Source organism: Phycodurus eques, chromosome 7 (assembly GCF_024500275.1).
Source record: "Phycodurus eques isolate BA_2022a chromosome 7, UOR_Pequ_1.1, whole genome shotgun sequence".
Lineage (NCBI taxonomy): Eukaryota > Metazoa > Chordata > Actinopteri > Syngnathiformes > Syngnathidae > Phycodurus > Phycodurus eques.
In genome coordinates this window covers 30,128,327-30,200,415 of record NC_084531.1, presented here as the reverse complement: position 1 = coordinate 30,200,415, position 72,089 = coordinate 30,128,327, and the positions used below count along the sequence as shown (strand labels likewise).

General features: G+C 43.8%; 1 protein-coding gene across 3 annotated transcripts; it reads right to left on the bottom strand.

Annotated features, from left to right (window-relative positions):
• Positions 1-12,697: 12,697 nt before the first annotated feature.
• On the bottom strand, positions 12,698-71,657 carry LOC133404911 (RNA-binding protein Nova-1-like). Of its 3 annotated transcripts, XM_061681425.1 has the most exons (5): positions 71,052-71,657; positions 67,816-67,884; positions 50,212-50,355; positions 22,604-22,770; positions 12,698-13,814 (listed from the first exon to the last, which is right to left on the bottom strand). In XM_061681425.1, exons 1-5 carry the CDS (start codon positions 71,209-71,211, stop codon positions 12,795-12,797), a joined length of 1,560 nt encoding a protein of 519 aa, XP_061537409.1. In that variant the 5' UTR covers positions 71,212-71,657; the 3' UTR covers positions 12,698-12,794. The 3 variants fall into 3 exon arrangements, with proteins under 3 accessions (XP_061537409.1, XP_061537410.1, XP_061537411.1); XM_061681426.1 differs by lacking the exon at positions 67,816-67,884; XM_061681427.1 differs by lacking the exons at positions 67,816-67,884; positions 71,052-71,657 and adding an exon at positions 54,275-54,368.
• Between the last annotated feature and the right edge of the window lie 432 nt (positions 71,658-72,089).

Below are 72,089 nucleotides of genomic sequence, written 5' to 3'. Positions count from 1 at the left end.
GGCTTTTGTCCGAGTTCTGTCGAACATTTAATCGTTGTGTTGTTCTTGGGTTAGTCTGTTAAAGTGAGGTAAGGCCTCGCGGCATATTTACTTAGCATGTTGCTAACAGTGCGGTCACGTGACTTGTTCATGTTATTGCTTGATGGCTCCGGTCAGGCCGCACATACAGCAAACCACCAAAGGGGGCGCCATCGCGAAAGTAAAGTCTTACCTTGCTTCAGCACTTCCTGTTTGCAGCTGCTGCTGTTCCCGCCCACATGAAGCATCCACTGGAAAAATGTTTTTATTTTTTTTTCATTTTTTTATTACAACAAACATTTATTTACACATCATGTTTACCACAAATAACAATCATTCTCTCAAGCTTTTTTTCTTACTTTACACAACATTAAGATCACTTTGTGAGCTTCGGTTTTAGCTGCCAATATATTATTTCATTTACAAAGGTCACTTTTTATTTGAGTTTAATATAAACTACTCTATTGCTTTTTTGGGAAATAATCTTCACAAATCAGCAAATTGTCTCGCAAAAAGTGCTAAACACACACGCACGCCGTCACAGTCAGTTTATATATATTGATTGCGTGTGCTTTTTGAGTGATGATAACAGAATCCCGTGTGTATTTTTTTTTTTTTTTTTTTTAGGGGCAGCGCGGTATGAAGTGGTTAGCAAGTCTGCCCCACAGTTTTGAGGTTCGGGGTTCAAACTCTGTCCGGATTTCCTACGTGGAGTTTGCATGTTGTCCCTGCGTAACTTTTTCCTTGCTTGTTTAATGGAAGCTTGTAAAATGTCCACAGGTGTGAACGTGAAGGATTATTTGTCTCTATGTCCGACTGGTCTGTTAGCTGGCGACCAGTCCAGGGTGTACCCCAGTTCTCTGGCCCAAAGTCCACCGCCATCTTTTACCTGACGTGAACACGCTAAATGGACTTTTCGAGCCAATTTATCTCAGTTCCCAGGAGCGTGGCGGGAATTCCGGCGAGTCCCCGCGCGGTCTATTCTTAGCGAGCTTCTCAAAGGCGCCGTTGTCGTCCAATCGGTTCTCCCGAGCCCGAGCGGAAGGAAGCGCTTCTCCGAACGAGGCTCGAAGCTAAAGATAGTTCCCGCACCGTCGAGACGACATCCGAGCGGCCAACCGCCGCCGCGTCGCCCTGCTGCGTCAAATGCATTTACCGACACGAGCTGCGCTCTCGTTGTTCGTCGTAGCCGGAGGTTCGAACCCATAACCTAATGACTGTGAGGCGGATGCGCTAAACACTAAGCCACCGTGGTGTCCCTCGATTAAATGTGAATTCCGTGGTCCGAATGACTCGAAATGAGCTTGATTGTGTGCGCCGACTCAACACGAAGTGCCTTGACGCCAATTCAGGAAGCGAAAACTCCTCCCATGATGCATTGCAGCGTGATTACAGCTGGGGAAAGTGCAGTTCTGGCTGCGCATCGTGTAAATTGGTGGCCTTTTATGAGCACAAAATTATTACGTCATCCCGTGAGGGCAGAGTTAGTGATCTTGAAAGCCCCCATCAAGAACTTTAAGTTGATGTATGACTTGATATTTGTCATTTGGGGCAATGCCATTTTATTGATTTATTTTTTTTTGCTTTTCGGTGAACTTTAACCTCAGACGATCTCATTACGATCAAAGCCAACCGCCGCACATTTAACAAACGAGCTGAGCGGCGAGCTCCTGTCTACGTGGCCACCATGTTTGGGAGCAAGCAGATGAAAATTGTTGGAAGACTTTGGAATTGTTGGTGTTTGACACATTTGCCCTTGCTGTGACCTTGACTTTTGAGCTCGATTTTGATGCTTTGGCACGTCCAAAGCTCTAAAACCAAAGAACCGAGGTGGCAGGTGGTGATTTGTACACGTGCGAGAGTGAAAAGCAAGTGTTGACGGCATCCCCTTCATCTTCATGGACAATGCGCTTGCAGTTAAGTATAAAATGCTATCTGCTAAAACGCTGAACACCAAAACGGCTTCACGCTACGAGCGCGCCACGTCGCCGGAGGAGCTTCTTTATCTGGCGGATGAGGAGGAAGGAGGAAGAGTGCGGGAGGAGGAGAGTGACAGGAGGTTGGTCGGACCATGCTGTGAATGAGGACTCCGTTTCCCAGGAGGCTTTGCGACAACCGCCGGAAAGAAGCCGCTCGGCCGATGGCATGGAGGCGCCCGCAGGAACCCGGCGTGTTGTGGAGTCATGGCAGATGTGGCGGTGTTGGCTGATCGGATGGCTCTGGTGCACAGGAGGATTGTGGGTAGATGGATATGTCACGAGGACGGACGGACGGACGGACGGACGGAGCCTTCTGGAGCGATGCGTGACGGGCGGGTCGAGCCCCCGACGAGACCACCTCCGGTCCACTTACCTGCGGTCACGTGACTAAAGATGCGACTTTGCTTCAACGGTTTATTGGACCATGTACAAATCAACAAAACTTGACAGCTTTGCATGGTCACACATTAGCATTCATTGGTCCGCGAACGGTCGCCGGCCGGACGTCACAAAGAAAGGGTACCTTCATCATCATCATCATCATCATCATCATCGTCGTCGTCGTCCAGCCCCCCAGTTCCATTGGACACCCTCACAGTCACATGCAACGATTTGAACACAAGAAGTACACGAGCTCACGTCACAGACAAAGTAAGCGCAAAAGTTCACGGTCGGTCGACAAAGAAGCGCCCGCTCGCTCTGTCGCTTGACATTCTTTCCACAGCGTTGTTGGTCTCGTTTTGGGTTGTAAACATTAAGTTAGTAGCGTCTCTCTGCGGAGAATCGATGCTATCAATTCACGGCCGGCCGGTTCGGAGAAAAAGGACCGGAACGGTCTTTGGGCTAGGTCGGGAGGACACGCGCTAAAAACGCTTGCTAACGGACTACGACGACACCCTGAGAATCGGCTGCACGCCTCTGACTTCGTCTTCCTTCCTCCAGGCCTCTACTGGCGGCTGGTTGCCGTGCAACTGGCTCCGCTGCGGTTGACATGGTAACGGGTTAAGGTGGACCTCGTGGAGGAGGATGCGCCACGTACATGAATATGAACGCAAGTGTAGTCTGCAGCTCTGGGGGAGGACAACGCCAAACCCTGACAGCTTTCCAGCGAGCAGTCTAGTTTCCGGTTCCGAAGTGAACGTTCTGATGTGTCGTGTGTGTCGGCAGGATCACCTTCTTAAATATTCCTACTTAAGTTATGGTGATGGGATTGGTCTGAGCACCCTCGTGAGGTGTTTCCAGTCTGGCTGAGAGACAGAATTTCCCTTCTCATGTCCTAGGTCTGCCTCGAGGTCTCCTCCCAGCTGGGTATGCCCCAGAACGCCTCACGAGTGAGGCGACTTGGAAGCATTTCGAATAAAGTCTGATCCACACGACTGAGGTCCTAACACTCTGGAGGAACATCATTGCAGTTTCCTGCGATGTTGTCTTTGGTCTGTCCCGAGGTCTCCTCCCAATTGGAGGGATCCCAGAACACCTCGGCAAGTGGCATACAAAATGTCTGATCTAAACCAACTGGCTCATTCCACCTGGATGACTAACCCTGACCCTAACCCTACAGAGGAACCTTTGTATTCGCTTGTGAGCTTGTACTTGGGCTCCTCCTGGTTGAACGTGCCCCGGAATACCTTACCGGGGAAGTGACCAGCGGCATCCCAAATAAATGCCTGATCCGGATAACCGAGACCCTAATCCCGACCTAGCGGCGGCACCTTATTTCTGCCACTTGTGATCTTGACTTTTTAGTCACTACTCAAAGCTGGTGGCCATAAGTGAGGCTTGGAACATGCAGTAAAGAGAGTTTGGCCTTTTTGGCTCAGTTCTTGGTCCGCTACAGGGGACCACATCACTGCGGTCTACCTCTATCTGAGATAGGATACAAAAGCTGCATTTCCACAGTTCAAGTTGGGTCCGGTTAAATTGAACTCAGGCGCAATTGCTCTGCCAGCACATTTCATTTAGTCAAGTCTAAATGCTGTGATCCATACCCTGGTACAAACCAAACAACCGGACCACTCAAAGCAACTGAACTCTAGTCCAGTTTGGTTCATCCATCCATCCATCCATCCATTTTCTGAGCCGCTCTTTGTTTTGAAAAATACTTTGACTCGGACCAGAGTACCTAACTATGAGTGAGAACACAAGCTTAAACTGCTCCACCTGAGGTAGGAGTTACTTTCCAACCTGCCGTGGACCACAGGGGGGGGGGCACATCGGAGTCCGGTCTTTGGTTGCCAGATGCGGTTCTTGGGACGTGTGTATTGCCGCTACACTGCTTCGTGGAAAGTTTGTCAAAACGTTGCGGCATCTTACTTGACGTTCGACCTCTGCGGCCTGCGACTCAATGTCTCATAACACCTCAAACAACTGACACCGATCAGAGCCGATTGTTTTCCCCAAATGATGCTTAGACTAAGCCGATTGCTCTTCTTACAGGGACATAGCCGGAGCTGATTGTTGTCCTTCAAGTAGTTGCAGCCGATTATTGTCAAAGGGAAATTCGTAGGGGTGGGGGTGACGTACACGGACGTGATTGTTGTACTTTAAGAGCTAAACGGAGCTGAATGTTGTCTTTTAAGGGCTACGCTGTGAACGACAGCTGATTGTTGTCCTTCAATGGACATAGACAAAGGTGCTTATCGTCCCTTAAAGTTGTCCTTTCAAAGTCCAAAGGCGTGTTCCTCCCCAGGCCCGCAGACACGTGAGCGCATACGGTGCCACTAGTCAACGGTAGTATGTTATCAATGGAGAACATCACATGGTGTACAGCGGCAGTGGAGGAGGACAGTGATTGGTTGATTTGGTTTGGTCAGGTGACTTAAAAGGTGGTGGTGGGTGGTTGGTGGCGGGTGGGGAGAGTTTTTTTTTTTGGGGGGGGGGGGGGGCGGGGTTATGGACAGTCAGCTGAGTCAGATCACATGATGGTCACATGGTTGGCAGCTATAACGACGTCAGGAGCTTCCATGAGGAGATATGGAAGCCTGACTGGTTTTAGCTTGTTGGTGGACACTGGACACAACCCCCGACCACCCCCCCACCCCCACACCAACCCCGCCCCCTCTCAGTCACACACACACACACACGCGCGCACACACATGATCAGCCCCTGATGTGTTAAAGTGTGATGATGCAGAGTGTGGTGGGAGGTGAAGAATAAGACAACAGAAGACAGGTGATGCTAAAATGAACATTTATAATGACTGCTGTTGCTGTGGCAAAATAAGAATCCTTAGAAAATGACCTCATATATCATATCATAATAATAGTCCTTATTATTATTATTATTAATATTATTATTATTAGCACTAGATGGCCTTCACTTCACTGGTAATCCACAAGTCAACAAACACAAACTCACTAGGTTTTTTTTTTTTTGTCTCTTTACAAACACAATGCTACAGTTACATTAAATATTCAATACTCTTTTTTTTTTTTTAAGTCAGCTCATCAACGGTGTTAAAAAGCAACACCTACTAAGATACTAAAAAAACAAAAAAATCAAATTTTTTTCTCTTCTTCCAGTCATTCCCTTTTGACTCGCTTTGTTATTTTTAATGAGTTAGGAAATAAATAGCTAGTGTGTGTGTGTGTGTGTGTGTGTGTGTGTGTGTGTGGAAATGGGGCGACGGGCAGCATAAAATCACGGGGGTGGAAGTCAAAGAGAGCCATGCGGTGAAATGAAAAATCATCATCATCATCACTAGTGGCGTTATTAATACTTTTGATCATGTGATGGCGTGGAGGAGGAGGAGGATATGTGCTGATGGCTGGCTGGAAACTCGACTGTATTGCACAAAGTTAGCAGCGCCGCAAGCCAGCAAAAAAATTAAAAATAGAAACAAATCAAAATTTAAAAAAACGAGCGACTTGATATGTCTGACGGGGGACTTCTTAAACGGGGGGAATACAGCAGCTACGACGAACACGACTAACAAGAGCACAGCTAAAGTCTTTATGCTGCCCCGCCCTGCACAAAGAAGATTATTTACAATGACAACAAAAAAGGTGAAAAAGCAACTTTTTTTGTGTTTAAATTCCCTTTTTTCATTTTTTTTTTTTTTTTAAGTCCCCGATGATGAGCCACAAAGTACGGAACCCCAGACGTGACGTGCGGAAAAAGGGTTTTCATTGCGGCGCAAAACGATCATTTGTGGCTGCAAAATACTCAACCGTGGCCAACGTCTGCACAAAATACAAATCAATAATATTGAACCAATCCGGGTTTTAGTGGTCACAATATTTTGTGATCACAAACTACTAAATTGTGACCACAAAGTCATTATAATGCGCACACAAAATAAAATGAATTAGACTTAACAAATTGGTATTTCGTGGTCACAAGTTCGTCATTTGTGGCTCCAATTTATTCATCCGTGGCCACATTTTCGAATTTTGAGGACACAAATGAATATGTTGTGCGTCTATTATAACTATTTCTTGGCCAGAAATTAGTCAATTGTGGCCACAATTTAGTATTTCGTGGGCACAAATGCGCCTTTTGTGCTCACGTTATATCTACTGGACATCTCAGCCTCAATTAAAAAAAAATTCCCCCCACGTCACGTCTGGGTCTCCGTAACAAAGAAAAGAAACCAAGAAAATAAACAAAAAAAAGAATCATATCAGCGAGCATTGCACAGTCTCACAGAGGTTTTTTTGGACTTTATGGAATGGAGAGTTATCGTCCCGACAATTGAAGATGAACACAGGAGGAGGAGGAGGAGGAGGAGGAGGAGGAGGAGGAGGAGGAAGATCAATAATAAAGTTCATGAACGAGCGAGCAAGGGGTGGTGGCGTGGAGGAGGACGACGACGACGAGGAGGAAGGGGTGAAAATTGGCTCCAAAAAACACGTTCGTCTTTAGAAAAAATGGGGCGTTTTCAATCTTTTTTTGTTTTTTTTTCTTCACAACAAAATGGAGCGAGAGAGGTGACAGAGAGAAAAGGGTGAGAAAAGGGGTGACAGGTGCCCCCCAACACTATGGCACAAGATCAATGAGGAGGTGCTCCACAGCTGAAAAACAACATGACAAGAGTTAGGAAGCAGCTGGCGGGGACGGGCAGAGGCCGGGACCGGACGGTCGCCCGGACCAACGGACGGCGGGTTAATCCGGCTGGAGGAGGAGGTGGTGCAGGGCGGTGCGGGTGGTGGTAGTGATAGTGGTGGTGGTGGGGGAGGGGGGAGTCGTCATGTGATGAAGGGGGGTCGGAGCATGCTGGCTTCACGGGCTGTCCCGACATTAAAGCGACGCAAAGCTCGGAATGATCGGCGATGCCCTTTTTGGCGTGGGGCGGAGTTGGGGGGGGAGTTGGGGGGCGTCATCCGGAAGTTTGGCACAAGAAGAGGCGGAAGAGGAGCAAAGTGTGTGTGTGTGGGGGGCAGCGGAAGTGCACAGAAGAGGGCGTGAATGTCGCCCCTTTCACGCAGACTTGCACTTTTCTTTACTCTCACTTTGCCCGGCGGAACGGTAACAACACGGAATGGGGGTGTTGAAGTCGACTCGCAAATGTGCCGATTTTCGTAGGCCCTTTTACGCTGCACGTTAAAGCCGGATTTAAAAAAAATTTTATATGTATTTATTTTATTCTATTTCCCCCCCCTGGCTCCCGTCGTGTGTGAAAGGTGCCGACAAGGAGTGGAGGAATTGAACCCGATCTGCACATTTTTTTACCTCCAAAGTAATATCTGCGACCGGTCAGTCTCACCGTTACACCTCTGATACACCACCGATTTCCCCCCTTTCGCACTGTCAAACTAAGTTTTTTGCCCATCTGACAGAGAACTGTGTGAAAGGTACCGACACAGAATGCGTGGTTGACTCGACTTCAAACCCCCAACTTTTGCCGGGATGCCGCCTGTGTGTAAGGGGACAGCGGGTAAGTCAGGCCGAGGAAATTGTCACTGATTTTTGCGAAAACTGTGTGAAAGGGGCTCGTGTGTGTTTGTGGGGGTAAACAGGCGACTCTCTCTCTCTCTCTCACACACACACACACACACACACACACACAAACACAAATGGCATCTTGTCAGGTAGTGGGCCACAAGCCAGCAAAATAAACCACAGAAGAAGAAGAAAAACAGTGATATGACAAATGCAGTCGACAATTGCTGGTGTTTGAAAGTGGGACTTTGGGGTGAGGTGATTGGTGGCGAGTGGGGGCAGAAAAGGGTCCCATAATAAGTGCGGTGAGATTAGAAAGTAATGGAAAGAAAAAGTGGGGGTTTTTTCGTGAAAATGTCGCAAACATCTAGTTGGCATATTAGCATGCTAGCGACACGGCGTAGCTCGCTCGGCCCCTTACCACTCGACAGTTAGTGCAAAGGTAAGTTTTTTTTTTGTTCTTTTAGACATCTTTTTTGGGGTGAATTTGACAAGGGGATGCTTTATCGCAACTCAAATATGGATTTTTGCCAAGGAATATGATGATCGTGAACATTTTGCGTTGTGTTTTGTCGCCGGCTGGCTATGCTGTGTCAAAGGTTCCGACACGAAATGCGGGGTTGAAGTCGACCCGCTAATTTTTCAGCTTCTGAGGTATTGTTTTATTTGTCGTTAGGCTACGTTACACCTCATTAGTGCAAATGATTTTGTTCTCTCAACATCTTTTAAGCGAATCTGACAAGAAGTATATCGCAACTGAAAAAAAAAAAATAATATGGTGGCGCGTGGGCCGTTGCTCCCATGTTAGCAATGTTAGCGCACACATTATAAAAAAGCCGTCATTTGGGACTTTCAGGGTTTGTTGTCGGGATTTGTTTGATGTTTTAGTTGATGATGAACGACACATAGTCTAAAATGTTTTTTCTCACGTTAATGTTTTTTTTTTTTTTTTTTTTTTTTTGTCCGCACTCGACATCATGCAAAATATATATATATATATATATATATATATATATATATATATATATATATATATATATATACACACACGTGCAAAAAGGTTAACATCTATTCCCACAAAACACATCTTGACTAGAAAAAGGTTTAAGAATGCTATGGAATCACATTATTGTTCCTCTCCCTATTCCAGCATGGTAATGCTAAGCTAATGCTAAGTTTAATTGATTCAGCCTACTGTTGCATTGTGGGAGCGTCTGAGCTAACACTGATAAGGCGCTTCCCCGCTTTTTGATATAGAATACGCTTCATTCATTTGGCACTTTTTCACATTTTCCCTGGTATAAAAAGTACTGTACGTCTGCGATATCAAAAAAAAAAAAATATTTGGCACAGCTTTTTGACCACTTACAAGTGTGAGGAGGACTTCTTTTTATTTTTAAACTTATGCTCGATATGTTTTTGTTTTTGTTTTTCAGTTAGCATTTCTGAGCAGCGTTTTCCACCGATACAAAAACAAAAAGTTTACGATCGGTCGGGGGAAAAAAGCGTCGAGACGAGGGAAGCGGAAGGGACGAGACAACGCGTGTATTGCTTCCGCTACTCATCGTCATCAAATGAAATCAAGAAGAAGGTCACCTCCCCGCCACGGACGCAAAACACTGCCCCCCGCAGCACGTCCACAAAGCTGCACGCTGACCAATGAAAATGCTAATCAAGCCGATATACGTCGTCAATACAGTGAACCCGAGACCATCCGCGTGTAATTGACGCCCCCCGAAAAAGGTTGAGAACTGCCTACAGATACTTTTGTCTAAATGAGACTCCTCAACTCACTTCAACATAGTTCCTTGATGCCACAAGATGGCGGACAAGCACTCTGTGTCTAAATGAACCCCGTCAACTCACTTCAACATAGTTCCTTGACACCGAGATGCCATCAAAGTAATACTTTTGCTGCTTTGGCCTGAGCACAAAACACAAAAAACCCGCGAATACCTCAGTGCGACTATGCGGTGGTTCACTGTATTCCTCATTCGTGGTCGCCATGACAACAACTAGGAGAAGAAGAGTGGGACCTCCTGCTCGACTCCTCAAAGATCCTCAGCAGCAGCAGCAGCAGCACAAGAAGACGACGACGACGAGGAAGAGGAGGCATGCATCGTGGCCGCCGCCCATGGAGCGATGCGGTAGGGAGTCGGCGTCGGGATGTGTGTGTGTGGGGGGGGGGGGGGGGGGGGGAGGGCGGGGGTTGCGTGAGGATGAAGTTAAAGATGGAGTAAAGAAGCCTCCTTACCAGAGAGCCTCGCGGCCCGGCGCCGCCGCCGAAAGAAAAAACTTCCGAAGAGGAAGGAGAGGAGTCCCCACTCGGGCAGGCTCGGCGGGGAGAATGAATCCAACGCACCCCCGCTGCTGACTTTTGACATTCGCTTCAAGAAGAGCCTTTTTCGAATGCTTGTAAACAACAGGCGCTACGGTACTTCCGGGTGGCAGGAAAGTGAGCGACTACCGCTGAGCTGAACTGAAAACGTATTGCGTTTGAGGTTACGCTTCCAGATTAAATTTCCATTTGCTTTAAAAAAAAAAAGAAAAAATCGACATGAATCCAACGCAACCTTTGGGTCAGGAGGATAAACGGAGTGGATGTCGTAAATAATTGCACGGACACGATCGCAAGACTGCCCGGAGGCGCAGTGACGACTTCTGAGGCCGAACCTCCGTCCTTGGGTTTGTTTCTCACAAATACGTATCAAACAATTTGTCGCGTGTGCCATTAATTAAGCGGAAAGTCAATCAACTCTTTCACTGCCATAGACGTTTCTATTCGTCAGCTGGAATAGTTTGCCGCCCCCGACCAATATATTCGGCAAGTATGTTTGTCAACGGCTAGGCGTGGAAGAGGGTCTCCCCTGGCATCTTTGTGAAAAGTCACGGCAATTACGAGGGAGAAAAACGCCAACGCCTTGCAAGTCGTTTCTGACGTTCAACTCGAGCCGGGCGGTGCGTCAGCGTCGCTCACCGTGCGTTTCTTGGTTGGATATCTGTCAATAAATGACTATTTTGCTGTTAAAAGCCCTTCCTGCCTACTTTTGTTGTTTTACAATTTGAGGTCTCACAAAAATAACAAATATTTACGTTAGGCTTTTCCCCAAAATGTTGTTTTGTTGTGGTTTTGGTGACACAAACCCATGTTCTACGCTGGAACAGAATGACCTTATTAAAATAAGCCATTTTGTCCCGAAAATAAATTCCCCCCAAAAATCTGCCAATGGAACGAGTAAGAATTGACTTCTTCTTCAAGATTCTTAAAATATTGTATCGTAAAACAAGCTTCTTATCTTGAAAAAAAAAAATTCAAAACTGCTTTAAAGTAAGTACGGCAAATGTTTTCACTATAAATAAGACACGATTTTGTCTTTTTGCAGTGTACTACTGAAGACTAAAAAAAACAGAAAAAGCAAAAAAACGAAAGAGGGTCAACTCTTTTTTTTCCCGGTAGTTTGGTGCTCGCCTTCTCCCAGAAGCCAATAAATCCGAAGAGATGCTCGAAAACGGCCGGCAAAGTGGGAAACTGTGCTGTGAAAACGTCTGGCAGTGAAAGGGTTAACTCGCCGGTCACGTGAACGCCGTCTCCGTTTGCATCAGGCGCGTTTTGGAGTCAACGTACCTGTTGAAATGTAAATTACAGCCGGCGTTCCGCCGACCTCACGGAACGTCAACTTTTCCGCTGACACGCCGCACGTTCAAACAGCAGAAGAAGACTCCGATCTTCATCGCAGCGCTTTCTCGTTCGGTTCCCGCAGCTGCGTCGTTTGCCACCCGGAAGTACGCGCGACGGCGCGGGGGAAAGTCCTATTGATGGGGGCAAAGTCGGCCCCCCGCTCCCGACGCCCCCCGCTTTCTCGATTGACGACCGGCTCTCCGTATGCCTTCTGAAGCGGAATATTCATATATAATAACTGATATTTCATATTCGTCAGTGTTCCCTGCCATACAAAAAAGTCGTCCAGTTGCGTCCCCTCACTTCACAGTGCATTAAGACAACAATTCAGTGTACTCAGACTGTAAAAAACAAAAAAACAAACAAAAAAAAACAGCACAAAAAAACCCACAAAAATAGCACGCCAGTAACCTTTGAACTCTGCCACCCTCGCCGCCTGTTTTTCAGTAGTTAGTCCCAAGTGCGTTTCCCAGCAGGGACTCCGTTTTACGTGTTAGCGGGCGCCAGGGAGGATAAACCGGGTCAGGATAGGGTGAGGGGGGGGGGGGGGGGTTGGTTGGGCCGCTAACAAGGGGACCTCAAACATAGGTGCCCACCCGGCTTAAATAAGACATATATTACACTATGTGGCGTTAGCATTCATCTGCAGTCCAAAAACATTAAATTAAAACATTTACATTCAACTCCTCTGGATAGGATTAAATAGCGATGATGTCATCACGCTCACTGCATGATGTCATCAACATGGGACGGAAGATTTGGAGTGGGCTGGGGGGGGGGGGGGGGGGGGGGGGTTCGGGCCGGGATTCGGGGTTAGAGGGTGCGTTTGTTCCGTCACACGCACACCTTTGCAGTCGTGGAACCCTCACGAGGGCCGAAAAGGGGGAGGGGCAAACTGAACCAAGAAAAACCCTGCAGGAGGTGGGGAGGAGGCTGGGGGGGGGGGGCCTCCCCTCCCCTCCCCTCCCCTACTTCCTGTCATTCAGCGTGTCCACAGTACACAAACCAAACAAACATCTTAATTTACGCAACAAAAAGGAATAAAAAGTCCATAAAGACGTTAAGTAATAAAACTTATTTACATTTTACATGTTTTTGTCGTCTCAGCACTTCTTTTTTTTTGGGGGGGGGGGGGGGGGGGTACTGAGAAGACGATGCCGAGGTGGGTGGGTGGGGTATATGGTGGGGACGCTCTCCTCTCCTCTTCCCTCTCGTGATTCCTCGTGGGCACGGTGGGTTAGCCCACCTTCTGGGGGTTGGTGGCACGCACCCCCTGCTCGTAGGTGATCCTCTGGCTGATCAGGTACTGCGCCGCTTGGGTGGCCGCCTGCGATCCGGTGATGGTCACCTTCCTGTTCCGGGTTCCCGGGATGAACTCGCCCTTCTTGGAGATCTGGATACGGGCGCCCGTCAGCTCCTGATACTCCACTAGCGTCTTGCCGCCCTTGCCCAGGATGGCGCCCACCAGGTTCTCGGGCACGGCGATCTCCACCACCTCCTTGGCGCTCTCCGCTAGCTTCTCGGTGGCCAGCAGCGAGGACGCCACCAGGGGCGAAGCGGCGCTCAGGTAGCCGTTGGTGGCCCCGGTGGCGGCGGCCAGCGAGCCCAAGGAGAAGCCGCCCAGCCCCGCCGCCTGGTGGGCGGCGCTGGTGGACGCGTCGCTGGCGTAGGATGCCAGCAAGTTGGCGGCGGCGGCGGCGGCCGGGTTGGCGTTGGCGGCCACGGCGGCGAGTACCCCCGAGGCGGCGGCCGGGTTGAGCCCGAGCCCCAGAGAGTTGGTGTTGTAGCCGTAGCTGGCCAGCGTGTTGAGGGCGGACGTGATGGTGAGCAGGTCGTTGCCCGACAGGCTGGACACGGTGGTGGGGAAGGCGCCCACCCCCGCCAGCCCCGCCTGGCCTAGGAGCGAAGAGGCGGTCGCCGCCGCCGCCGCCGCCGCCGGCATGACCTCGGCCGAGTTGGCGTACGGCGAGCCGGTGGGGTTGGAGTTGGCCACGGGCCCGGTGATGTTGGAGTAGGAGATGTTGAGGCAGGACGAGCTCTGCGGGTCCTCTTGGATCTTCTGCACGATGATCTCGACCGCCTTGCGGTTTTGCTCGGGCTCGCCGCTGATGGTGACCACGCGCTCCTGCAGGTTGATGCCTTCGGGCTTCTGCGACAGCTGCACCCAGGCGCCCGACTGCTCCATCACCGCCTTGACGGTGGCGCCGCCCTTGCCGATGATCAGGCCCGCCGTGCTGTTGGGCACGATCAGCTTGGCCTGCCGGAAAAGACGACAAACAAACGTTACGAATCCTTCGTATCAGAGGCGTAGGGCCGGATTTGCTAAACCGGACACAAACTGGATCGCTCGCGCAGACGGATGCGGAAGCTGATCGTCCAACCGGATTGCGTCTGCCGTTCATTTTGCGCGATACAGCGGGAGTGTATGCGAATAGTCGAATTTAGCACGCGCGATGTGTTTTATCGAACCCGATTTGGCGTCTTTAAATTGCGGGTCTGAAAGGCGGGTGCAAATGAGCGCGCAAAGCTGTGCTAGCGTCGCGCAGGCAAATGTGAGCTGGGGTGGTGAACCTTTCTACTCGTGTAAAGATTTTTGAAATGCCAGAAACCTAAATTATTGCGACGTCTCGTCCGTTCAGCGATGCGATTTTGGTGAAAGCGCTCAGCGCGACCTAAAGCGCAAATTCGAAATATGGCGGTTACATGCAATTTCACACCTGCTCGTTGGAAGCTTAGGAAACATTATTCCTACTTTTTCAAGTAAACGTGAGAACGTCTTACTGTAATACGAGCTATTAATATTATTCATTTTTTATTTGAATTGACACAACTTGAACACAAGTTTAAATTTCAACTTTTCAGAAAGAAATTGTCTTTTTTAAATCAATTTGAGCACATTTAAAAAAGAAATAATTTTAGTTAATTTTGTTTTTAATTTGACTATTATATTTAAAAATACATTTGAAAATTTGGGGTGTTTTTTGTATTTGAACACATTTTAAAGAATAAATTTGAACACATCATTTTTAAAATATATTTGAACACATTGATAATATATATTAATATTTTTTTATTTTATTTGACAAAAGTGAGTGCGTTGTTGTTTTAATAAATATTAACAAACTCAACTTCAAAACTAATTTTAATTTTTAAAACACCATTTTTTTTAATTTTTAAAACACATTTTCTTTCTGGAATTTGAACACACTTCATAAAATGCGAGTACATGTGACTGTTTTTTGTTGTTTTTCATATTGATGGCGCGTCTGGCGGCCTTGAACAGGACGCGTACCACCTGCCAGACGCGAAGCGCCGCTCGAATGCGGCGAGAACGAGAAAGCGAGCGTGAACGCCAGTGAGAGAGGATGCGGGAGATGTGGAGGACGGTGCAGTGTCGCCATGGCAACAAGGTGAAAAACAAAACATTGACGAGAGAGAGTAGAGGACACTGTTGAGTTGAGGGGGGGAGTTGGTTTAAAAAAAAAAAGAAAGAAAGAAAAAAAGACTCAGGGGGTCACTGTTGCCATGGAAACAGCTCCAGTACGTATTGAGACGAGAGGCAGCCGGTACATGCGCGCACACACTTGCACGCACACGCAAGGCAGAATGCTTTTGGTAGAGGTTAAGTAAACGTTTTGTGAATATCTTTTATATCATTTCATGATTCATATTTTTTTATTTGCAAGGTTTGTTCAAAACACTTTTGATTTCAGTATTTTCTGAAGGATTTTTTTTTCCTTTAAAAAATGTATGCACGTTTTATTTTTTAAATTGGAACATATCACTTTTCGTTTTTCCTTTAAAAAAATGTAAGTCATGATGACTATTATTATTATTACTATTACATTATTAATTTTATTTTAGAATGTATTCTTTAAAGAATAGATAATAAAAACAATAGAAAATAGAAATAGAAAAAATAAATAGATAGGAAAAAGCAAACATTTAGATATTCCATTTCCCATATCCTGCATTCCATTCCATTCCATTTGATTGTTTTATTTTAATTAAGAAATGTATATATTTTTTAATTTAAAGAGAAATTTGTGGAAATATATTTTGGTAAAATAAATCAAATGGAAAGCAACCAAGTTCTTCAACTTTTTTTGTGAGGTGGGGTACCAAAAGGCGAGTGATTAAAACAGAAAATAAAATAAAGGTAACAAGCACTGAGGGAGGTAGTTGAAAAAGATTTGACACATTCGCCACGCACACGCGCGCACACACACGTACGCAGAAGAAGAAGTGGGCGTATAAACAGAAGCCACGTCTGGTTCTTGTCTAACAATCACATCCTCCATCTTTTATTCGTGTGGTTCTCTGTACTAATGAGCTTCCTCCTCTTCGTCCTCCTCCTCGCACTTTTGCAACGTTCCCGTTTATCTCCAAGAACTCCGATTCTACTAGTGGCTGGAACGGGTTCCGCTCTGACCAACCGATCGGACGACGGAAAAAATGCTGACCTCATCAAAGTTGAATTTGAAACGTAGCCCCGTTGCTAATCGTTTACGTTACACGGGCCTGCGCAACTGAAGGATTGCGAAGGCCCTGGGCAGAGCACACTCGCACTGCAACGGACGGCTACGAACGAATCAGTGGGGATTCTGATTCACTTGTGAATCTCAATGGAAAAACGAATCCCAAATCACCATTTTTGCATTTGAATCAAAACGAGTTAAAGAATAAAATACTCCTTACTTACTTACAAGCGCTGCAATGCTGCCCACGGGTGCCGCCATTTTGACTTAGTGCGCATCGCCTCTGTGCTTGTACACATTGCAACTTCACTGAGATCTCCATAAAGCGCTCCGCTAAAGGAAACTCCAATGAGCTGCACGGATAAACAGAAGCACCGCAACAGAAGCTGAAAATTCCACATCGCTTTAGGGCGACCGCAGCAGACTGAACAAGAGAACGTTTATTCAACACTAGATGAACGCTAGAACGGCTAGGTAGCCGCCAGGCTAAGTTGGCTCGGTCCTGTCCGCCAGGATTTATGGCACCGACGACGAGGGCAAAACAGAGCCGGGATTCTACCCGTGGCCAAGGTACGGCGAGGGATCCTAGTTGAAGTAAGCGAACAAAAATAAAAAGACATTTCTGTGTGGAGACGTGGCAGCTAAAATGTGTCGGTCAAAACGTGTCAGCGTAGTCTCTTACCGGTTCAATAGAACTAATAATCACATTTGTTGGACTATTATTTCGAATAGTACAAGGAGTAACAATTCGATTGCGATTCGCTAGTCTTTCTTTACTGTCAATATGAATAGCGAACGGGATTTTAGGGCGCGAATCCGAGCACTAATGGCAACACATACAGGTTGGAATCTGATTGGACCAAAAACAAAACAAAAAAATGTACATCTACATCTCCTGGAAACAGGACAACCAAGTGAAATGGCTTCTTCCTTGGCAGCGGCCCGACACTTCCTGAGTGTGCGTGTGTATGTGTGCGTGATTACTAGCAGACATCGTGTTGTTGTTTTGTTGTTCTTTTCCTGTCGCCACATACTTTGGTGCATGTGCGCGCTCGTGTGAACTGCAAACGCGAAACCATTTTTTAAGCACACACACTTTGTATGTATTGGCAGTGCGGCATCAGGGGATATCAAAAGTGTATGTAGGATATGTCAAATACATTATTTTCAATAGAGAAAACAATTCTTGTTTTTCATTTGACTATAATTAATTTCATTATAAATAATGAACCAATTATTGTCTAAAAATAAAACATTGCTAAACATCGATTCAAAATAGTTTCTTTTCATCATAAAAATAATTAATTCTCATTTTAACATTGTATTATTGATAAATAATTTCATTGTAATTAATTAACCAATTATTTCAATCAGTCAAACTTGATTCATAAGATGCTTTTCATACACAATTGCAACTCACAGTAGTTTACAGGGTTAAAAATCTTTATCTCCAAATGAATAAATACAAGTAAATATTGTAATTGTAATTGTACATGTAATTTACATGTATGAAAAAAATGAGGAATATTTTATATTTATTAATAATATGTTATATTCTGATTTTAAATATAAAAATTTACCAAATAGTTCATCAAGTAAAGGAATAACACATAAATCAATTTTAATGAACCAATTATTTTATAAAATAAACAAAGTATTTTAAAATGTTATGTAAGATATATTTGTTTCTACTAATATGTTTTATTTCCTATTTTAAATAAATAAATTACAAATTATTTTATCACATAAATGAAGTTAAAAAAATGAATAAATACATTTTAATAAACCAATTAGAGGGGAAAAAAACCCTAAATTAATGCAACAAATATGACATGACTCGCAATGATGTAGACGCTCACACTAATCATAAGTCTAATTTGCAAATACAAATGATCCAATATTTTTGTATTGGTCTCCAGCAAAAGTCCACGTCTGCATGTTTAACGTGAGGCAGACATTTTGGGGACCTTGTGCCAACAGAGGCAATAACAGGAAGTAGGAAACAGGTGTCCAAGGCTGAGGTCAAAGGTGACAGGAAATAGACATAGGAAGTGGCCAGACTGCGGTCAACAGTATAAATCCGTGTGTGTGCGTGCGTGCGTGCGTGTAAGACTTCACGGACAAAAACAGTCGCTGTGAAAATCACAACAGAAGCGCAGACGCTAGTAGCTCGCCGCTAAACACTTAACATGTTTTAGTCTACAAGTCTATGGAAAATTTACCTTTCAACGTTAGTATCCAAATAGTTGGTAAGAGCATGCCCACCCGTCAATTGTGAAACGAAACAACCAAGTCAATCTTTTGTTGTGTTTACATAATCCTGCCCCCCACGTGGTGTTCGTCAGCCAATGACTTGGTCGCCATCTCGAGTTCGTCATGGAGGGATGGAACCCTTCTGTCAATTGGAACTATTTCGCCAAAACAAGTCAAATAAAAAGAGACCGGTGCTTGTAAAAGTGTGGTACATGGGCTCCTTCTAGGATACGTCAAAGAATCACAAGTACAGTTCAGTTGTACAGTATTTAACTTTTTAGTACATTTGCATTTAATCTTAAAGAACTGTTTGTTTTAAAACTTTCATTTAGGTAAAAAATTTTATTTAACTTTTATGTACAACACTCTTGAATATAATCATTATTTAGGTCAATGTTTTTTCTTTTTCTTTTCTTATGTTTAAGCGCAGTGTTAATGTTCAAACCGTGCATAATAGCCGATAACAATAATATTAAACATACTTTTTAGCAATGAAACCGCTGTCTCGTTTTTGATGGATACTCCACTATGTATTTTGATGTTGGTCATGGCGTATTGCATTCACTTGGATTTAAAAAAAAAAAAAAAAAACTCCTGTTTTTCTGACGCATTTTTTTCCGGCTGTTTTTCTGAAAAACAATTTCTGAGTTATCGGGAGACATCGAACACGCGAGAACCTGCGAACTGCAAGTGACTCTTTGCGGACTCCGTAGTAAGCAACATGATCGGCTTATTTGGTTTGATCAAGTTTTATTTTGATATGGGTTTAAGACACTGAGAGATACTCCTGTCATGGAGTCACACAGATGGTATTGTTATTATTAGTCATTAGGGAAAAAAAATAGTCCGAAAAACAGAAAAAAATAGTCTGAAAAACAGGGGGGGGGAGAATTACTCACAAAAACAGGAAAGAAAAGACTCGGAAAAAAAACAGGGGCAAAATAGTCATAAAACGGGGGGGGGGTCAGACAGAAAAATAATTAGTCAGAAAAACAGAAAAAGATACTCAGAAAAACATTAAAAAATATTCAAAAAAAACAAAAGCCCTCAAAAAGATTACTCAGAAAAGCTGATTTTTTTTTTTTTTAAATGCAAGTGAATGCAATACGCTTCCGTAGTGGTGGCACTTGGAGAATTAAGTATTTTATTAGGTGGTACTTGGCTTAAAACGTTTGACAACCACTGAACTAAACTACACAATTTTTAATGTTGTAAGACACTTTAGAAAGCTAATAGCTAGGCTAGTTAGGCGTGCTAGTTAGCCTTAGCTTGCAATGGAGGGAGGTAGTCTTTAGCCAAAATGTGCAAAATGAGCTAGACAATTTTAAAGTCGCAAGGCATTTTTTACTTTAGCACACTCAGAACTAGCCTAGTTAGCTATCTCTTGTCACTCTTAGTATTATTTAGCTAAAACGTGGATAATAAATGAGACCTTTTTTTTCATTTTCTACTTTAGTGAGCTAATATCTATGCTAGTTAGCAATTGTTTTTGCCTTGTCATGGAGGGAGAAGCCCCTTGTCACTCTGTACTATTTTTCACATTAGCCAGCTAAAAGTTAAGATGGTGAGCAATGCTAGTTAGCTATCTTTAGCTTGTAATGGAGGGACAAGCCTTCTGTCACTCTATTTATATGAACGCACACACACACACACGAATAATAGAGTGTTGAGTCTATTTCAAGTGGTGGCTTAAGTTTCTTCTCATCGATGTCGGTGACGGCGAGACAAAAGTGATAAAGGGGTACGTGTTGTTTCGTGGTGATTGATGGGCCCCGACTGCTCTCGTTAACGACAGCCGCCACCGTGACCGGCAGCTGCTGCTAACTGAGATAATTTACGAGGCGCACAAATTCTTTGACTTAACCTCGACCGCAAGGGCACACATTCTTGAGACACTCACACGTATCATGTAATGTTTTATACTTGGGATGTTTGATACTTTTTTTTTTTTTTTTTTTGGTTAGCTGTTAGCATTTAGCATGTTGTTTCTTGGATAAGTCATGTTCAAATCATTAATAATCTCATTAGCATTTAGCACATATCGTGTTTGATTCAATAAGTGTTCAAGATATCGCCAAATTCATTAGTTGTTTGCATGTTGTTTCTTGGCTTAATCATGTTGAATCACTCAACAAACACATTAGCTGTTAGCATGTAGCATGTTAGATTCATTACATGATCAAACCTTCGACAAACTCATAAGCTGTTAGCATGTAGCATGTTTGATTCATTATATGTTCAAAATGTCGACGAACTCATTTGCCTTTAACGTGTAGCGTTTCTTTTCTTGGATTACTTGAATTCAAGCCATCGAGAAACTCAATAGCTGTTAGCATGTTTGATTCGTTACATGTTTAAACTGTCAACAGACTCATTAGCCTTTAGCATCTAGCTTGTTGTTTCTTGGATCACTTGAGTTCAAACCATCGCCAAACTCAATAGCTGTTTGCAGCTAGCATGTTTTAGTCGTTACATGTTAAAACCGTTGACAACCACATTGGAAATTAGCATGTAGCATGTTGTTTCTTTGATTTGTCATGTTTATTTTTGTATCTAGTTTTTATTAGTACATTTTTATGTTTATGCTTGTGCTTGTTGGAGACAAATACAAATCAACCAATCAATGTTCAAACCATGGACAAACTCAATAGCTGTTAGCATGTAGCAAGTTAGATTATTATTTTTTTTTAACATTCAAACCATCAACAAACTCATGAGCTTTTAGTATGTAGTGTTGTTTTTATTTTTTGCGATGTGTCCACACGGATCCACTACACTATTTGACTAAGTGTAACTGGTCGGCTTGTCAATGAAGTACAATCCAATCTCTACGGCGGCTGGCTTAATGGGGGGAGCCGGTTAAGTTAGCAAACCATGGCGTCAGGTGACACTCTCTGGAGGGAGTCTCAGAGTGTCCACAAGTCTCCAATAATACCACAAAAAGTGGCTTGATTTGTTGCAAGTCGCTTTTTTCCTCAATTATCAGCCTATTTTTAGTTTCTTTCTCATTAGTTGAGGGTTGACGTTAGCATCATTAGCCGCAAATTTCTAAACCGCCTTTTTAATTACTATACAGATGCTGTGTGTGTGTGTGTGTGTCTAAAACGCCCTTCGGCAGACCTGATCTGTCAATAGATGCTAAAACTGCCAGACCCAACTAGTCGATAAGCATTGTTCATTAATAGAGAGAAAGCTAATAGCCAAATTCGTGATCAATGAGACTAATTGTTGTTAACTTGAGCAGGGGCTCTCTTTGCGTGTGCGTGTGTGTGTGTCATTTTCCCGCCATGCGCCAAATCTTCCGCACTCAGTCTCCTCCCTTTGCCATCACTTCCTGTTTCCTGTTTCCTGTCCCTGCTTTCCCGCCAGACCTTAGTCTTGACGCCTTGATAACGCCCTCCACATTTGGGGTTTTGTGGGGGGGGGGGGGGGGGGGGGGGAAAGGCTCACAGACGCAGAAGAGAACAGAGTACACTAGACTCGTCTCATACACATAATCGTCTGGACTACCAGACAGGAGAATAGACGAGAACACAATTGACTAGATTAGGCCAGACTCGAACATAATCGTATAGAATAGACTACAACACAGTTGACTAGACTCGAAAAGTATACACAAGAACACAATAGACCAGTCTAGAATAAACTACAACACAATTGACTAAACTGGAAAAGAATAGACTCGAACACAATAGACCAGTCTAGAATAGACTACAACACAACAGACTATACTTGAACATACTATAATTAAATAGACATAACTACAAAAGACTGGAGAGAATAGAGCAGAACACAATCGACGATAAAAGAATACAATATAATAGACTATAAGAGACTGGAACGCAATTGACTTGAATAGAATAAACAAGGATCGGCTACAACAAGGCTAGAACAAGGCTAGCGTGGTAAGACTATGATAAGACTAGAGTGCAATGGACTAGACTAGAATACACCTGAACACAGTCCACTAGAATAGACTACAACACAATAGACTGCATTCGAATAGACTACAATAGAATAGATGAACAATACAATACAGTAGACTACAATAGACTCGGCCAGGATAGACTAGAATTGATTTGTCTCGAATAGACTGGAACACAAAAGACTCGTCAATAATTTACTAGTCTACACTGAAATGCAACAGCCTAGGCTAGAGTAGACTAGACCACAATAGACAAATCTAGACTAGACTAGAATAGTCGAGAACAGACCTGTTTTATTTTGTCAGGGTTGATGGAGGTCTGACTTCATAAATACAAACCTTACACACAGAGAATAGTCCAGGATCTTAGTAAAATAGTCTAGCACTGACCTGTTTGATGCGGTCAGGGTTGACGGTGGTCTGCGGCTGCAGGATGCTGACGGGTTCGGACTTCTGGCTGCTTTGCGGCATCTCTCGTACTTTCTCTGCGATGAAGTCGTGGACGCCGTTGAGCGCCTCCACCGTGCCCTGAACCAGACACACCCGCTCGGTGGTGCCTGCACACGCAAAAACGACAACCTCAACTTTTCCGTTCTCACGACAAATTGGTTTTGGACTCTTTAACAAGTTACTCGCAGAACCATCCAAATTCAAAAGTTTAAAATCAGTAGTGGTGACAGGCATTTTTTGGGGAAAATTCAGCCCCCGAAGCCAGTTTAACTTAGCAACATGAAAATTGTTAGACATGTCCATGATGAGTGGACCCACAAAATGCCCAAAAAGGCACAGGAAGTCGGCCATTTTGGTTCCCAACACCCCTTATAGGGTTAATTTGACCATAAAACACGAACCGTCTTGCAAATTCAGCCCCTGAAGTCAGTTTGACTTAGCAACATGAAATTCGATAGACAAGTCTACCACGATTAGACCCACAAAAAAAAGTCTCAAGAAGCCATGCCCGAAAATACACAGGAAGTCGGCCATTTTGGTTTGAAGCGGCCAGTTTAGGGTCAATTTGGACATTTCCATGCGTCTTTAAAAGACAAATTTGTTCTTGAGACTTTGTCCTATTGCTACGAATGTTGAAGCCCCTACACTGGACAGATGGACAACAGTAAATTTTGATACATTGTTAAGTTTTGGTGGAGCATGTTGGTGAAATTTGATGACTTGGCAGAAAACGCAAACTCCAATAACATCACATGCACAAGAATTCTTTGGAAATTCATCCCCCTGGAATCGGTTTCCCACAGCAACATGAAATTGGAGGAGAGCTCAAGATGGCATCATGAGCAAGAAGACACAGGAAGTCTGCCACTTTGGATTAAAGCCGTTATTTTAGAACCATTTTCCAGGGACCCTTCAAAGACAAACTCAAGCGTCATCACTTTGAAGCAGAGGTGGCTAGGAACACGCTACATCTACTCGTTCTGGATAAATTGGACTTGTTAGAGTAGTTGTAATGAAGCATACTTTTTACTTTTACTCGAGTATTTATGTTAAGAAGAAACGGTACCTTTACCTTTACTGTGTTACAATAATCTACATGCCACTCGCTACTTTCATTTCTCAATGATGCGGAATCGATTTTTAGACCTGCTTTCGACTTCCGTATCGGGCACCGTTGCTATAATCCGTCGTGATTACCACAGTGACGTTTGACTCAAGGTCATCAATCAAACGGCACAACAAAGTCACATGTCCGCACGCAAAAGTTATCTATTGGGCTTCGCGCGCCGATCAAAGTGAGTCGTGACAGCCGTATACGTTACAGACTACGAAAAACAACAACTTTAACATGCAGCGTAGTTTTGTCGCTGCCCCAACTTGGACATTTCAGCCGACTTCTGACTTAAGAAAACTAAATTGCGGAAGCTTTTGCTGTTGTTCTGGCAGTGCATACGGCAACATTAGCATTATTTTATGGTCACAAGTAACTGTTAAACATGCATCTTCTGGGCAAGCAAATAATGTTTCTGTAAGGCCTGCACATGTGTTGTTGTTGTTGTTTTTCCACTTCAAAATGGAAATGGTGGCAGGTGTGTGTGGACTCCCCTTAAACATGACTTTGAATGTGATCTGTAACTTCTGAACGCAGCCACATGCCAGTCCTTAAGAGGGACGGCATTCTTGTGCAACCAGATTTTGTAGTTTTTTTTTTTTTTAAATAAATAAATCATAAATCCTGCTCTGATTGTAAAAATAAATCAGAAGTTACTCACTAGTTACTCAGTACTTGAGTAGTTTTTTTTTCACTGAGTACTTTCTTGCTCTTACTCAAGTAATTACTTGGAGGACTACTTTTTACTTGAGTCATATTATTCTAAAGCAACAGTACTCTTACTTGAGTACAATATTTGGCCACTCTACCCACGTCTGCTTTGAACGGACGATTTGTAAGCATGATGAAAAAGTGATGCCGTTGCTCCGGGATGAGGATGCGTGGACGGGTGGAAAGAAAAAGGCCAGGCTAAAAATAAACGCTGGAGCCGCCACGTTGGTCTGAATGGGGCTGCGTTTTTGTTTACCTGCCTGCTTTGTCCTTTTACAGGACGTCAACAAACGTGCGTCACCGTTAGCGTTAGCATTTGAGCAGTGACATGGCTGCCAGTGTGTGCGTGCGCGTACGTGTGTGTGTGGAGGAAACTGGGCCTCGCCTCTCCCCGACAGCTGGTGCCCTCTGGGTAATCTGCCCCCGTCCAATCAGAAGCAAGGATTAGCAGGCCATTGTCTTGGCATGACTGCGTGTGTGTGTGTGTGTGTGTGTGCGAACAGGACACTGTCGGGGTCGCCCCACGCCAAGCTTCAGCACAGCTGTGCCGCCGCATCTTCATTCCAAACATTCCCCCCTCAGGGAGCGGCCACTAATCAAATAAAGTCATTCAATTCTCGAAATGAATCAATAATGGATGATGAACAGGATTAAATCATATTAAGTGAAGCTATTGGCCACCAGAGGGCGCTAACTACGGAGTGGCTGCCAACGAAGTGAATGAAAATTACATTCATCCGTTCCTGACCTGCGAAAACACCACAAAATGATTTTAATAAAGACAATATCACCGTATTAATTATTAAAAACATAATTGAAGAGAATGCAAAAAAACCCCAAAACACAGTAAATTGGTTTTATAAAGACGAATTAAGCGGAAAGTCACACAAACACACAGTAGTATTTATTTGTTGATGTGTGCCTTTAAGAGGCGTGGCCAAGTGAGTGACATCAGCAGCTCCGGTTAGCCATTTACCATGCTCACTGCAAGTGTATTCATTTTATATTTGTGTCTTTGACTCTTCGTCCAGTTAAATGATTGTCTGAAAGGGCGACGGTGACGGTGGCTCTCCTTGCCCACATGCCAGGGCCTCACAGTACTTTAATTGCGTCATTTATTTTTTTCTCGTCACTCGGCCTATCTGAAGCTCGCTCCAAGATAAAATTTTGCCAGAGTAAAAAAACGGTTTCACCAAGCGACGGCTCGTAACTGGAAAAGCCGGTAAATTGGCGCACTGGTAAATCAAGGTTTCGGTGTAGCTCTGTTAGCATAATCCAGGGCGTCACTTCCTGTGTGCGGCGGCCATGCGGAACACTCATCATCATCATCATCACCATCATCATCATGCAGGCTGCTTTTTATTAAACGCCTGCTCGGATGACTCACTCCTTCCTCCTCCTCCTCCTCCTCGTTGCCTCTCCGATGACCTGAGAACTACGGAGCGCTAATATGCTAGCACGCTAATAATAATGATCCGTTTGGCCGCTCGACTTCTGAGTCGTTCTCATTTCAAAACTAAAACATTTCAACATTGAAAAGAATGTAGTGTCCATTAATCTGTTTTAGGATCCAACTGTGACGCATCATAAAAACTTGTTAAACCAGCAGTATGGAAAAAATGTTTGTATTAAAAAAATAATAATCATCATTTTCATGCAAGCTACTATTAGAGATGACACAATCCTGATTAAGCCTATCAGCTCCTCTAACATCTTGCTGTCATTTCAGTAATATATTATATATATATATATATATATATATATATATATATATATATATATATATATATATATATATTTAGTGAATGCCCGATTCATTTCCCACGCATACCCCCCTTAGCTGCCCAACAAGGTGCCTGACGTAAAATAAAGTTCAGCAACATCCGAGCAATGCAGGCCCAAAACGCAGCAATAATAGCCAATTTACAACAATTGCCTCTTCCGAAGAATCCAATTTTTTCCCCCCAACTGACGGTCCTTCAAAACAGAATACAAATGTTGGAGAATCATCATACACAAGGTGCCACCAATGTTACGTTAAAGCGACGGTTTCTGTTGTTGTAATGCTGAATTCCAGCCTAAAGGGCGACAGAATTTACAGATTAGGCAATAAATCCCAAGCAACTGGAGGCAAGACAGTGGTGCTAACGCCGAGGCTAGCCGCTAGCAGCCATTCCCACGAGACGATTCATCAACGAATGAAATGTTTTTAGCATCGTTAGCTTTTCTCCATTATCGAGCATGCATTATTCATTTGCATTGTTTCCACGCACAAACATCATAAACAGGCTCGCAGAGAAACAGAAACGGAGCCATTAGAATCAACAGCGGCTTCATCAAAATAAATCAAATCTCTAGTCGCACCCGCTGTACCCGGGAGGAACAGACGATGGCGCTAAAGAGAGGCAGGCGTTGGTGACTTTAAGCTCATTAAGGAGATCTCCTCAAGGTGGCGGATTAGCTGCCGTTAGTCGGCTACCTTTGATGGCATCGAATGGATTAGCGCCTGTTAGCGACGCCCGCCGCTAAACGCCTCCTCCGCCGCCACCCTCTCACTTCCTTCCTTCCTTCCTTCCTTCCATTCTTCCTTCCTGCCAAGAGTCTCCGGAAGCTCCAGAATGCGAGTCAAGGTGACCTTCAGCGTGTCTACACGCTGACACGCGTGTAGACGAGAATGTCTGTGTTGAATGTTTTAGCTCACTGGTAGCGCTCTGCGCTCTCAAACCGGAGACGTGGTCGCGGCCCCCGCGTCCCAAAAAAAGGTCGATCGCGGGAGGTTGGCTGCTTGAAAACTAGATCTTGGGGCAAAAAAGTTTGGGCACCCCTGCTCTAAATTGCCCGTAGGTGTGAATGTGAGTGCGAATGGTTGTTTGTTTCTATGGGCCCTGCGATTGGCTGGCGACCGGTTCGGGGTGTACCCCGCCTCTCGCCCGAAGATAGCTGGGGGAGGCTCCGGCACGCTCGCCACCCGCGTGAGGACAAAGCGGTACGGAAAATGGATGGATATTTTATTCATCTTTTCAAAACCTTTCAAACAAAATACCAGCGGTAATGACAACGGTGTTTGAAAGCCTAAAAAGGCAACTGATGACATCACATGACACATGACACCTGATTGGATGGAGGCTTTCTGCTGCTGTAACCGTGGCGACAAACTCACAGTTCAACTGTGTAAATGTACAAATTACACTCATGCCAACGATTTTATGCAGCTGCTGGTGATGTCATCGACGCGCGCGTGCGTGTGTGTGCATGTGTGTGTGTGTGTGTGTGTGTGTGTGTGTGATCATGTGCTGATGTAATCATGAGCAGGAAGGAAAGTTGGACGTGTTCTCGCTCAAGTCTTTTGTGCATTCAAATGTGATGGTTGCCTTATTACACACACACATACACACGCACATGCACACGCACGTTCACGGGGGTGGGGCTCGGGGGTCCAAACGAGGGCGGCCAATGAGGAAAAAGCCATCGAAAAGTGATGTCTGAGAGGAAGTGAAGTTCTTCTGGCTTGTGCACCTGACCGCTTCCACATGTTGTTACAAGTGCGCGTCCAAGTGTGTGTGATACGAACCTTTAAAAAAGGCTTCTCGACTTTATACAGTGTGGGGCCCACCGCCCCCCCTTAAGCCCCCCCCCCCCCCCGCATTCCTTCATGTGTCAATAGGTTGAATGTAAAGAATCAAGTCAAATAAATGAAGCTGCAAGAAAAGAGGAGAAAATTCCTCCCCACGTTTCTTCATTTGCTGCAGCTGCTGCCTCAACCTGCCCCCCCCCCCAAACAAAGCCCCCGCCCAATACACCAGGCGCCAGCGAATCCTCCAAAAGACCTCAAGTCCACCAGAAAAGAACATTTGAACAAACGCAAGTCTGACAAAAAGTGGACTGAACGAGAATGTCAGCGCTCGGGCGAAGACCCGCGCCGAGGCCGACCGGATTCTAAAAGGGATTTCGTAAGCGCACTGCTTCCTAATTCATAAAGAACATTTATCGTTTTTGTTCCCGGAAATACATACAGTACATAGGGAGCCTGACTTACACGAGTTGTGTTTTTTTTTTTTTTTTTTTTTTTTTATGACACGAGCTGTCGCTCAGCCAATTTTCTGTCTGGAGTCGCCAGCAAAAAGAATGTGTCTTCGAGCGCTAAAAATGGCGGCTGCGAACCTTTTCACAAGCAGCAGAAAGTCAAATCGGACTTTTCAAAAGAGGCTTCGACCGTTTATCGCCCCTCCCACTTGAAGTTTACCGTCAAACTCAACATCAAACAAAAAGAATTCCATTTCGTGTACTGAACCAGACCACTTCATTCACGGAAGTCCGCGAGCTTAATGCTAACACGCAATGTAAAAGACCATAGATGAGCTAACAAACTCACATCAATGTTGCTGTAGTTATATCTTTTTAAGCAAGCGATATTAAAACACAAACAAACAAGATACTAATAGTCACAGGTATATATTCTTTATCATCTAATGACGACTAAAAAAATGACAAATATTACTGCAACGTACGGCTCACTCTTCCTTGTGTTTTACAGTGTGTATGTCTGTATTATACTGCCCCCGGTGGCCAAGGCGGGCACAGCAGAAGGAGCAGCACAATGTGCTAAAGCAGGAAATGATGCTACACAAACTGTTTCAATCTATTCAATACTCTAATCTATTCAACTGTTACATTCTATTCAATACTTTCTCTCGCTGTGTGTTTTTATGAAGTGCAATACTGTCGGGTTCTATTTTTCTTCCTGAAAAACATGCTACAAAAAATGATTGTTGGTGTTTTTGGGGGGCTGCAACAGATTGACGGCATTTCCATACATTTCAATGGGATAAGATGATTTGACCTTGAAGCGTCATTGCAACAATGGCAACTAAAATGATGAGGCAAAATACAATCCGTTGTGCGCACCTTCATCCAGATTCTGACAAATTGCCATTGTAAATGTGCATATTCTATTTACTGCTTTACAAAGCCAACATGAACGCTGTTGATGATAAAAACACAGCTCTTGATGTCCCAAGACTTTTGCTGCATGCCACAAACACGCACTTTGGAACCCGTCACGGCGCCACCCGCTGGCGTGGCGTGCGTATGGCGGTATATTGCGCAGGGTGTTATTCTGACGTTCTACTCGTTGCTCCGTAAAACTTTTCACATTTTTACTTGACTCGTGGTGCGATTGTGAGCCAGCTCGCACTCGCCCGTCCTCACTCACGGCCCCCCCGCCCTCCCGTTTCCCATCACGCTCGGGTTGCCCCCTCTAACCTCACCCCCGCCCCCCGAGGACCCCCTCACAATCTCCCATGATTCCCTTGTGCTCTTTTTACTTTGGAAGCAGGATGTCTGTCGTTGCTCCGAGTGACGGGCAAACAAGCGCAAACCCCTCCCCCTCCCAACAAAAATCATACTTTTGAGAACATTGTCAGGGGGGGGGGGAAATTGTTACCTTTTGACCTTTGTTTTAAAAGTTTTTTTCCCCAAGAGAAAATGAATATTTTTGAGCGAGCAAAACATCATTTAAGATTTCTTTCTAGAATTTAAAATTGCGAACATATTTTGAAGAAAATAACTCATCCGGGTTTGACGACGGCCGTCCAGGTCAAGCCTGGGACAGGTTATTTGTATTTTCTATGTTCAAAAATGCGCATCTTTGCTCTTCGTAAACAAACACACGCACGCGCAGCGCAGCGCCGCTCGTCTGAGCACGTCCGACGATACGTACGCACACGCCAACGCCCGCAGCCTCATCTGCCACACGCGCGCGCACGCAGGCACACACGCGGGCTCAGTAACCGGACCTCGTGTGAATTCCTCCTCAAACCGAATGACTGACTTTACTCGCACGCAACACACACACCGCGACCCCGTTGATGTGCACTGCTGACACTAACAACACGCCTGCAAACCGGTCGACAATTGAGCCCCTTTTCTGACCCCAAAAGGAAACTCGCGACTTTCATTCCCGCAAAGAAGCGGACAACATCAGCGGTTGTTTTCGTCGTTTTTTTTTTTAGGGCACTCAAGGTCACTTTATAAACATCATTAAAACTTTAACAAATGTATTTCCCCACTCCCTCACTTTTTTCTGTGTGACGTGCATGCACTCATGGCTGACAACAAGGCGCTCTAAAGCGGCCACGCCAGGCGCTCAAGTTCGGCACCAACTCACGCCCGAGCGCAAGCGTGTACCTGGACTTCGTTTTAGCCTCATCCGAGAAAATGAAATCGTGAAAAACAGCTGAATGTGAAATCTCCGCAATTAAGTACGACATAGTTCTCAGTCTTTACACATTTTCAGCAGTGAACTTCAAACATTGCAATATGTTTTTTTAAACGGCGGGCCTCAAAAGAGGTCAAAGGTTCACACATTACCACCCGAGTGATTTCCGCGCACGACTCCGAGTTGGAGTTGACGACGACGCGGCGAACATTCGCAGCCGGAATTTCCGCTTTCCGCGTGCGACATTTGCTTGGTGGTGCTCGCGCGGCCTTGCTGAGCGGCGCGACACGTCACCTTAAGCACCGTGACCTTCTACAAATGTGGGGGTGTGTGGCTTTTGTGTCATCACGCGCACGCACGCACACACACACACACACACACACACACACACACACACACACGCACACACACACGCACACACACCATAATAACAGTGGCTGTCTTCAGCTTGTTGAGTTTTATCTCCCTCGTTGGGTGTCCAGTGTCGCACAACTGCATTAATGGACTCACACCTGTCTTTCTAGGGGGACACGCACGCTCACACATCTATTCCAGTGTCTACGCTTCTTGACATCCCAAGGCCTCCGTTATCTAAACATTCCCCTTTAACCTCAGCCTCTAATGCGAGCGTGTATGTGTGTGTCTATCTTTGGCTGTGTGTGTTTGTGTGCAGCTGACAGGATAGAGAGGGGCAGTTGTGGTCACGTAGGGGGCGGGGGTGTGCAGAGATGGATTTGGGGGGGGTTGGAGTCTGTAAGGACGAGATAGGCGGCTTAAAACAGCTGACAGTCCACGCACGCACACACAGTCACAAACATCAACCATAAGCCCGCAGTCCCAAAAAAACAAAGAAAGTTTTTCAAAATTATGTTATCTTGGTTTTTATCTTCAATTATTTGTATGATTATATTTCTTAATATATAATGCATTATTTTTATGATTATTTTATTTTTTATTACCATTTTGTTTTTGTCCGATTTGTATTTGACTTATTATTAATTATTAGTATTTCTATATTTTCTATCTATTTTATCCATCCATCCATTTTCTACCGCTTATCCGAGGTCGGGTGGCGGGGGGCAGTCGCTTTCGCGGGGACGCCGACTTCCCTCTCCCCGGCCACTTCGTCCAGCTCGTCCGGGGGGATCCCGAGGCGTTCCCTGGACAGCCGAAAGACGTAGTCTCTTCGGCGTGTCCTGGGTCGTCCCCGGGACTCCTCCCCTGGCGGGACGTGCGTCCGGGAGGCACCTCGTCTGGCTCCTCTCGATGCGGAGGAGCAAAGGCTCTACTCTGAGATCCTCCCGGATGACCGAGCTTCTCAGCCGTTCTCGAAGGGAGAGCCCGGACACCCTGCGGAGGAAACTCATTTCGGCCGCTCGTATCCGGGATCTCGTTCTTTCAGCTCGGGAGGGTAGGAACGGAGATCGACCGGTAAATCGCGGACAGGCGGATCGGTGCAGCGTCTGCAGTGATGCGGAATTTGTATGGATCCGTTGTGGTTAAGAAGGCGCTAAGCCGAAAGGCGAAGCTCTCGATTTACCGGTCGATCTACGTTCCTACCCTCGCCTATCTCTTTTATTGTATTTTTATTTGTATTAGTTGTATTTATTTATTTGCTTTTATCTCAGATTTTTGTTATAATTTAATTTAGTGTATTACATATAAAGTAATGTTTTATTTATCTGAATGAATTCATATTTTTGATGACATTATTACTTTATCATTTTATAGTTTGAGCTACATTTGTATTGTTTTTTATTTCTTTTTTTTTCATTATTATACATACATATTTAATTGTATTAATATATTGAATCAAAGTATTTCAAGTTATATCAAGTTATTATTCATTCAATGTAAGGACTGAAAATACAAACATTATTATTATTAAAAAAAAAAAAAAAAGAGCCCAAAAAGTGGATGACATCAAATAATATCGTCAACATAAATTGTAAATTAGCGTCCATAATTGGTGGTTTGGGTCCGCCAAATCTTTTACATTTTGACACTTTTGCAGCGGAAAATATGCGCGCGCACACACACAAATACAAAGCAGGCCAACTGTCTCGTTAACTCGCCGGACGACTTCGTGTCGGCAATCCGAATACGGGAAGGATCGAATATCGCCACACGTGCGCGCGCTTCGGCCTCGCTCCCCTAAACGCGGCGTCCCCTCGCGTGCCGCCTTCACGCCACAGCGGGTTGTTTACGACGTGGCGAACCGTAGGCTAGCTGTTGGAATGCTAACGTGGAAACCATTTCGGAATCCGCACGTGAAACCCAACAAAAGGAAGAAATGCATGCACAAATGCGGAAAGTATCGACAGGGCTCGACTTTTACCATTTTGAAGGCAAAACGTTTCTTATTAAATCCCTTTTCGAATAACGCTGTAACGTAGCAAAATGTGTTCAAACGCTTTCATTTGTGAGCATTTTTAGAATTTTTCTTGAAAGCAATATTCACATATTTTTAAAGGAAAGAAAAGAAAAGTTTCAAATATTCCAGAAACATGTTTTATACTTCAACGAAAGAAAATGGAAATTCTTCACCGTTTTTTGGAGGACTTTTAAAAATGGAAACATTTTGGAGAAAGAAATTGTTGTATATTTAAGACACTAATAATATTTTTGACAAAGACGTCATTTTGAGAAATTGTTTGTGAAAATGTACATTTTCACAATTTGTAAGGGATTCTTTGGGGAAGAATTACAAAACAAATTGATAATTCTTAAAACGTTTTGAGACAAAAGGACTTTTAAAATGTTTTAAGGGGGAAAAAAATTATGAAAACCCTTTTGGAATAAGGCCATAACATAACAAAACGTGGAACTAGTCAAGCGTTGTTCAAACGCTTTAATTATTTGAGAATTTTTCTCTGAAGTAATATTCACATATTTTTAAAGGTAAAAAAGTTGAAAATATTCCAGAAACATGTTTTATACGTCAACGAAAGAAAAATACATTTTTGACATTTTTTTGGAGGACTTTTAAAAATGGAAATATTTTTGACAAATAAACTGTTGTATCTTTAAGAGATAAATAACAATTTTGAGAAAAACATAATTTTCGAGAAAATGTTTTTATACTTCTGAGGAAATGTCAATTTTCTGTAAGTTTTTAAGGGATTTGTTTTGGAGAACTGAAAAACAAATCGATAATTCTGAAAAATCTTTTGAGACAAAAGGTTATGTGTTTTCAAGGAAAATAAATTACAAATTAAAAAATGTTTGGGAAAACTTAATTTTCAAGATAATTTTTAGAATTTCAAGAAAAAGTTTAATTTTTTTTAATTTTTGTAGAAAACATATTTTTGAGAAAAATGTAAATGATTAATATCACTTCAAGAAAATGTTTTAATACCTAATACACGTTTTGTGATGGCCATATTTTGGGAATATATTTTTGAGGATTTTTTTTCTTATTTCTTTGTTTTTAATGAATCTGCCAATAAAAAAAACAACCATTTTTCATGTTGTCATAAAATCATTAATACATTTGCACCCGAAAAAATAAAATAAAAATCACGCTGTCAGGCTGCAGTGTTGTGTGTAGAATTTTGTGTACTCCAGAAAAATGTGTATTTATTCCATGTTGAGGTACAAAAATGTGGCAGAAGTGAAGTGCTGTGAATACATATAATAATATTAATATTAATAATATTTATATAAATATTAATATATATATTAATATATTAAAAATATATTAATATTTTTTGTGCTTGACTTTTTCACATTTACTTTTGTTTTGGTTTTCAATAAATAAAAATTCTTCATTAGGATGTGTTGTGTATGAAAATTTTGACTTTAATTTTAGCTTTCCAGATGCCATGCATGCTGTGGAGTGTTGTGCTAAATTATATAAAATGACCATAAAATTGTCAACAACATTGAAATGACCATAAAATCCGGGCTAATGAGCGCACTGGTATATAAGCTGCACCTGCTAAATAAAAAACAAGAAATCCAATAAAAATAAACGCTTTCGCTCTCGGGCGGACCCCTGAGCCCGATCCCGCCTCGGGTCCTCAGCCCCCGCGGTGCGGGCACAGCAATTACAGGACACCTCTGTCAGTCTTTGTGCATGCAAAACGGTGTCAATTCACTGGCATGTGTCCGCAGGCACAGACCCCTGGGAGTCTTTCGCTGGGTGCGGGACCGCTCACTTATTGCGACAAATAACTCATGAATATGCAAATCGCTTGGGTATCCCCTCACTCACACTCTTGTCCTTTCGACTTTTCTAATTGTCATCGTCAAATCCCACCACACTTAAGCTGTACAGCCGGGTTCACGACCCTTGTCCTGTCCTTGTCCTGTTCTATCTTGTCCTGCCCTTTCCTCACAGGATGTAGCACGACAGCCCCATGCAACACTCTTATTTAATGTTTCATTGTTGTAGATGATGTAATGATTGACTTCTCTCATCGTGTTGACAATTAGTGCTTTATCTTTTGTCTTCATTTCTCTCTCCCTTCTAGAAACCTTGTTCTCTTCTATTGATCGATTCTGATTTTCAATAAACATCAATTATAATACTGAGAAACCACAGCGGAAGCTTAAAAACTCCACCGTGACACAATAAAACTGTTCCGGCATAAAAGGGATACAGATCCTCCATTCTGACCGAATGACCGAACAGGACCAAAAAAAAAAAAAAAGCTGCATTTTATAGTCTAAACTCGATCATACTTATGATACATTACATTTCACATCATAGACCATTTAGCAACTTTAGTTTTGAAATGCATACGGAATCCCATATGGTCAGCACCAGCTTTACAGATGCCACGTGTGCTATGAATGTTATCCCGTGAACATTTCCAAGTACGCGTCAGTGTAAACAAAACTTTGAGTGCAATGACCTCACGTTTGGGGCCTCCAAAATCCAACAAAAATTGAATGTTTCAGAAAATGTGTTGCCATGACGACAGCTGCAGTACACACGCACACACACACGCACACACACACACGCGCGCCAATGAAGACGTCACATTTGGGTTGCATAACACACTCTTGTTTTAGGCAACATGTACAAAAAAGAAAAAAAGAGAATGAGTTGTGTCGTTGGCGCATGTTTGCGATTGGCGGCTTTAATAGCGCGCTGACCTCGCACACACAACATTTACTCAACACAGCTCGTTGGCCATGGAGACCGGCGTGCTTGCTCCTTTACATCATCTTCAGCAACAATCTGCTCCCCATTTGTTCCAGTGGGCCTTTCGCATGTGCGGCCCCACTCAGGCTTACCTCTCACACACTACTGAAACGCTCTCATACCATCACTGCTGAACAATTCGCACACGCACTACTGAGACGCTCTCACGCTCACGACAAAAAAAAAACAACGAAATGCACAAAACGAAATTGCAAACTCCTCAGTGGACTTTCAGATTTGTGACCGTCAAACAGACACGACATACGCTTGCATGACCTCCCGTATGAAATTGCACCCAGTCTGTTTTTAAGCCAAGTTTTTTTTCGCTATAATTATTGTTAGTTTTGCGCACGTAAAATCTCGTTTTAGTTCGTGAACATTTTTTTAAATAACATTCTTGTTTTTGTTTCATTTCCAAAAATGTTTTGGGGAATTTTGGTTTGTTATTTTGTTTGTTTTCTTTTACTATAATAACCTTGTCACACACACACTACTGACAATGTTTTCCTGCTCTCATACACGTTAGTCCAACGTTTATTTCAGAAAGATGCGTGAAAGTTTGTGCATGAGAGCGTTTCAGTTAATCATGAACGCTGGTGTGTGTGTGTCTCCGTTGGCCGTGTGCATGAATGTCACAACGTCCTCGCTGCTTCGTCGCCCCCCCCCCCCCCGGCCCCCCCCCAAAAAATCATACATGACATTCCCAAATCAAAACCAAGAAAAACAAAAGCAGCGCTCCAAAGCGAGAAGAGAGAAAGGAGCCATATTGTTTCACTTTGTGTGAATCATTGACGACGACGTCGCCAGCACTACTTACTTTTTTTTGGGGTTTTTTTTGGGGGGGGGGGGGGGGGGGTGATGATATCATCGCTGAAAGTGACCACAGAGTTCACAACATGGACACTTGTCATGAAAGTTCCCCTTCATAATCTTTTCTTCTCAAGACAGAAAAACCAAATCAGCATTCTGCTTTCAAATGAATTGAAAAGACATTCTTCCGTTCCAGACCCCGAAATCCAGAACCGAAACCAAAACTGTTAGTTTGTGTTACTTTGGGTGAGAGCGGGTACACGCTGGACCGGTCGCCAGTCAATGTTAGGACACAAATAGACAAACTAGCTTTCCCGGTGCCATCGCCACCTTTGGACGATCAACGAAGCTAACATGCTAACGCCGCACAGGCTGAAGGCCGGAGCCGAGATCCCAACCCTGAACCTCTGAACTGCGTGGCGGACGTACTAACCAATCTCTCCACCGCGCCATCACTGTGCATTGCGTGTGTGCAATTTTTATGAACGGACATGTTTGAATCGAAAACAAATCGTCGATGTTGGGCGGAAACCTCGTATGTTCAAAAAATATGGTCAATTTGATTTTTTCACAAATCGGTTTGTCACCACTTCATTTGTTATTTTTACGCATTATTAAGCTACGTCATTTTTTTTTTTACACAAATTTATTCACGCTCTTGAATGCACAGCTGTCTGAGACGTGTGGTAAAACCCGCGGCATTATTTCACCTCGAGATTAAGAGTCTGGATTTTTATTTTTAATTTTTTTTTTTACAACCACTGAAAACAGTTCGGTTCGATACATTTGAGCAAGCTTGTTTTGTTCAAAATGCATCGCTGTAACGCTTCGGCGGTTTATTTATTGCACCGCTGGTGGCGCTTAGACCTTTGAAAATATATATTCACGATTTAAAATGGGCCTCAGTCATCTTCAAAGCATATTTGGCAAGTTTTCATCAAAATACCCAAATAATCAAGAATTGCGACAGTTTGCAGGTCATCATTTGAGCCTGCTCACATACATTAGTCAGCCTGCGTGTGCGTACGCGCTCATCATCATGAATGAAAAGCACATGGAAAGCGATTATTCTGATTTATGTCAAGATAAACAACAACACACGCATTAAAAAAAAGTGACGGAAAAAAATTCGTTTTTTTAGACGTCAGCAGAAAAGATTTGAAGAGGTGAAAGAAAGTCAAGAAAGAAAACTGGGAGGGGAAAAAAGGAGGGAAAGGAGGGTAGGAAGGACGAGAACTTGGAAAAGTGGAACGAGGAAAGGAGGTCGAGGAAGGAAACGGGAAAGCGAGTGATGTGGGAAAAGGAGGAAGAGACGAGGGAGGAAGGGAGAGCAAAAAAGAGAGGAGGAAGGGAGATAAAGGAGGAAAAGGAGAGATAGATAATTGAGGGAAGGAATGAAGACAGGGACATGTTTTACATCTAGAAAGGAAGGAGTACGGAAAAGAAGGAGAGCAAGCAGAAAGGAAATAAAGGCACAAAAAGAGAGAACAAATGAACGAAGACATTAAGAGAGGGGGAAAAGGGGCAAAGGATGGAAAAGAGTGCATGAGGGCAGTGAAGGAGGAAAAAGAAGGAAGAGAGAACGGGATGGAAGGAAGGAAGAACTAATAATCAGGAAGAGGAAGGAAGGATGGAACGATGGATGAAAAGAAGCAAATAAGGCCCAGAAAGAGCGAGAGGAAGAGTGGAATGAGGGAAGAATGAAGGACGAAACGGGGAAAGAAGTCAAGCCAAACGACATAAGGACAAAAGGACACAGAGGGAAAAAAGGACAGATGAAACAAGGAGGGAAGGAAAGAAGGGCAAAATGAGAGAGGAAAGAAGTGGAGAGAAACAACAGAAGGCCACAATGAAAACAGAAAGAAGAAAGGATGAAACAAGGAGGGAAGAAGTCAAGAAGCGAAAGAGATGGAGAGAAAGAAGGATGAGTCGAGTCAAGTCAAATGAAAGGACAAAAAAAGGAAGGAAGAACAGGACAGATGGTACTCTTGTGACAACTCTGTAAAATCCCGAGTGCCCCTAAACACACCACAGACAATTAAAGGGAAAGTCCAGCGGTCGTGACAGCTGACGGCTTTGTGGGATCCCAGACTGAGAGGGGAAAGGGGGCGTGGGGGTGCTCGAGTCGGGCATCGTGGGAGGATTAAAAATCAGGGTGGGGGGGGGGGGGGCAGCTGTGGAAGGGGCACTATTGTGCGCGCGTGCGTTACAGGGTCACCCTCACCACAGATGAAAAAGCGTCATCAATGCATCTCTTTGTTTGCCGCACTCACCTTCTCCTTCTTCTTTGCTCTCTCCATCATTGTAAAAAAAAAAAAAAAAAAAAGGCCGTGCTGCCCCTTTAAGAGCACACATCTGTGGCGGGTGGGCGAGCGAGAGAGAAAGTAGTCAGAAGAAGAACATTAGCCCATTTGGACCTTTTAAATGTGACCCTCTTTTGTGCCAGGCGAGGGAGGTTGCCACGGCGACTGGCGACGCTGAGTGTCATTATTGTTGTCGAGGGCCAATCAGGACGCGGCAAATACACTCGGATGTGTGTGTGTGTGTGTGTGTGTGTGTGTGTGTGTGCTGGGATTGCTTTTAACAGGCTGTTTTCGTTTGAATTTAAGCCCTTTCACACACACACACACACACACTTGGGGAAAAAAAGCGTCCCATTATGAGGGTTTTGCTTGTGTTGCATTCAAGTGCTCCTCCCATTTAATTTTTTGTATTAATGTATAGGCACTGATGTGTTATGAAGTAGCTGAAGGTACGCATCCGCACAAGTGCGGTGGGGGGCAGAAAACCAGAGCGTGTGGACGTGGCGCAAGACGTGAAGAAAGACGTCTCTCTCGCCGCCGCTCTTACACCTGCTCGGGGAGATCGGGGGGGGGCGAGGAGGAAGGAGTGTGTGGGGGGGGGGGGGGGGGGGCGGTTGTCACTTTGATTCCCATCACCATGGCGACGGGCGTCCCACAATCCTCTGCTCTGTCCAATAGAGGCTAATGTGTGTCTGCGTCGCTGTGGAAACGCAGAATTAAAGTTATGTGTGTTATTTGTTGGACGCTTGTGTGTCTCGGTGTGAGAGAGTGTGTGTGAATGTGTGTGTGTGAGTGAGAGAGCGAGCAAGTGTGTGTGTGTATGTGGCTATTTACGGGACGTGTGTGTGTGTGTGTGCGCGCGCGTTTGAGTGATGCGCGGTGACGTCGGTGTGGCTCAGCAAGCAGCAAAGTCTCGCGTCGTCATGACAAGCGACACATGAAGACGGCGGCGACGGCGGCCGTCGCTTTTCGCCCGCCGACTCCACGTGTCCTGCGGCGACGCTTTTCACCGAGGGAGGGGGGCAGGCGCGAGAGCCGGAGGGGGTCGCGGAGGGGTCGCCGTGGCGTTTGTCGTCTCGTTACGTCGCCGCCACTCAGCGTGTGCGCCACGACTGCTGCTTCGAATTTTAAGGACCACTGCAAAGGGACAAAATGACCCAAAAATAACCACTTCCAACAAAAATGGCTGACTTGCAGTGTTTTTTTTTGTGGGTCGACTCACGATGGACGTGTCGAGCAAGGTTTGTGTTGTAAAGTGACACATGCTTCAGGGGCTGAATTTTCAAACAAGTACTACAAGGGGCAGGGATCTCTGGGAATGACTTTTAAAATGATCGCTTCAAACCAAAATGTAAAAAAAACCTGTGTGTTTTTGCCACGTCTATTTTTTTAGGCTTTTTTTGTGAGTCGACTCATGATCGACATATGTCTACCAAATTTCTAGTTGCTAAGCTAAACTGTCTTCCGGGGCTGACTTTCCACAAATATTCCAGGTCTGCAAATGACCTTTAATCGGGAGTTGGTTGACATGATGATTAGGAGAAAAGTTGATAGATTGTGTGTCCAGGAGAGCAGGTGGCAAGGCGGTATGGCTAGAAGTTTAGGGGCAGGTTTTAGATTATTTGACTGTGGTGTAAATGGGAAGAGAAATGTCTAGACAGCCTGTATAGATAGAGATGGGAAGGATGTGCAGCAGGTTAGGGTGATGAAGGATAGAGATGGAAATATGTTGAGGAGTTGATGAATGAGGAAAATGAGAGAGAAGGGAGAGTAGAAGAGGCAAGTGTGGTGGACCAGGAAGTGGCAATGATTAGTAAAGGGGGAAGTTAGAAAGGCGTTAAAGAGGATGAAAAATGGAAAGGCAGTTGGTCCTGATGACATTCCTGTGGAGGTATGGAAGCATCTAGGAGAGGTGGCGGTGGAGTTTTTGACCAGGTTGTTCAATAGAATTCTAGTGCGTGAGAAGATGCCTGAGGAATGGAGGAAAAGGTGTGCTGGTGCTCATTTTTAAGAACAAGGGTGATGTGCAAAGCTGTGGGAACTATAAAGTGGATGAGCCACACAATGAAGTTATGGGAAAGAGTAGTGGAGGCTAGACTCAGGACAGAAGTGAGTATTTGCGAGCAACAGTATGGTTTCATACCTAGCAATAGTACCACAGATGCATTATTTGCCTTGAGGATGTTGAAGGAAAAGTTCAGAGAAGGTCAGAAGGAGCTACATTGTGTCTTTGTAGATCTAGAGAAAGCCTATGACAGAGTACCCAGAGAGGAACTGTGGCACTGCATGCGGACGTCTGGAGTGGCAGAGAAGTATGTTAGAATAATACAGGACATGTACGGGGGCGGCAGAACAGCGGTGAGGTGTGCTGTAGGTGTGACAGACGAATTGAAGGTGGAGGCGGGATTGCATCAGGGATCAGCCCTGAGCCCCTTCCTGTTTGCAGTGGTGACGATAGGCTGACAGATGAGGTTAGACTGGAATCCCCGTGGACGATGATGTTTGCAGATGACATCTGCAGTGAAAGCAGGGAGCAGGTGGAGGAACAGTTAGAAAGATGGAGGCATGCACTGGAAAGCAGAGGAATGAAGATGAATGAGAGGGGTGGTGGGGGAAGAGTGAGGCTACGGGGAGAAGAGATAGCGAGGGTGGAGGACTTGAAATACTCGGGGTCAACCGTCCAGAGCAATGGGGAGTGTGGTCAGGAAGTGAAGAAACGGGTCCGAGCGGGTTGGAACGGGTGGAGGAAGGTGTCAGGTGTGTTTATGTGACAGAAGAGTCACCACTGCTAGGAGGAAGGGTGTAAGGTTTATAAAACAGTGGTGAGGCCAGCCACGATGGACGGAGTAGAGACAGCGGCACTGAAGAGACAACAGGAAGCAGAGCTGGAGGTGGCGGAAATGAAGATGTTGAGGTTCGCGCTCGGAGTGACCGGGTCGGATCAAATTAGAAATGAGCTCATCAGAGGGACGGCCGAGGTTCGATGTTTTGGAGACAAAGTTCGAGAGAGCAGACTTGGATGGTTTGGACCCGTCCGGAGGAGAAATAGTGAGTGTATTGGTAGAAGGAGGATGAGGATGGAGCTGCCAGGCAAGAGAGCGAGAGGAAGACCAAAGAGAAGGTCGATGGATGTCGTGAGGGAAGACATGATGGCAGTTGGTGTTGGAGAGGAGGATGCGGGCGAATGGCTTACATGGAAAAGGATGACGCGCTGGGGCGATTCCTAAAGGGACAAGGCCGAAGCAAAAGAAGAAAGAAGACTGAGGCACCACAGAGGCGATATTACATCGTAAATACAAGAAAAAGTGAGTTTGTCAACATCCTGTACAGATCCCCTTCGAAAATGCTTGCTTCAAGCCAAAATGTCAGACATTCGGAGTCTTTTTTGGCATGGCTTCTTGAGACTTTTTTGTGGGTCTACTCATGCTAGACATGTCTACCAAATTTCATGTTGCTAAGCAAAACCGTCCTCCGGGGCCGAACCTCCCAAATGTTCTCATTGTTCTTACGTGCTCGCTACTGGCCACTCCGCTGCCGTTGAAGCAGAACTGAAGGCTTATTCTCGTCAGCTCTATCCTACTTTTCTCCCTCGCACCACGGCAGATGGGCAACACCGCCCCCCGCTCATGACCGGGGTCAAAGGCACTATTGTCATTCGGGGAGCCCCGCCCCCTCTATTGTCCCCGACAGTTGGTGGCCATTGAAGCTCTGAGAAACCTCTGCACATTCAACTTTCCTCCCCTTTCTCCTCTTTTCTTTGCCCTCGTTCCTTTCACTGGCCCTTCCTCCTCCTCCTCCTCCTCCTCCTCCTCCTCCACCTCATCACATGCACAGCTGGAGAAAACAGATGAAAAAAACCTCTTGATCAGCGCTACGTCCAAGAAAGTCGTCTCTGGCAATGAGAGCGTGTTTTTAGCCTGTAATGAACCTTTCCTGTATATGTATTTATTTGTATTTGCTTTTATTTTGCTTCGTTTTACTCTGCTGTCTGCAGCCAGGTCGGATTTACAAATAGGAATCTGTTTTCCGCTGCCTTACCTGGATAAATCAAGGTTAAATAGATGTATTTGCTAAATTACAATCAGAAATCGGATTTTAGTTGAGTTTTAGTTTTAAAAAATGTCATATATGGAAAAAAAGATGAGTCAAAGAGCGTCTCTAAAACAGGAGCCTTTTGCAGTTTCTAAGGATCTTGTACAAAATCGCAAGTCAAAGATCTTATGTATGTTCTGTGACAAAAATTGTCAGAATTTTATTGTGTCAACAGCAAAAGAGTCAGAGATTTGCTATGCGACAGAGCTCTCTGCCGTTTTTAAGTATGAAGTGCAAAAATGCTAGTCAAAGATCTTCTATTTAATAGAGGTGCGCTGCTGTTTTTAGGTATCTAACGCAAAAACAAAAAGAAACGCTTGTCAAAGATCTTTACAACTGATTGTCCTGCTGTTTTTAAGAATCCAGAGCAAAAACGCTAATCAAAGATCTTGTATTCATCCCAAGAGGACTTCTGCCTCAAAAATGTCAATTGCTCATCATTTTGAAGTGAACACGTTGCACAGGCCTCCCGTGAAGGGTTAAATGGTTTTTTTTCTTGTTTTTTTTTTTTTTTTTTTTTTGCTGGTGGCTCTCAACACAGGAATATCTTTTTCATTTGTTTGGATAGTTCTGCTTCAAACATTTTCTTGGCTTTAACAATGCACTAAGGCCTGATCCTCGCAACTGTGATGACCTGGCGCAGACACACAACCGCACCACTGCACACTAAATAAAATCATGTAATCTATTTGATTTTGGGGATTTGGGGAGTGTGTGGAGAAAGGCAGGCTGAGGTTGAAGTTTCAGGAATGATAATTTGCACAGAACTTTTTCTCTGTCTTTTATTTTTTTGCTGCACTGACTCCAAAAGAAGAGGAAAAAGAATTTAGACAGGAAGTGAAAGTCACAGCCTCACTTGTTGAAACCCTCCTGTTGTATTTTTTGGATGTACACATTTTAAAATGAAACCTCATTTTCTTTTCTTTTTTTGTAGATTTTCTTTAGAAAACTGTGACTGTGGCTTGGGTTTGAAACTTTCAAGGTACTAAGTCAGGTTTCTTTTCTGCTAAGAACATTAGCCCAAATGAGTTTTTGCTGCTACATTTAAACCAACTGGACTCTATCTGAGATTTGCAAGGGCCGAACTGCACTACACTGACTTAAAAAAAAATCTGAGATGCACTGAATCCGCAATAAACGAGGCTTGATAAAGCGAGGGATGACTGTTATGTCATGCTAGCAACGTAGCAGCCCTGGCTAATGTCGGCTTGCTTAGAATGCTAATGCTAGCTCAGTATTGGCAGCGCCGCTATTTTGCCGAAGCTGGCGCTCTCGGTGACGAATTATCATGACGACGCCCTTTCGCAATCGCATGCCATTGTTTTTAAAAGTGCTCGACAAATGAAGTCAACTTGGCTAATACGCTGTCCGGATGATTTTTATGATTTCCTATGGCGGGAAATTGAGATTCCAAACAAACTGTATGTCGACAGATTCCATATACTGTATAATGAATGATACAACATTTAGGGTGTGTTTATTCACTTTTACTTTCTAGTGTGCGCTGCAGTAAAGCTGGAAGTCTTTAATACGATCACATGAATTCTCTTACTGCACACGCTCATGAATCATCATGTCAGCTCCAACGTGTGTGTGTGTGTGTGCGCGCGCGCGTGCTTACGTTGACTTTTATTTCCAACATGTGCTCCACTTTTCATGTGTCGCGGTGAGGACGCCAACATTTTGACAAGCTGCTGTGTTCACACATACCCGTGCACACACACACACACACACACACACACACACAGGCAAACTACCAACAGAGTCAAACGCGCCATATTCATTTAATAGCATCATCAGACGTAATGCATATTCATAACAATTGAAAAGAGTTTGTCTTAATAGAATCTTTCTGACAATGTTGTTTCTAAACACACAATGGATGAATTACAGCACAGTCGGGTTGAAATCGCTTTGTTTTTGGGAGGCAGTTCTGTCTCATACAAATGCCGAGTACATCTTTTTGTTACCGTGCCGACCCTGGGCGGAGCTAGGGCATCGCGACTAGACGAGAGGCTACTTGTTATCCAACGGCTGAGTCTGAAGAGAAAAGCAAGTCAGAAACCAGAGTAAAGAAATGTTCACTCGCAGCGGTAGCGCTTCATCACAAGACAATTAGCGTAGTGGATCTGCGTATGTGGCGCATGCAGCAAACATTATGCTGGACACAAATGCCCTTCCACACTGTCACCACAGTAATTCGACTATAAATCGCATAATTTGCAGCTCTGCTTAGCTTCATACGTCACAAACAAAAATTTCAGTACTGAGTGTGAGAGCGCTTCAGTAGTGTGTGTGTGTGTGTGTGCGTGTGTGTTCCAGTAGTGTTTATGAGAGAATTTGAGTTGTGTGTGTGTGTGTGAGAGAGCGTTTCAGTAGCGTATATATATGTGTTTGTGTGTGTGTGTGTGAAAGTGTGTAAGGGTTTACAAAAGGCCGTATTTCGCTGGAAGATGACATTATTCCACTCCACGCACACACACACACATATGCAAAATGCGCACACACGCGCTTACACACGCACGCACTTATGCAGCCACATCGATTGCCGGGCTGCCGTCCTGCCGTCCTATTTGCGCCCAGGCCTCTCGGGGACCCTCGACGCTTCCTCATTAAAAGGCCGAACACAACAAGCGCCGAGCGCAATCCCTCCACTTCCTATCTCGCTCGCTCGCCAGCCCCGAAAGTCGAGAGGACGACGAGACCGCCGCGGAGAAGGAAGGCGAACGGGAAGGAGAGGAGGATGAGGAAGAGGACGGCGCGTCCGCCCCCGACCCCGCCGAGGAGGCGGACGCTGCGCACGGATCGATTAGTCGCACCCGTCAGCGGGGCCCCGTGAGGGAGGGGCTGCGCACCTGTCCTGTCCCGTCTGACGTCTGCATGGGACACGCGCAAAAGGGAGGTGTGAAAAATACATACGTGGATGAAAAAAAAACTAAAACATGACACCCACCACCATCTGCAGTTGAGTAAATGCTTATGGCAGAAACATTGGATTCGGTTTGTTTGTTAGGGATGGATGGATGGAGATAGACGGACGGACGGACGGACAGATAGATAGACAAACTGATCGATTGACAGTTTGCTAAATACGTAAATAGATTGATCGATAGCTGTCGCAGACAAACGGTGAGGATAAGGTTTGCCCGAGCGCGAGGGTCGGCGGTGTCGTCGAATCTTCCCGGCGAGTTCTGTGCGGCACAACCCAGCGCCATGTTTGCCTCGCTCTGTGATGTTCTTGCGGTGCGAGAGCTTAGCGGCGATGTAAGAGGCTTAGGCGTGTGCGTGGGTGCATGCGAGCGTGTGTGCCTGTCAGGTATGTGCGTCACTATGTTTGAGCGTGTTCCAGATGCGCTTGTGTGTGTCGGGAGCTGCAATCATGGCGCGGGATTAGAGGCAACGTTCTAAAATGGTGGCGCGCGGTGACTGCGGCGGTGGAACGTGACGTGTGCAAAAGTACGACGAAAAAAAACAAACAAACGCTACGTTTACTTGCACGCAGGGTTTGCCCTGCATATCAAATTCAGAGGCCGCCTCCAGTTGTGTAAGCGCTGACATCATGGCAACTATTATTATTTGACCAGCGTTGTCAAATTTGTCATTCTGAACTGCAGTTGCGGTGTTACACCACAGTCACAGGGTGGCGCTGTATCACAAACGGTTTGAAGTTCGTAAAACTGTTGCGGAAGAGGATGAAGAAGAAGAATGTGATTTTCTTTTGTGCTAAAAATCTGTCAGGACAATTTCGTGGATTTTTGAAAAGGTAAATATTATACTGTATATATTTTGTTATCCGAATTCTCCAAAATCTAAAATAAATACAATTAAAAAATAAGGAATCGAAGGTCTCACATAGAAACACTGTAAAGTGGACCTACGCTACGCAACCCGACTGTGAATAGCAAAGAATCGAGACTCTTCAGAACCGTGTGACAAAAAAAATTCTGCATAAAATGTGAATAAGCAGGTGAAAAAAGTGCAAATACGCAGAGGGGGTTCCATGAATAACGGGGGATAGGTTTCCCCAAATATCAATAAATATGTACATTTACAAATGCAAAACCCAAGAAGTATGCGGGGGTCCGCTGTCATCGAAAAGTTTAAAATTGTCAACAGAGACAGGCAGACAAATTGATCGCTCGATTGACCGATTAACTAATTGACGAAACAATCAGTTGTGGTGTGAAAAAAAAAAAAAATGCAACGTCAGACTGTCACTGAAGGCAACATCAGATATCGATAGATTGACACAAACACATACTGGAGATATAAGTATATAGAAGGAGTAGTGGGTATATAGCAAAATAGATGTTTTTCATAAAGTGTCACATGATCAATGTTTTTGTGTTGTGTTGAGTGTTTTTGTGACGTAACCACACTGAGTGAGGCTTTTAAATTAAGCCGCCACCATAAAGCATGCGGGCGCATCGATAGTAATACATTTGCTGCTTTTAGTTTTAGTTTATGACTTTGCATCCACGTGTGTGCGTGTGGTCAATATCACGCGGCGAAGCGAGCGGGTCGATTGTAATTAAAAAGAAAACAGGTGTAAGTGATGAATATTTAACGTGGAGAGGTCTCTGCTTCATTAGCGCGAAGAAACGATGAAGCGGCAAACACCGCGTCCGCTGCAAGCGCCGACATCAAGAGAGAACTTATTAGGAGGCATATTCAAACGCTTTCTTCCCTTCCTCGTACGCGGGTCCTTGTTCCGCTCGCACGTTTGTTACTTTTCCCACATCGAGACTGCGGCTTTGTCCTTTGAGAACTGAGGTTATATTTGGACCAGCATCAACTCACACTGTAATAAAGCTGTCATACTGTGTGTGCGTCTGCGCGTGAGGATGAATGGCAGCCCGTCTCGTGCTCTCACACTGCCGGCTTCTAATTGGCTGACACAGACTGAAGTGCTGCTGCTACACTTTTCTCCTGTGATGGATGAGCAGGAACCACGGATGGATGGAAGGAAGGAAGGAAGGAAGGAAGGAGGTCAGGAAGGGATGAGCTGGAAGGTAACGAAAAAGGTTTGAAAGAAAGAAGGAGGGAAGGACACCAGAAGAGTGAGCAGGTGTATACAAGTAGGTATTCCAGTGTTGCCATGGCAACAGCGCAAGCGCTCTCCTCGCTGGAAGCCAAGGTTACTTTCAAGCTTCAATGTCTCTCATTCAAATCAGAGAGAAGTGGTAAGGGTCCATTTTAGGGGCGGGGGGAGGAGCGGGGAAAGGAGTTTTGTTAGCTCGTCTGTGTGTGCGTGTGCACGAGTGAGGGAGGAAAGTGACTAATGTCTTCCGAGGAGCGCGAGAGGACAGGAATGAGACGCTCCGGCCAAAACGCTGCAGTAAATGTCCTTTTTGTCTTCATTAGACGCGGCGTGTCATTCCCAACATGCACTCAATCATTAACGTAATCACACACACACACACACACACACACACACACACACAAATGAAAGCATGGGCATAAATACAGTACATATAGAAAGCGGTGCAGAGCTATTCACTCACTCACTAATGCAGACACACAAACACACACACACCCATGCAGTGACTCGCACACACACACACACAGACTCGCGCACACTCACTGCCAAAATTGCTGCAACGCTCAGCCGAGCTGACCGGGTGAAGGAAGGGGAGGAAGGGTGACAAATGAAAGAAAGAAACGCTTGTACACTCCGCCTGTCTCGACTGAAGGAGCTGTGTGTGTGTGTGTGTGTGTGTGTGTGTGTGTGTGCGTGTGATGTCGCCGCTGAAGGGGGCATCTGTATGCAAATGAGACAGGGTTCTTCCTGGGTGACAAATCAAAAGGCCCACCTGCTGCAATGTGTGTGCGCGCGTGTCTGTGTGTGTGCATGCATCTGTCGGCACTGGCGAGTCTCAAACAACAACAACGGCGCCTTCTTTGCGGCGGCGGAGAATCCATCGGTGCAAACAAACAAAACGCCCCCCCCCCATGTTAGCCATAAACAAATAGCGACGTGTGTTAGCATGAAAAACGCAAGGTAAACACGCACACACAATCACACAGCCCGGCACTGGGATTGGCTGGGAAGCTCCATCGGCAGCGCACGGACACGCACGGGCTGCCGTCGCCATGACAACACCGCAGCGGAAGAGCACGTGGCGGGAATTTCAAGCAACCGAACATTCCGTGAGCTAACATTTACCCACAATTCCATTCGACTTTCCAGAAAGCAACCAACAGCATGAATTCATGGTTTTAGCCATTTTAAATCCATCCTTTATTCATCCAGAAATCCAAAATCGTTCAATTCAGAACTCCCACGAGCCAGCCATCTTGGAGCCGTTCACCCATCCATCAATCCACCTTTAATCAATAATCCCTCCATAACCAACCAACCAGCCGCCTATCCTCAAATCAAAACATCAATACAACACCCACCCACCATTGATCATCCATCATCCATTCATCTTTTCAGAAAACAGACAACCAACCATCCATGCACATTGTACAAATTGTACTTCCAATAATCCGGAATTACTCCGTAATCCCAAAAAGCAAGCATCGATCCATACATCGTCTATATATTGATAATCCATCATTCCATTCGTCTTTCCAGCAACCAACCAACCAACCATTGTTGATCCATGCATTCATGGATTAATTACAATTCATCTATAATCCCATAAACCATTTCTTCAATTTTCAATCCAGTATATACACCATTCATTCATCCTTCCAGGAACCAACCAATCAGTCACTTAATAGGTATAATTGATCCCTCAGTTGTATATTGTACATACTTTATATTGTACATATTATTAAGTATTTCCAGAAATCAACCAATTATCCATCAATCCACCCTCAATTCAAACTCCCACTAATCAACTATCAATCCACACACATCCATATCTTTAATCAATAAAACAAAAATGACCCGTTATCCAGTTGTCTTTCCAGAAACCAATCAATCACCCAAACATTTTCAAACCAATGCATCTATCAATCAACGCACCATAAATCCAGAATCCCACCGCTAACCAACCATTCAGAAATCCAACATCCGCACGCAATTCCTCATCCATCTTTATAGAAATAAAAAGATACATCATCCATTCAGCTTTCCACAAACCAACCAACCAGCCAAGCATCTTTGATCGGCACATGCATCTATGGGTGAGCAGGTCTTACCGGGATAGAAGTCTTTGGATTTGGACAGTTTGATGGTGGCTCCGGTCTCCTTCTGCAGCTGGACGATGGTCTGTCCGCCTTTGCCGATGATGGAGCCGGCCGCGTAGCTGGGGATCAGAACCTTCAGGAAGTACTCGCCTTCCTCTGCGACGGGAAAATAGCAAACGGTTAGGATGTTAGGATGGGGGACACTTTCCCTTCAAGCGCAATCTAATTTGACAAAGAAAAAAGAAAAAGAAAAAACAGGCTGGAGTCCGTTTGTAGCTTTTTTCTCATGCCAGACACTTAAAAAAATAATAATTAATTTGAATTTGGGGGATTTTTATATCATGGACAATATAGTTCAATAAAAAGTTCAATGATTCCGATTCTAATAATTCAGATTCTGATCGTATATATCTCTTTATAGCCATTAGGGAATAGGGAATGAGTGGATGATTCCGAACGCAGTCACCGCATTTGGAATCATTCTCTCATTCCCGAATCACTATACGGGGTTTTTACATTCATTCCGTTTTTGCGCCTTGATAATGTTTGACATTTTGTTTGTGTTGGGGACTTAAAGGTTGTTTTGTGAAAGTATGCTTTTGTACAAAAAGAAATAAAAAATTGGCATAATAAGATGAGGCGCTTTACCCTGTGTAGTTCCTTTGTTGCGGAAAGTCATTATTTTCTTTGTCGATTGAAATGAATGAGATGTAATTCAATTTACACCATCACCGCCACTACCACTACTACTACTACTACTACTACTACTACAAAGGCTCGCGGACATTTGTTAGACGAAGTAACATGGGTTGGTTGAACATCTTGCTGTTTAAACATACGATGTTAAATACTATTTTGTTGTATACTCTGTTTGTATGTGTTGCTGCTCCGTGTGAGTTCAAGTAGCAGTTGTTTGGATCCTTCCCGTTATCATAACAACTATGCTAATTTCAGTGAGCCTGTCTATAGAGTTTGTATTATAAATTAGCATTAAGATAGCAGTCCTTTGTAAAACAAAACTACATGACTTGGTTGAACGTTTTGTGTCAAATATATACCGTGTCTTACACTTTGTTTGTATGTGTTGCTGCTACATGTGTGTTAAAGTAACAGTTCCTTGCAGGTGTGTAAGTAACATAACATCTATGCTAATTGCCATTATCCCATCAAAGAAGTTTCGTATTATAGGTTAACTTTAACCTAACAGACTTTTGTTAGATGAAATACGGCTTGGTTGAACATTTTGGTGTTTCAATATACGATGCTTAATTCTATTTGGTTGTACACTCCATTTGTATGTCGCCGTTTGTGCTAAAGTAGCAGCTGTTTCAAGGTTTAAAATTACTGTAGCATCTATGCTAATTTCCATTAGCCAATCTATCTATGGAGTTTCGCATTCTGCGTTAGCATTAAACTAGCAGACTTTCTTTCTTATGTGGTTTGGTTGAACAGTTTAGTGCTTAAAGGTTCAACAAGTATTTTTCAAAGGATTTTTCTATGGTTTCTTTATATTGCCAACTTTCACCTATTGCGGGTGAGTCTGGATTTCAACGGGGGTTCACTGTGCAGTGGAAAGGAAGTGATTCCGATCAAAGCCTGTTTGTACCTTAGTCCTGGTGCGTGCCACTTTTTTTCCCCTCTCAATTACATTTCCTGGAAATTGAATTCCAGGAAGGTCCCGTTTGGACTCGAGTGTCACCAGTCAGGAAAGCGACGATCAAACGATGACCGATACCCAGGACAAGTCATTATTTCCATAATGTGAGGATTCCCCACTGGCGTTATTGCTCGCTTTTCCCGCGAAGCCTTTGAACGCGGCGGCCTCCGCTTCGGCCCTGATCTAATTTCGCCGTCGGGCCGAGGAATCTGGTCCTCGTCAACGTGTTGGCACGGCGACAAGGAGCCGGGGAGCGAGCTTCTAATCGGATCGCAGCCAGCCCCCGCCGCTAGACGCATAGCTCCACACCATCGCACGGGTTTTGGCGTGACGGGAAAAAAAAAAAAGACAAAAGCAAAGACATTTTTGTTGTCTCGCCTGCAATGCGGAACCTGACCAAGATGCTTGCGTTCCACATTCAGATAATTAGAGACTGAAATCAAAACGTCCTTGTGAGCTGGAGCTGCGCCGAGAACTTCTGGGGGAGAAAAATGAGACTTGGAGATGATCTTGCAACGGAAACAAACACGTAAATATTTAAATAAATAGAAAAACTGATACTGTAAATAAAGAAAGACACGTGCATTTCTCTTTCCTGCCTGCTGACTGACTGACTGGTGCGTCATTAGCTTGCTTCTTGGTCACAGTAGACCAGAGATGGGCAAAGTATGTACAAATTAAAACAACAACAACGATACATTTCGAAATAAATAATAAGAATATAAAAAATAAATAAAGTACTACACACACGGCTTGCTACTTTATTTAATCTGGCCCACAGAGCATTTACATGAGCAGGAGTCCTGGAATATTTGTTCTATTAATTTAGCCCAAAATTTGTGAATTAAAATGTATTTCTTCCTTTTGTATTTATAATTGTATTCATTTGTCTTATTTACTTGGTTAATTAATTGATTGTAAATAATAACAATTGTTGCAGTATAATTCTACATATGTTTAAAATTTACTTATTTTTGTCAAGTAATTGTTTATTGTACATCATATAAAAATATTCGTAAAATAAACTAAAATATAGATGTACTAAATTTTGTTAAGGCATTGGTTAATCGTAATTAAATGAATTATAATACAATTTAAAAATGAGTAGGAATAATGATTTGACTAATAAAGTAATCAAGTTTACGCATTCATCGTATCGTTTTCTGAGGATTTTTCACTTGGCTAGCCTACTAGCATAATTGCTTTTGCCATTTATATGTCCAGTTGCTTCGATTCCATAAGCTGGATGACTAACAATCAAAATCCAACTTGAAGAAGAAGAAAGAAAGTATGATGTTATTTGTTTTTGATATTGTGAGAGTAAATTAAAAATGACTTAGGCAATGATGCTGTTCGACTAACTATTTGTTGTATAATTGACTGCAGGCAGATTTTTGCTTCATTTTTAATTCTTGTTTCCACAAAAAGAAATGCACTTTTCTCTTTGGCCTTTTGTTCCCTTACTCTACCCCATAAAAACCCAACCGTCACCTTAAAACCAAGATACGTACTCAACCCTGATTTTTGGATGACCGTTACACAGCTAGTAAATCATAATAGGTAGTGTGTGTGGTATTATTCAACAGCGATGTTCCCACATCAGGCATGAAAGGAACACATCAAGTGGAAAAACACTCAGTTGTGAAGTCATCTAAAGATTTCACCTTAATTTACCCCTAAGAAATACGACGAGGAGGCAATAAAATTATCCACTGCTCATGAAAAAGTGTAGAGGTTAGTGAGCGAGTGTATCACATCAGATTTGAGTCCATGTGCCGTCCTCATGTTTGATAATCCGGGACACGTAACCCCCGGGGGTAGCAGATTAAAATAGGATTATTATTGCAGGGCCACACTTCCTCGCAAAGGCGGGCCCGCTGTGGAGCGTGAAAAAAAAATACAGCAAGAATGTCAACTTTGAACTGTTTGGGGTTTCAAGAAAAAATCTCCTTCCGCATGAAAACATATCTGCAGGCTGTCAAGTGCATGCCAAAGCAGCAGGTGGCACTGTAACCTTTAACCAAGAAACCTTTAACAATTAGAAGACACGAAAGCACCTCAACCTCCACCAAGGCCGAGCTAGCCTAAACAAGTACTGAATATAAATCCTGACGTTCCACTTCCATTTTTTACAAATATGGAATATTTTTTTCCGGTATTAGTCGATTTTTCATCTCATATCTTTCTAGTTTTTTTACATTTTTGTTTTCAAACGTAAAGTCATAATTACAGTAAAGATTTGTATGACAAACAATTGTCGGCCATAAATACTAAACAACCAAATGAGCACGCTTGAGTTTAACACTACAAAAGCGTGAATCAACAAATGACGCAAAATAAAAAAGACGGGGATGTCCAAAGTCTGTTCCGGGAACCATTTTTTATTGCCCTGCGTCATATTCTAAAAATAGGTCTTACTTAGTCCCGCTTGCAGGTGTTTCCCATGGACTGTAGTCCCAGAAGGGAGGCAGGACTTGAGGCTAGCAACTTCCTGTCTCCGGCGGTGCCCCTCACACACACAAATTTACACACACAAATCCACATGACGACTGGCGCACAGAAATAAACAAAAGCCGGCGGGCGTCTTAAAAAAAAGCAACAGGCGTCAATGTCCGGCGTACTTGATTTGACGAGTCAAACAAACGACGTGTCAGCGATCTTCTCATGTTGCGTCTGGTCACATGTTACGCCTCGACCGGCTTTTTACTCGACTATGATGAGCGCGACGAAAGACAAAGGGGAGGGAGCTTTCAATGTTAGCTTCAACATTAGCGTTCAATGTTAGCTTCCGAAGTGAGCCAACCTTTCAACGTTACTGCTAAGGAAGACCAACGGTGATAAACAAACGATACACGGGGGTTTACTGTATTTGACATTTTGAACTCGGCGATGCTGTGGAAATTGCTCAGCGCCGATTTCTCACTTCAGCCACAACTGGGCTATGTTGGTAATTAGCAGCTATGTTTGCGTTTGTGTCACACCGCGGCCTGTTTCACAAGGTTTAGCTGTCGCCCGACGACAAAACATTCGCGTCCGGGACTCTTACTTAAGACAATCTTTTGGTTTTCAACAGTTTTATCTGCAGAAGACAAGCTTGTGTCAAGACGATTCGCCTTTTAACAACATGAGCAACACCGGGTTACGTTGCTAACTACCTGCTAGTGCTAATGCAAGTTTAGCAGACTGGATTATTTTGTGAAGCTAATCTTTTTGTTTTCATCTTTTTTATTTAAAGACAATTTACCTTTTTGCAAAATTAGCAGCAACGGCTCTGTTGCAAACTATCTGCGAGTGCTAATAAAATCTTAGCATCGTGGTCTCTTTTGTGAAGCCAAACGTTTTCATTTCTAGTTTTATTCGCAGGAGACTAGCTTTTGTCGAGACAATTTGCCTTTTCACACTATTAGCAACAGCCGGGCTACGTTTCTAATTAGCTGCTAGCGTTGGATCAGAAACCTCCTCTACCCAAGTGCGCTCATGCAAACTGAATATCAGCATCCTGTACGCTTACGTCACGCCTTTTTCCCCCACCTCAATCATTTGATTTGCAGCAAACGAGTTTACATTAGCAACAAGTGGGCTACGTGGCTAACTAGCTACTAGCAACCACTTCAAAATATCACGCTAACCTTCCTATGTCATGCGGCCTTGGTAGCGTCGTCGGAGGTCTGACGTAACAAATGAACAATCTTTTTCTCCTTCACCGCTGCGTTTCCCGTCATGCACTTGGTGGTCGTCCCCTCGCCGCGGTGACCCACTTGTGCGCGGCGCGAAGCCTTGGCGCTGACCTGCTTTAGATAGAGGCAAGCTAATTATAACCAGCTCGTCCGCGCTAACAAGACGGGGGAATTGGTAAATAGGAATGGCGCAAAAAAAAATAAATGCAGTCCCACAATGCACCTTGTGAGGTGATGTATTCTCTTCATGACTTTATTGGCATTGAGTTAAAACTTCAAATTGTACAACTTCCATTATTGGAATTTTAAAGATTTACCAAATTATTAATATTTAATTGAATGATTTTTTTAAGAATACATGTTTCTCGTAACATTACATTATAATATATATACATATATATATATATTATATATTTATATATATTTACATGTATTTATAATATATTTTTTTACTTGTTCCTCCTAGATTTATGAAATTGCTTACTCCTTGTAACTTTATCACAGTTTGTGTAATTTTATGACTCATACTTTCTTCATGGACAGTTATGACTATTCTGGTACTTTTTGTAATTTTATTCTTGTTATTTTATAACTTTTTTTTTCTCTTATAATTTAATGACTTCATACACACAGCCTAACAACTTTGTTCTTTTACTTTTATGACTTCATTTGTGTAATGCTATGACTATTCTTATTCGGATAAATTACATGTTACATATTACAATTGCATTGTTATTTAGTTACTATTTTCTCTATCAATTTGATTACAATTTTATGACTTTATTCTCGCATCTTAACATTTTCTTGTATTTCTTTCTGACTTTATTTGTGCAATTTTACGACGTTAGTAAAATGACGTCACTTATTACACATTTACTTATTTTAATGTTTTGTCTTTTCTCGCAACATTACAAGTTACAACTTGTTTTCTTGTAACTTTATGACTTTATCTGTGTAATTTTATGACTATTCTTGGAATGTTATGATGTCATATATTTAAACTTAATTCTTGGAATTTTATAACTTCATTAGTGGGATTTTATGTTTTTTTTTTTCCTTTACGACTTTTTTCGTGTCATTCCTTGACTTATTCTCGTTGCTTTTCTCGTAATTGTATGACTTGATTCTCGTACTTGAATGGCTCTCCTCTTGCAGTGAATCTGAACTATTTTTTTCGGCAGCAGAGTCCAAATGGTGACACGTGGTTTTGCCTTTTAAAGCGCTTTTGCGGCTTTAGGAGCTCATAAACGCTGCAGCTGAGAGCTTTTACTCCAAACAAATGTTGCATCTCGAGTCGCTGTGGGTTTTTTTTTTTTCCAAAAGAAGCTCAATCCCGTCACGTGGCGGATCTGACCGCGGTCTCCCCGACCCGTTAGGGTGTCTCTAACCAACGTTGAATAATGCAACTGTTGGTTGCACTGGTGGATTTTTGAGAAAAGAGAAGCGTATGGGACAGAAGAAGTGGACTTTACTTACTTTACATTGCAGTCTTTTTTTGTGCATGTTCTAATTTCTGTTATTTAATGTATATTTTTCCGCATAATAATGCTGTCACACTCATTACTACTTTTTCTTCTAATCTTATGACTTTGTAAGTTTTTTATTCCCCCTGCAGTTTTTTTTTAAGTGCTCTATAAATAAAGTTGAGTTGAGGTGTGTTATCTTTACTTTATGACTTTCATTGTTTGAAAACTTTCAAATCTTTTTATGATTTCATTGTCGTAAAATGAGTTTTTTTTCTCAATATTACAACTTTATCATTATAGTATTATTTTTGTATTCATTTTTCATTACATGACCATTTTTTTCTTATAGTCATATTTTAATTTCATTGTATTTATTATGGCGGCACGGCGGACGACTGGTTAGCGAGTCAGCCTCACAGTTCTGAGGACCCGGGTTCAATCCCCGCGGGGCCCCGCCTGTGTGGAGTTTGCATGTTCTCCCCGTGCCTGCGTGGGTTTTACCTCCCACATCCCAAAAACATGCATTAATTGTCCACTCTAAATTGCCCGTAGGTGCGAATGTGAGTGCGAATGGTTGTCTGTTTGTATGTGCCCTGCGATTGGCTGGCAACCAGTTCAGGGCGTACCCCGCCTCCTGCCCGATGACAGCTGGGATTGGCTCCGGCACGCCCGCGACCCGCGTGAGGAGAAGCGGCTCAGAAAATGGATGGATGGATTTATTATTTCCTGATCATTTTATAAATGTATTCTCGCAATTGTGATTTTAGTTTATTTATTATGTTAATGTTATGTTCTAAAGATAGTTCTCATATTCCAACTTTGAAACTATTGTATTACTTTTTACTGTTATTTTCATTAAATTATTTCTTTTTTTTCCCACTTAATTTTAGAATTTTTTAAAAAGTGTAATATTTATATACAGTACATTTTGTATTTCTCATTGTACAACTTCATTCTTGTTTTCTTTTTCTGATAATTTTATTACATTTATTGTATTTGTATTACTTTATTCAGGGAATTTCACAACATTGGTCAAATGTTACATATTGCAATTGTATTCTTGTTATTTTCTTACTCTTTGGGTTTTATAATCCTGTGACCTTATTCTTATTAGTTTTAAAAGTCATTTAATGGCATTCACAATGCTTTACAACTTTATTCTCCTCTGATAATTTTATGACCTAATTCTTGTAATTGTATGATTCAATTCCTATAATTTTGATTATTATTGTTGTTTAGTATGTTTATTTATTTATTTATTTATTAAATTATCTTTTGTTCAAAGCCATGCTAAATAAGTCCCCTGGACTCATAGGGGGCGCTGCGCTCTGTTCTAAATGCCGAAACAAAAACAAGAATTTCTTTTGGATTCGGATGAGGTGGAAATTCTCGACGTAAAATGATACAAAGATGATATTTTGGTGACATAACTGTTCCAGTAAATCCAGATTTCCCGCATGATGGCAGCGAATGACCCCAGCGTGGAGGTCAACTTAACCCCCTGTCATGAACATGTGCTATTTGCAGGTTTCCTAAGCAGAGCTCAACATGTGTGTGGGTGCTCCATCATAAATAATACCCCATCACGGGGCGAGTAAACAGCGCAATCTGTTGCTAAGGCCCGCACCGACCCAGCGAGCCCAGAATAGGCGCCACATGCTGCGGGATTGAGGGCTTAAATCCTGGGGATCTGGTGTCCCCGGGGCAAACGGAAAAGGGGGTCTTCTTTCGCCCAGCCGCTTCCAACATCCTCATCCTCCCCACCGGCGCGCGCCGGCAGATACTAGACTTAAAGACCCTGTAAAGTCAATCAGAGATTTCGTTCTAAATACATAACACGTTTGCTTCAAACGTGCAAAGACTGTGAAGCACTGTATGCACTACTCGATGATGGAGTTAAAGCGTGAAACTCTTTTTCACCATTTGAATTTTTCAGATTTTGTTGTGGCTAATACCGCTCGGCCGTGAGTTGCCCCTCCCCTACTAATGTACATAAAAACTTGAGCGCCGTCGTTCACATAAGCAGGTGTCCGGCACAACTGCAGCGTGCAGTTACTTAAACCCCAAAAATGCAGCTTCACTTCGGATAGTCCGATAGCGATGCCGCTTTAGAGCGCCTCGTTGTCGGCCGTGAGTGCCCGCAGGTGACGCAGGGAATGGCGAAAGAGCAAGGAGGGTAGTATTTTTTCAAAACGTTTGACTTGACAGACAGCGTGTGGACAGGTTTTTGCGCTGGTGTTACCGCTTTAGAGCGCCTCATTGTTGCAGTTTGGCGGGATAAATTCCACCCACCAGAGGTTTTAAGTGGATATTTTGTTGCATTTTAAGTGTAGACAGAAAAAAAAAAAAGATGCTAGCATCTTTCCTATGACTACACATGAATGTATGTGACTTCATTTGGAGCTAGACAAAGTAGCATCCGTTTTTTAGGTCGAAGTACTGGTATTTGATTGGGAGTTGACAGTTGAGTGAGACGAGGTATTGTATATAATTGGCAGTAAAAAAAAAATACCAAATTTTGTGTTTAACCCTTAAAGTACATGCTGTTCCTTTCCCATGCACACATAGCATATTTCAGGCCAAGAATAATTTTCGACAACAAATGATCAACTGCAGATCTACAGATCAAAATGTATTAATAGCCTGTCTGGCATTAATAAACTGATGAGTATTTCTTAATCAGTGTTTCAGAGGAAATGTAAAGTGTATTTTCTCATGTTTTACAACACTTGTTTTTGGGAAACAAAACTTTCTGTTGAGAACGTACGATCATTCTTCTGCTGTTTCAATAAAAGAAACGAGATTGTGGAGTTGGCAAATACTCATCACGCCCGCTTTTCAAATGTAGAATTAAAGAACCCAGACTCGACCCCAATTCTGCATGCCGCATGTCATGTAAATATTGAAATCCCACATATTCAATTTGAGTTTCAATGTCAATTTTGTACGTATGTAATATCCACGTAATTGAATGATCAAGATTTGCACCATCCACAGAAGAACTTCCTATTCAGTCGTTCATCAAATAAAAGTGTTTATTTATTTCAACAATTTCCTAAGCTTTGCTTTTGCCCTGGCATTTTTAACTTTTACTTTCTATTTTTGGCATTTGCAAATCTCCCTTCTTCAATTGGATGAAATAAACAAATACGAATTGTTGGAGCTGTTTGGAGCTTCCTCCTGAACACTATAACCACTGACCAGTAGAAAGAAACACACACATTTATGGCATGTATAGTTTTACACTTTCAAGATTCGCCCCATGACCACCATTTTGGCATTTTGGGTATTTTTTATTTCTGTGAAATGACACAACAGATCCAATTTAAGCCTAACAGGATGTAAGGGTTGTGCACGTTTCAGAGTCTGGATTTTACTTTTACTTTCACTTAATTAAATGCGTTGACTTGTAAAGGAGGACTTCTACTTTCACCGGTCTAGTACTTAAGTACAAGTACCCCCAGGTGTACTTGTACTTAAGTCCAGAGTGCGATGACTTTTGCCACCGCTGCCTCTTTCTTGAAGACGTTTCCGAGCCACTACGAACGGTAGTCGGGAATCGTTCTGGGGCTAAAGCGTTGCGCTTTGAGCGCCGCGATGTCCGCCGGGCTCTCGGGTTACAAGCGCATTCAACGTGCGCTCGTAACGTGCAAAACCAGACGGGACAGCGCCCGCTTTATGAGCTCGTTAATGCTCGCCGCTTTGACTGCCTTTCTTCACCACCGGCTCGGAAGCCTCGCAATATATTCGTGAACATGGCCAAATTACAAAAAAAAAAAAAAAAAAAAAAAAAAACACACACACGTATTGCTTTGTGTGTGTGTGTGTGTGTGTGTGTGTGTGTGTAGGCTGGACAGTGGAGGGGAACCCGGGGGGGTGGGGGGTGGCTGGGTGCGTGGCCTTTGGAGGATTCAAATATTCATCTCCTTTAAGGGAGAGTGAAGGGGGGGGGGGGCATGCTTTGTCTAACACCGCCCTGGTCCTGGGGGTCTTTTGTTGGGGGGTTGCATACAGAAAGATACACGCACACACACGCACGCACACAGTGAAACAGCAGTGACACTCCACCAGCTGTCTACGGTCGCAAAGATAGGCCAAAATACACTTGGAGCTCGTCAAGGGTTTTGGGGGGATTGTTTGATGCCGCGTGTGTTTGTGTGTGCGTGTTGTCTACATTTCATTTTGGCGTCCAGCCACTTTGGCGAGCGACATGTTCGAGAATCCTCCGCCGAGCCATACGGCGCAGATCCGTGACACATTTTGTGAATTACAGCTTTTTTTTTTTTTCTTTTGCAGATCCCGCCGTACACATCCAGCGACGTAGCCGAAAGCGACCGGACAAAAGAAATTCAGTCAGTAACTCGTCGCCGCACACCAAGCGATTGAGAACCTCACATGTACCGACGCGCTGCAACTGAAATACCGCAACTCCGTATCGGCTTTTGAGGCTCCATATACAAAGTATTGCTGTTTATGGAACCACTAAAACATGGTGTGATTGTCAAGGAAGAAGCGGATTGCCACAAAGAGCAAACGGGTGAAAGTAAGGAGAATGTGTGGATATTTTAAGAGGTTGTTGACATTCACTCTCGATTTTTTTGTTTGTTTTAGGAGTAATAAAGAAGAGGCGATGACTGCGAATGGTTGTTTGTTTGTATTGTGCCCTGCCATTGGCTGGCGACCTGTTCAGGGTGTACCTCGCCTCTCGCCCGACGATAGCTGGGATAGGCGCTGGCACGTCCGCAACCCTAGTGAGGATACGCGGGTACAGAAAATGGATGGAAATGGAGTAATATAGAACAGGGGAACCTTAATTGAATGCACCGGGAAACAACAGACTTGGGATTTAACGGACAGAAAATAATGTCCGGTTGGAACTCAAAACAGCCCTTTGTCGACACGTATTTCTAACCGACGTGCCTGTGTGGCGGCCATGTTGGCAGGAGCGACATTCCCATAGAAGGCAATGCATGGAAATTAGCTTAGCGTCGGCACTTAGCTCAAAGGGGGCGTGTCCTATCTATGGCTGTTGTTTACCGGAGAGCTTGTCGTGTCTCGTCTCAAAAGATTCTATACTGATTTTGATACAGTATATTATACAGTTGTTGTTTTCTCAAGCTCTTCTCGATGCCATCCAGTCGTAACGGAAGTGGGCAAAGGAAGTGCGCCGACCTGGCGGCTCGTGAAAGCGACCCTCAACTCGCCAACGCAACAACTTTCTCCAGCGAGCACGCCATTAACAGCCGCGATCACTGCGCCATCCCGGCACATTTTCAAGCTTTTTTTTATATTTATCAACAATAATTTTGTAGTGTACACGGTCTTTTAAGGCCACAATAAAAGTGCCTCAAATTAAAGGGAAAAAAAGGGTTAAACGGAAGACCCCGCCCCTGTATTAGTCCGTTCAATCGAGGTGAGTTTGAAATGATGAAGTCATTTGGAATCATAGCTTGGCATATATTTAAGCTTCAAACAATTATTATAGGCAGGGGTGCACGACCTCACTGGATGAACTTAAAGACCTACAGCACAGGTGTCAAACGCAAGGCCCGGGGGCCAGAACTGGCCCGCTGCATCATTTTATGTGGCCCGTGACAGCAAATCATGTGCATCAACTTCCATGATTCCTACTAAAATCCGGACAATTCGAATTTTGACTGACTGTTGCAGCCCCTACGCAGCAAGACCGCCGTGCCCACAAATTCCATCGCCTCGTCAGCCACCGTCACCGTTCGCGAGGGAGTTTCTCGTGTGCCACTCGCTTGCGGCTCGACTGAACCGAGAACGCAGCGAATCAATTCATGAAGTGATTCCATTCAGTATCACTCAAAAGAAAAAACTACTCGAGCGCCGTCTACCGCTCTGTTCCCAAAAAGAGAACATACAAAATGTTTGGCACGCAAATGCACAGTGACACACTTGACTGTGGTCCACTTTTAATATGTTCAGAGCACCTGCGCAACACTTACAAAATGTGCACCCCTGATTATAGGCAATTATAAACCTTTTTTGGGGACGCGTCTACTACTCTAGAATTTCTGCTATTCGCGTCAGGTCTTGGTTAGAGCGCACTGTAATTACAATTATTTTAATTCATTAGATGAAATGGAGGCAGCTATGCAACAATGCTAACAGCCTCTTTCGCTGCTTTGCGTGTGTGTGCGTGTGTGTGTGTTTTGGGATGAGGGGGAGGTGCACGTTGGTCTTCCTTGCTTGGCTCAGCTATTTTTTTTTTTTTTTTTTATCGCCCCCTCTCATCCATATTCATCGCCATCCTCAGCCTATCGCGCGGCTCGCTCGGCTGCAACATCCCCTTGCTCCTTTTGTTTTTTTACTTTGATGCAGTATTGTGGGAAAAAAAGAGCATGTAGAAGGAGGAGGAGAGGTCGAAGCCATTGGCTTCACCGTCCTGCCCTATCAGTTGGCGGCGGCGACGTTTGCCGGGCGATGGGTGGATGGATGGAGGAGGAAGAGGAGGGTGAGGGCGTGACGGTCTGGAACGCAGCCTGATTAGAATGCACGAGGAGGACGAAAGGAAGGAGAACGCAGGCCAGGAACGCCGTGTTCTCCGACGTTTGCGTCCCTACGACGTTCCTTGTACGCTTCATGCTGTCGCTTTGCGGAAAAAAAAGATGCTCCACTCCGAACACCTATCATCGGCCTGTCTGATACTGCTGTGTGTGCGCGTGTGTGTGTGTGTGTGTGTGTGTTTTACTTGTCCGAACCTTCCGGGGAAAAGAAAAAAAGAAAAGAAAAATCGCTGCATCAGTCCAACACAGCCGAGAGTGGAAAGTTAACGAAAAAGAAAAGGACAGAAGACAAAGGGATTACGAAGCGAAAAAAAATAAAATAAATAAAAACAAGGGAAGGAAAATGTATGGAAAACGGAAAGGAAGGTGGTGGAAATAACTGAAAAAAGAAGGAAGGATAGAAAATGAGGGAAGGAAAGGAAGTGATGATGGGGAATTGAATGTGTGAGACATAAGAGGAACGGAGGAAGAACTGAAAGGAATACAAAGAAAATAAGAGCAAATGAAGGGAAAACAAAGGAAATGTTTGGCAATAAAGGCCAGGAAAAGGAGAGAAATTTCAGTAAAAGGTCAAAAGAAAAGGAAAGGAAGGAAACTGACTGACGGAATTATATAGTCAAAGAAAAGCAAATGAAAGGAAATGCTCAGAAAGGAACCAAATCATTTTTAAGTGAGGGAAAATTAAGAAATGACAAGTAGAGAACTGAAAGACTGAAACTAAAAAGACGCAAGAAGAATGAAACAGAAAGCGAATTTAAGGGAGGTAAAGAAATGTACAGAAGGAAAGAAAGAAAAGACAAAGGAATGAAATGTTCAGACAAAGGGATTAAAAGGATAAAGATAAAAACACAAAAAGGAAAAAGCTTAGAACAGATGTGAAAATAAAAAAGGTGGAATGCAAACATGAAGAAAGAAAGAAAGAAAGAAAGAAAGAAAGAAACAAATGAATGAAATGTCAGGTCATGTAAAAGGTAAATATTTTAAAAAATATAGATATATGAAGAACAGGGAATAAAAGAACTCGCACAGATATGAAGAAATTGTTAAGAAGTCAAAGGAAAAAAAAACTACAAGATGGAGAAACTAAAGAAGAAAGGAAAATGTACGCAGGAATGAATTAGGAATAAAAAGAAAATGATAGGAAGAATAGGAAAGAAACAGTTGAAAAACGAAGAAAATGAAAAAACGAAAAGATGATGAAAGGAACATAGAAGGGGTGGAAATAGAGGGCTGATCCAGTTTGGTTGCCATGGCAACTGAAACTTCAGACCTTCCTCTGGAGGCCATCTTTGCTCCTCCACAGCAACCGCGAGAACAAGACGAAGACCCCTCCTCTTCCTCATCATCATCATCATCATCTTGCTAACGTGTTGAACGGTCGCGGCTGAGCGCGCTCGCTAACGGCCGACGCGCTCGTTAGTATTTAGACCGTTAGCGCGAATGTCAATTGCCCTTCTGCCAGCCTCACTCGTTTATCTCATCACTTGGTCCCTGAAAAGTCAACTTCAGCAGCTGGCCAATGGAAATCAAGTAGCTTTTGCTTTGTTAAAAAAATACTTATTATTGGTTATGGAATTATTCTAAGGGTGGAACACCTTTTCTCGTAGCAGCTAATGCAACCTAACGGCGTTCTGACGTGATTTTGTGAAGAACGCAGTCATTCTTTCTTGGAGGTAGACGACGCAGAAGAAATCGAGCCGGCTAAGTACATTCAAGGGAAGTGCGTGACGTATACCAAATTAATGTTTGATAGTCGCTTGTTTGTAAAAAGATTGATCGTAAAAGTGGCTAAAAATAGCGAACAAATCGCTCCTGTCTGTTCGCAGCCATTTTGTTGGTGTGGGTAGTGCACATCAGCGAGGACACAATTTTAACTACTGAAGCTGTTAAAAGAACAACAACAAAAATGTAAGTTGCCCTGACAAATATACTTGCCCAGGCCAAGTTAGCGACTAATTTTCTTCTTCTTTGAATTGCTGGTTTGATCGAGCGAGTTGTGCTCGAAATGAGGGTGCATTCAGGGTCTGTGGATTAAAGCGACGTCGATGCGTAGGGGGGCGTTCGGGGGGGTCGGAACAGCGGCTCCTCATTGATCTTTTCATCTTTGAGACCTTCAGACCTTTGAGACGTTTGCTGTGATTTATGAGCTGCAGGCGGCCATTTGGATCACGCACAGACCACCTGACTGCAGACACACACACACACACACACACGCACACGTACACACACACATTTACATTAAGACACACACACACGTATGTGCAGTGACTAAAAATGACTCGCTTTCTCATTGCCTGTCTAACACAGCAGGGGTTTTGGGCTTTTATAGTTAAAATCCTATTTCAGTCCTCTGAAACAATCAAATTCATGTTTATTAATATTCATTATGAATTTATATATATTATGAGCACATAACTGAGTTGAGGGCTGCATATGGCCCGCAGTCCGTAGATTAGCACAACTGAGATTTGAAATAGTTGCTCTTTCTTTTAACACACTTGACAGAAATCAAGTGCAGTGGTAAATCATTTGCCCCTTGAAATGAATGGAAATGCCATTAACCTGCACCAGCCCCACGCTGTTGTCCTTCGGGTGTGCGCAAACGAAGAAGGCACAAACGAGGAAGAGTTTCACAACTAAGTGATTCCGTGAACTGCAGTAGCAGTCGCTTAAAGCAGGGCTGTCAAAGTCGTTGTAGTCCAAGGGGCCTAATTTGATGTCAATGATGTAAAATCTTATCATACTTATACATACATATAATAAATAACAATACATTTTCCCCTTTCTTTTAATATAAAAAAAACAAGTACAGGAGGAAAATCTTTATATTTAATTACTTTTTTTTCAGATTTTCTTTTTTTCAGAAAATGCTGCTTCAGTTTGTCATCTGCATGTGTACATAAGTAATAACAAGTATTCTACTATGCATTCTGAGGCACTAAACTAAGTCACAGGTATTGGGAACTGAAAAATGTAGAAAGGGAAAGGAAGGAGAAAGGAAGTCAAACACCTAAAACATAATAATCTCCAACTTTCCAGCATTATGTAAATGTATCTTCCGCCGCCCGCCAGAGTCCCAAACCAGCAAAAAGTTTAACGTTGCCTCCTTGGGGGAGGTAATTCTGCCTCAAAGAAGAAAATAAAGCTTGCTAAAGATGCTACTTCTGTACAAATGTTGTTGATGTTTTAATAGGTTTATAATGTGTTAGGTTTTTAATACAAATTAGTCTTTAGCATTGTGTAATTGTTTCTATTTCTATATAACTATTTCGTTGATTTTTAGAGGGAAAATGTCCGTCCTTGTTGCTGACATTGCAAAAATCTACATACAAAGCCTCTTTTATGTTTACATTTTGTATGTGTTCATTTTTAGAAGTAAAATGTCACTTCTTGCCATGAAAGAGTTGGTTTGATTATTTTTGTACTTTTCACATTTTTGCATTTGTTAATTTTTGGAGGTAAAATGTCACTTCTCACCATTTAATATTTAGTTTTACGATTTATTTTATATTGGTTCATTCATTACTTTAGTGAGGTAAAATGTCAGCTTCTTGCCATGAGTTGTTTTGACTTATTTATTTTTGACATGTATATTTGGGAACGTATTCCTTCTCAGAGGTAAAATGTCCATTGTTGTTGCTGACGAGGCTAAAACCTCAACAAAGCCGTTAAAGTTTTCAATTGCGCGTGACAAATAAACAACAAGCCCAAATGATGGCATGGCTGGCATGAGTTTAAAGGTCATGAGGACTCACCAGCTTGGCAGCGTGGAGAAAAGGAACATACATGGAATCAAAAAAATAATAATAACGGATGTCATGGATACAATAGAAAGCACATTAGCATGCCTTGGTATGCAGTGTGGCCGGCACGGTGATCGACTGGTTAGCGCATCTGCCTCACAGTTCTGGGGACCGGGGTTCAATCCCCGGCCCCGCCTGTGTGGAGTCTGCATGTTCTCCGCGTGCCTGGGTGGGTTTTCTCCAGACACTCCGGTTTCCTCCCACATCTCAAAACCATGAAGACTCTAAATTGCCCGTAGGTGTGAATGTGAGTGCGGACGGTTGTTTGTTTCGATGTGCCCTGCGATGGGCTGGCGACCGGTTCAGGGTGGACCCCGCCTCCCGCCCGAAGATAGCTGGGACAGGCTCCAGCAGCCCGCGACCCGCATGAGGAGAAGCGGTAAAGAAAATGGATGGATGGTATGCAGTGTGTGTGTGTGTGTGTGTGAGTGTGTGTGTGTGTGTGTGTAAAGGTTAGGTATTGGTAGAAAGAAGCAGTCTTACCATGGCTCTCAGTGTCTTGGTGTGGGAAAACAATGCCTTCGCTTTCAAAAAGGGGCTGCAGGAAGGCCACTACAGAGAGAGGAAGCAGAGAGGGGAGCGGGGTGGAGGGGTGGAGGGGGGTTTGCGTGGCGTCAACTACTTTGTTCACAGAAACAACCGAGACCAATTGCTAAGCTAAAGGCTAAAACACCGGGGTGACTAAGTACACTTGATTAACGTTAACATTGACAGATTGCGGTTGAATCAAAAAGACATTTGTGTCAACAATAAGTTGCGATCTTTCGCCTTCAGTCGATTCGGCCGAGTCGCTCCTCGTCCTCCTCTTCATCCTGCTCTTCATCCTCATCCCAAGCTTTTCATTTGTCTAAATGGACGAGCCTGGCTGCCCGCTGCACTCAGCTTCCCCGGGGAGGGGGCTTTTGCATGCAGCACTAAGCTGCACTAAAACCTCCTCGCTGCTTTAAGTCGGTCGTCAAAACGAAGTCACTCATCGGAATATCACCGAATTTAGCCACGAGTCAAAACTCGCAAAGCAACAACCCAACTAACTCATCAAGACGTCACAGATTTAACGAACTAATGACGATGTCACAGACTTAACTCCCTAACCAAAACAGAACTGATTTAGGTCAATAATCAAAACATCAACCTGACAACATTGGCCAAAAATGCTGACTGCGGTTGCAGCGGCCACTTCGACACAGCAAGAATTTTGAAAATCGGACAATGGCTTCCGGAGAAATGTTGTTTCTTTGTGTCGGACGAAATGTTTTGTGCTATCGAAGATCTGGTCAGAAAACGCCTTCAAATTAGAGTAAAGCGCAAACATTTGATTATTCCTCCACATATGTCCTCGACCGCCTCATTCCCCCCGCTGCTGGGGAAAGCCCTTCCCCGATAAACTGACCAGTTTCAGTTCAAAACATCCACAGATTGCTCGCGACGACGCGTCAAAATGACCCTGACGTTTCGAACAGCATCACTCGTCCTAAAAACTCAACTTCACTAGCGCAAATGGAACATTATTGGTGAAAACACACGTACAATAGGTCACGTCATTCGCCAATCGATTGTTTATTTGTTATACAGGGGTTTAAGTGCGTTTGAAGTGCTCTTTCCATGTTTGTTCTTTTTTTTAGAAAATTCCACAACGATGGCAGCCACCTGTCACGTTGCAAATCAAAGCATCAACGATTTAAGTCACTCAGCAAAACATTAATTCATCTTGATCATAACTGATTTAAGTCACTTGCCAAAATATGACCACCTTGACTACATCAAAACATCATTGGTATAAGTCACCAGTAGAAACATTAACTCAACACTATTCAAGAGATTTAGATCACTTATCGAAACATTAATTTAACTCAATCAGAACAAGATTGTTTTAAGTTACGAATCAAAACAAACTCAATCCTAACAAAACTGATTTAAGTCAATTGAAACATTTAACTCAATCATAACAAAACCAATTTAAGTCACCAATCAAAACATTACTTTGACTCAATCATAAAACCAATCTAAGTCACAACTTGACTCCATCAAAACATCACTGATGCAAGTCACTAATTGAAACATTAATTTAACTCAATCTTGCCATAAGAGATTTAGTCACTGAGCCAAACAATACAGAACTGATTTAACTCCCAAATCAAAACATCGCTGATTTAACTCATGAAGTCCCAATTCAAAACATACTGACTCATCATAAAAACCATCGACTTCAACAGGCCTGACTCAAACATTCAAGCGGGACGGTTGTAAATAGGACTGACTTAAACGGCACTGACTTAAGTCACTTATCAAAACATTTAAGTCACGATTAGAAGCATGTAGGGACTTAAACGCCGCATTACTGACATCGCTGCACTGATGTCAACCCCCCGAGCAGACTTAAACGCCGCAAATGTAACTCACCCAGCTGAAATTAAATTAAAATGCAGCCCTAACGTAAACACGAGCGAGTGTATACGACGATGCCTTAAAAACGACGGAGTTGAACTATCAAATCAGAGCTCCAGCTGCCAAACGTGGCCTGCGTGAGGTTTTGGGCAAGTAGGTCACGCAAGAACCACTCGGCAAATGTTTGGATGCGGCACAGATTTAACGGATTTCAGATGATTTAAATGTTCTGCCAGTTCAAAAAAAAAATAATAATAATAAATCACAAGCAACCGGCCTGTGATTATTTTGAAAGTCTCGTCTGAGGATCTCTTCGGCCACCTGCCTAACAAACTGCTTTAAAAAAAAATAAAAAATACACATATCAGTACAATTTGGACGAAATAATTCTGTCGTAAGAATCTGGAACCTTCTGCTGACCTACAACGCATATTTTTAGCCTCGGAATGCACCATTTAAAAAAGTGAAGCAATGTGCAATATGTATTTACTACGTGTGAACTTTTCCACACGTTCAGGGGCAACGTCACCCACTCGACAAGGACAAGCGTCAACAACCCATGAACCCGTGTCGCTTTCAAAACTGCATGAAAAAAAACCAAAACACCTATTTAGGCTACACATTTGTCGATTTCTTAACCATACTGCATATCAAAACAGACATTTGACTTGAGTTCGCTTGGCCATTTTCGCTGATTTGATTTCGTAGTTGTGTGCATGTTTTCAATGTAGACAAATATGAGCCTGAATGTAGACATTCTCATTGTTTGCATGATGGTTGGAATGCTGCGATGGGATGCATGACAGCATGTAAACACAAAAAGAAAACAAGTATGGAGATTGCCATGGCGACAGAGACCGACCATCAGAATATTCATAACCATCATAATCATCATCGGTGGCGCGTGAGTGCACACTGACGCACTTGCTTGTCAATCGGGCAATGGCGGCTGACGTGTGAGATTATCTCTCGCTCTCTCGCTCTCTCACAAACACACACAAACACACAAGGTCATGATGCCTTCACGCACCAGTCGCATCCGGATTTCTCTTGTTTACGTCCCACTTGTTCCTCCGGCTTCACGGAGGAAAAACAGGCCGGGTGGAGGCGAGGCTTGCGCGGCTGCCTCGCCTCCGTCGTGCTTCATCGTCTCCTTCCCGCCGCGCAGCCGATAAAACGGAGGCTCCGTTTAGCGTGACCGACGGCTCCACGGCAATCATGATCACAATAAGAATATCAATCGGCGTTGTGATTGCAGCGCCGCCATTCCGTGGGCCGGACGACAACCGAACCGAACCGAACTGAACCGAACCAGTCGTCGCTGCATCTCTCACCTCCCGTGTTGGTGCGCTTGGTGCTGCTGGCCTCGGTGGGGGTCTCCAGGGGTCTTTTGCGCGAGTCCGGCGGGTCGGCCTCCATGTGCGGCGGCTGCTGGCCGTGGTGGTGCGGGGTGGCGAAGAGGCCGTTCTGCTGCACTGCTCCGCCGGCCATCATGTTTGCGCTCGCTCGCTCGGATGTTGCCTCGGTCCGCTTCAAGTCCCCCCTTCTCCTTCTTCTGGTTTTTTTCTCTCTTCTTGACGCAGCGTGGCCGCGCGGGTGAGTCCTCGGGTGGGTGGCGCGCGCGCGTGTCCGCACAAGACAAAAAAGCGCTGTGGGGCTCTCGTGCGCGCGCGTAGGAGAGATGCTGGAGGAGAAGGTGGCGGACAAGACAAGAAGATTCCACGAGACGCTGGCGGGCTGGTGCGAAAAGCGCGTTCGCGTCAGTCGTCCATCACGCGCCGAAGCGGGTCAAATCCGAGCGAAAAAGGACGGGAAACGCAGGGCACGCGCAGGAGCGAGGAAAAGGGATCCGCGCGTGCGTGTGCCTTGCGTGCGTGAGGTCGGGAGCGCGCAGGAGGAGGAAACGGAGAGAGCCGCGCCGCTGTGCGTCGTCTCGCTGAAGATGCTGCAGTCGCTCTCGCGTTCGGAGAGCATCCCTCCTCGCGCTCGATGCTGCGGGGGCGGGGCGGGCGAGCGAAGACGTCACAGGGCCGCGCGGTGCCTTCAGGGCCTTCCTGTGAACTCCGGCTTCACCCGAGGAAGCCCGAACTATCGGATGGATCTTTTGGACGTTTTTGGAACGAAATATTGATTTTTGATTTTGATTTTTGATTTTTTATATATGGGTGTTGATTTGATTACGGGCATGTTTGTGTCCTTGATGTCAAATTTAAAGAATATAACCAGCAGTGGGCCTGCCTAATTCATCTATATGCCATTGTGACGGTAATGACATTTCTCGACGGTATCTGACAAAAAAGACCAAATCTTGAATCAATATATATGGACATGAACAGATTCTGAGGCACAGAAAGATGACAATTAAGGTAAGG

Excerpts from the sequence above, each read along its gene's own strand:
- LOC133404911 (XM_061681425.1), bottom strand. The coding sequence starts at position 71,211 with ATGATGGCCGGCGGAGCAGTGCAGCAGAACGGCCTCTTCGCCACCCCG. Across the intron at positions 67,885-71,051 it reads CAAGCGCACCAACACGGGAG|TGGCCTTCCTGCAGCCCCTT; the intron begins GTGAGAGATGCA and ends CTCTCTCTGTAG. Across the intron at positions 50,356-67,815 it reads CCAAGACACTGAGAGCCATG|AGGAAGGCGAGTACTTCCTG; the intron begins GTAAGACTGCTT and ends TTCCCGTCGCAG.